This window comes from Suncus etruscus, chromosome 4 (assembly GCF_024139225.1).
Source record: "Suncus etruscus isolate mSunEtr1 chromosome 4, mSunEtr1.pri.cur, whole genome shotgun sequence".
Lineage (NCBI taxonomy): Eukaryota > Metazoa > Chordata > Mammalia > Eulipotyphla > Soricidae > Suncus > Suncus etruscus.
In genome coordinates this window covers 31,299,183-31,371,271 of record NC_064851.1, presented here as the reverse complement: position 1 = coordinate 31,371,271, position 72,089 = coordinate 31,299,183, and the positions used below count along the sequence as shown (strand labels likewise).

The following is a 72,089-nucleotide window of genomic DNA, read 5'->3' as shown; positions in this document are numbered from 1 at the left end:
TTTTAAGAAGTCTTTTCTCCTAAAGAATTTTAAGAAGTCCTTTCTCTCTTTGACAGTATATTGACCATAATCATTAGTAAATGTTATTATACTTTTAAAAATATATTGATGAACCAATATAAAATTTATATAGAGGTCCTGGAGACATAGTATTGCAGGTAAAGGTGCTTGACTTGAGCATGGCCAAACTGGGTTCAATACGCAGAACCATGCCTGAATGTTGCCAGGACTGATCCCAGGACACACATTTAGCACAAAATAGTGATCACAACTAAGTAGGGAATCATTAATATCTAGACATAGCAATATTATCATAAAAAAGAAATTTAAAGGACTTAAGTTATCTCATTTAGAATTTACTATCACTTCTTGTAAACATTCTCATAGTGCAAAACCTATTGAATTGACAAAAAAAAAGACCAATGAAAAACACTAGAGAATAGATTTACACATACACATACACATACAAATCTTATAACAATATATAAAGTTTATTTAAAGGACTTAAGTTATCTCATTTAGAATTTACTATCACTTCTTGTAAACATTCTCATAGTGCAAAACCTATTGAATTGACAAAAAAAAAAGACAAATGAAAAACACTAGAGAATAGATCTACATATACACATACACATACAAATCTTATAACAACATATAAAGTTCAGAAAAGTGGCAATTTTTTGTCTATGTAATTGTGCAGTATATGCCAAAAAGTGAATCTGTGAGTATGTATGAGATTTGTATTCATATTTTTGGACACACTGCCTCTGCATAGAGCCTGAGCAAGATGATATTCTCAACAATAGAAAACTTTTCACCACATATCCAATTTCCAGTCTTTTTCTTTATGATTGCCACTTTCCCTGGTTGGTAACTCACTGTTGTTTTGATTTGCATTTCCCTTATCAGGTGACAATGAATATTTTATCTCACGCCATTTTTATGTTCTTAAGGAAGTGGAGATAGGTTTTATCTTTTTTTTACCATTTTATGATACAGCATTGTATTGTTGTCCTCAAGCTTTGTACTTTTTTATCAAGACATATTGTGTACAGTTTTCTATTCCATCCATCCCCACTATTCAGTTGAGTGCCTTTTTTATTCTCACCTACACACACTTTACTTACTGTGATCATGAAAGGTGGTAAACATAAGTTCTCTCAATAAGGGTGTGACCACTTCCTTCTCCTTTCATTTTAACAATATAATATCAGAGTTGCTTGAAACTAGGAAAATAGAAATTGTGAGATTTTACTAGAAAGACTATGTGCCTCATCCCTCCGAAAAAACTTCTTTTTACCTCTATGGACTAAGTGTGTGCCCCTTTAGAATTCATATGTTAATGCTATACTCTTCATGTGACATTGGGTATTTGAAAATGGTATATAGTTCGAATATAAAAACTTTGGGAGAGATTTTAGATTTAGATATAGGGCTTGAAGAGTGATAATCTTGAGTCTATGTTTGTTCTGACTATTCAGGTGCGTTTCTTGTAGGCAGCAGAAGGTTGGATTGAGTTTTTTGATCCATTTAGCCACTCTGTGTCTCTTAACTGGTGCATTTAGTCCATTGACATTGAGAGAAAGAATTGTCCTGGGAGTTAGTGCCATCTTTATATTAAAGTTTGGTGTATCTGTTGGTAAGCCTTGTCTTAAAGTATGCCATTCAGTTTTTCTTTTAAGAATGGTTTTGAGTCTGTGAAGTTTTTGAGCTGTTGTTTGTCTGTGAAACTATGTATTGTTCCTTCAAACCTGAAAGTGAGTTTTGCTGGGTGCAGTATTCTAGGCGAAGCATTTATTTCATTGAGTTTTGTCACTATGTCCCACCACTGCCTTCTGGCCTTGAGTGTTTCTGGTGACAGGTCTGCAGTAAATCTCAAGGATGTTCCCTTGAATGTAATTTCTCTTTTCGATCTTGCTGCTTTCAGAATTCTGTCTCTATCTATGGGATTCATCATAGTGACTAGGATGTGTCTTGGGGTGTTTTTTCTGGGGTCTCTTTTAGTTGGCACTCTTCGGGCATGCAGGATTTGATCACATGTATTCATTATCTCTGGTAGTTTCTCTTTAATGATGTTCTTGACTGTTGATTCTTCCTGGAGATTTTCTTCCTGAGTCTCTGGGACTCCAATGATTCTTAAGTTGTTTCTGTTGAGCTTATCATAGACTTCTATTTTCATCTGTTCCCATTCTTTGAGTAATTTTTCCATTGTTTGATCATTTGCTTTGAGGCTTTTTTCCAATTTCTTCTGCTGTATGTAATTGTTATGTATCTCATCTTCCAGTGTACTGATTCTATCCTCAGCTGCTGTTAACCTGTGGGAAATCTCAAACATGTTTTTCTTCAATTCATCTACTGAGTTTCTCAGACCTATTATTTGATCTGAAATTTCTGTTTGGAGTTTTCTCATTTCTATCTTCATATTCTCCTGATTCTTTTTAGTTTTCTCTTCTATACTTTATTTGAGTTCTTTGAACATGTTCCATATTGCAACTCTAAACTCCTTATCTGAGAGACTGACTAGGTGGTTGGTCATGTTCAAGTCATCAGAGTTGCCATCTTCATTCTCTATGTCTGGCACTGGCCCGTGTTGTTTCCCCATTGTCACACTAGTACTGCGTGTTTTTCTACGTGTTGTGATTGTATTCATTAGCTAAATGCTGTGCACCGTCGCGAAGGGGAGCGGAGCAACCGTGCTCCTCTGGTTTCTCCCTTTCTGGGCGTGTCAACTCACCTCCACGGAAGGCTCACAGGAAGGCAGGCTGGCAGATGGGCCGCACCCAGGATGAAATCAGGCCAAAAATGCAGGACAGCAGAGTAGAGAGGCAGAAGTGTGCTGGCATCTGAGATCCAGCGAAGTTCAGTGGCTCCTCCCTTTCTGGGCGTGTCGACTCACCTCCACGGAAGGCTCACGGGAAGGCAGACTCCCTGGAAAGTTCACAGGAAGGCAGGCTGGCTGATGAGCCGCACCAAGGGTGAAATCAGGCCGAAAATGCAGGACAGCAGAGTAGAGAGGCAGAAGGGTGCTGGCATCTGAGATCCAGCAAAGTTCAGTGGCTCCTCCCTTTCTGGGCGTGTCGACTCACCTCCACGGAAGGCTCACGGGAAGGCAGACTCCCTGGAAAGTTCACAGGAAGGCAGGCTGGCTGATGAGCCGCACCAAGGGTGAAATCAGGCCGAAAATGCAGGACAACAGAGTAGAGAGGCAGAAGGGTGCTGGCATCTGAGATCTGAATAGTCAGAACAAACATAGACTCAAAATAAAAGGCTGGAGGAAAATCATCCAAGCAAACAACACCCAAAAAAAAGCAGGAGTGGCCATATTAATATCAGATGATGCAAACTTTATACTTAGGAAAGTTGTAAGGGACAAAGATGGACATTTTGTATTAATCAAGAGATATGTACAGCAGGAAGAAATCACCCTCCTAAACATATATACACCGAATGAGGGGCCAGCAAAATATTTAATACAACTGTTGACAAATCTGAAAAATAATATTAATAACAACACAATAATTGTGGGAGACCTCAACACGGCGTTGTCAACACTAGACAGGTCAACCAGACTGAAACCCAACAAGAATATACTAGACCTGAGGAGAGAAATGGAAGAAAGAGGCCTAGTAGATATATACAGGACACTCCACCCCCAGAAGCCTGGATACACATTTTTCTCTAATGTACATGGGACATTCTCTAGGATAGACTACATGTTAGCACACAAAACATACCTCCATAATATCAAGAGGATAGAAATTTTGCAGGCTGCCTTTGCTGACCACAAAGCCCTGAAATTATATATAAACTACAAAGGGACACAGAAGAAAAATTTTAACACCTGGAAGTTAAATAGCCTCATACTGAATAATCAGTGGGTCCGAGATGAAATCAAAGAGGAAATCAAAACCTTCCTGAAAACAAATGACAATGGAGACACAAATTATCAGAACCTATGGGACACAGCAAAAGCAGTACTGAGAGGAAAATTTATAGCTTTGCAAGCACACATCAGGAAAGAAGAAGGGGCATACCTGAATAGCTTAATGACGCAGCTCATAGAATTAGAAAGTGCTCAACAAAAGGATCCAAAAATAGGGAGGCAGAAGGAAATAACAAAGCTGAGAGCAGAAATCAATGAAGTGGAAACCAGAAAAACCATCCAAAAGATCAACGAAAGCAGAAGTTGGTTCTTTGAAAAAATAAACAAGATTGATAGACCACTGGCAAAACTAACAAAGAAAGAAAGAGAGAGAAACTTGATAACTCGTATTAGGAATGAAAAAGGAGAGATCACTACTGATATGGTAGAGATTCAAAGGGTAATCAGAAACTACTTTGAGAAACTCTATGCCACTAAAAATGAAAACCTGGAAGAAATGGATAAATTTTTGGAATCTTATAATCTTCCACGATTGAATGAAGAGGATGTAGCATATCTAAACACACCCATTACTATTGAGGAAATTAAGAAAGTAATCAAATGTCTGCCCAAAAACAAAAGCCCAGGCCCAGATGGATTCACTAATGAATTCTTTCAAACCTTTCAAGAGGAACTACTACCAATCCTGGCAAGACTCTTTCATGAAATTGAAAAAACAGGAAAACTTCCAAATAGCTTTTATGAAGCCAACATTACCTTGATACCTAAACCAGACAGAGATGCTATGAAAAAAGAAAATTACAGACCAATATCGCTGATGAATGCAGATGCAAAGATCTTCAACAAAATCCTGGCAAATAGGATTCAATGCCTCATTAAGAAGATCATCCACTACGATCAAGTAGGTTTCATTCCAGGAATGCAAGGCTGGTTTAACATCCGTAAATCTATCAACATAATACACAACATCAACAGCAAGAAAAATAAAAATCACATGATCATATCAATCGACGCAGAGAAAGCATTTGACAAGGTCCAACACCCATTCTTTTTTTTTTTTTTTTTGTGGTGTTTGGGTCACACCCGGCAGTGCTCAGGGGCCACTCCTGGCTCCATGCTCAGAAATTGCTCCCGGCAGGCACGGGGGACCATATGGGACGCCGGGATTCGAACCGATGACCTTCTGCATGAAAGGCAAACGCCTTACCTCCATGCTATCTCTCCGGCCCCCCAACACCCATTCTTGATCAAAACTCTCAGCAAGATGGGAATGGAAGGAACCTTTCTCAATATAGTTAAGGCCATCTACCACAAGCCAGAGGCAAATATTGTCCTCAATGGAGAAAAACTGAAAGCCTTTCCTCTAAATTCTGGCACAAGACAAGGCTGTCCTCTCTCACCACTCCTATTCAACATAGCACTGGAAGTACTCGCTATAGCGATTAGGCAAGAAAAGGATATCAAGGGAATCCAGATAGGAAAGGAAGAAGTCAAGTTCTCACTGTTTGCAGATGACATGATACTCTACTTAGAAAACCCCAAAGACTCTACCAAAAAGCTTCTAGAAACAATAGACTCATATAGCAAGGTGGCAGGCTACAAAATTAACACACAAAAATCAATGGCCTTTCTATACACCAATACTAATAAGGAAGAAATGGACATTAAGAAAACAACTCCATTCACTATAGTGTCACACAAACTCAAATATCTTGGAATCAACTTGACAAAAAATGTGAAGGACCTATACAAGGAAAACTATAAAACTCTGCTCCAAGAAATAAGAGAGGACATGCGGAAATGGAAGCACATACCCTGCTCATGGATTGGCAGGATTAACATCATTAAAATGGCAATACTCCCCAAAGCACTGTACAGATTTAATGCGATCCCTTTAAAGATACCCATGACATTCTTCAAAGAAGTGGACCAGGCACTTTTGAAATTTATTTGGAACAATAAACACCCTCGAATAGCTAAAGCAATCATTGGGAAAAAGAATATGGGAGGAATTACTTTCCCCAACTTTAAACTTTACTACAAAGCAATAGTTATCAAAACAGCATGGTATTGGAATAAGGACAGGCCCTCAGATCAGTGGAATAAGCTTGAATACTCAGAGAATGTTCCCAGACATACAATCACCTAATTTTTGATAAAGGAGCAAAAAATCCTAAATGAAACAAAGAAAGCCTCTTCAACAAGTGGTGTTGGCACAACTGGGTAGCCACTTGCAAAAAATTGAACTTAGACCCCCAGCTAACATCATGTTCGAAGGTAAAATCCAAATGGATTAAAGACCTCGATATCAGCCCCAAAACCATAAGATATATAGAACAATACGTAGGTAAAACACTCCAGGACATTGAGGCTAAAGGCATCTTCAAGGAAGAAACTGCACTCTCCAAGCAAGTGAAAGCAGAAATTAACAGATGGGAATATATTAAGCTGAGAAGCTTCTGCACCTCAAAGGAAATAGTGCCCAAGATACAAGAGCCACCCACTGAGTGGGAGAAACTATTCACCCAATACCCATCAGATAAGGGGCTCATCTCCAAAATATACAAGGCACTGACAGAACTTTACAAGAAAAAAACATCTAATCCCATCAAAAAATGGAGAGAAGAAATGAACAGACACTTTGACAAAGAAGAAATACAGATGGCCAAAAGACACATGAAAAAGTGCTCCACATCACTAATCATCAGGGAGATGCAAATCAAAACAACGATGAGATACCACCTCACACCACAGAGAATGGCACACATCACAAAGAATGAGAATAAACAGTGTTGGCGGGGATGTGGGGAGAAAGGAACTCTTATCCACTGCTGGTGGGAATGCCGTCTAGTTCAACCTTTATGGAAAGCGATATGGAGATTCCTCCAAAAACTGGAAATCGAGCTCCCATACGATCCAGCTATACCACTCCTAGGAATATACCCTAGGAACACAAAAATACAATACAAAAACCCCTTCCTTACACCTATATTCATTGCAGCATTATTTACCATAGCAAGACTCTGGAAACAACCAAGATGCCCTTCAACAGACGAATGGCTAAAGAAACTGTGGTATATATACACAATGGAATATTATGCAGCTGTCAGGAGAGATGAAGTCATGAAATTTTCCTATACATGGATGTACACGGAATCTATTATGCTGAGTGAAGTAAGTCAGAGAGAGAGAGAAAAACGCAGAATGGTCTCACACATTTATGGGTTTTAAGAAAAATGAAAGACATTCTTGCAATAATAACTTTCAGACACAAAAGAGAAAAGAGCTGGAAGTTCCAGCTCACCTCAGGAAGCTCATCACAAAGAGTGATGAGTTTAGTTGGATAAATAACTACATTTTGAACTGTCCTAATAATGAGAATGTATGAGGGAAATTGAGAACCTGTTTAGAGTACAGGCGGGGGTCGGGTGGGGAGGAGGGAGACTTGGGACATTGGTGATGGGAATGTTGCACTGGTGATGGGTGGTGTTAAGAAAAAAAAATATTGTTATTCAATAATGGAATACAATGTAAAAAAAAAAAAAGAAGAGTAATAATCAATGGCATTGTAAGAAAAAAAAGAAATACCCAAGCTCTCTTGCAGTCTTTCTGCTTTGTGAAGCTGTCAGAAAAGTAAAAGGAATCTTACCAAGAGTTTAATCTTCAGATAATTTGAAGGTCCTATCCTTTAGAATTGTATGCATGTATGTATTTATGTATGTATTATGTATCCCATCCTTTAGAACTATGAGAAATATGTTTTTTTCTTAAAGCTACAGTCTAAGGATGTTTTGTTATAGCAACTGTCTACAACAGTATTAAGAATCTGCTCTGGAAATTTGTTTCCTTTGAAGCTAGGAGATATAATGGAATGACTTTGTTGAAAATTCAAGACAAAAGGCTGGCTGACTACAAATTGGTAAATAAATCAAAGTTAAAATGTGGCTCATTGACACTAGGTGGGAGGACTGAGGGGCAAAGTTTGTCTAAGTACTTATTAAAACCAGATGGGGACCACACAAGAGAGAATCCATTTTGAAACTGTTTTTGTAGTCTATCCAGTGGATTAATTGGAAAGAGAGAAATCCTTAGACAAGATATCTTGCCCAATTTAAATGACAACAAATTGTTTTCATTAACACTTATTCCATGTAGAAATTTTTAATAAAAAGATGCATGAGATTTACTAACTCTATTCTGCTTTATTAGTGAAAGAACCTGAGATAAGCATAATTAGATTGACTCAATGTCACACTCAGTTCACAAAATACTTATAAATATTGCTAGACACTCTCCCACATCTTGGATCACCTTTATCTGTTCTTGTTTACCTTTCTTTCTACACTCCTGCAACACTCAGAGTAATGCATCTTCATTCCATTAAAATTTTTTACGAAATGTAGTTATCAATAATTTTGAACTGGTTCAACCCATTTTTCTACAGGTATCAAACTCACATCTTATCTAATCAGTTCATTTGTAATTATTAAGCTTTTAAAGACACAGAAAATATTATCAACCTTTACAGGTACATGAAAGAATTATCTTGTAATGTACTAGTATTAGAATTTGAGTCTCTAAGATGTATAATGACTCAGTGTCACATTTCTCAAATATATATATATATATATATATATATATATATATATAAAACTTGATCATTCATTTGTGATGCGTGAGATTTAATTTCTCTCAGCACTACAGGGCCAAAGAGTCTACTTTAGGCCTTCAACCCAGCTGGCTAAGAATTACAAGAGTTACTTGTAAGAGAATTACAAGAGGCCCTTGGGAGGCCCTTTTCCCTCACAAATAAGCAAATGAAAAGAAAAACAAAAGACCTGGCAAAGGGTGTAACTTAGTGTCTGATTTGTAAATAAAATGAATATTTAAAGTAAAATTTTCACTTATTACTTGTTATTGCCTTCATCTTCTACTTTTAAAGATTCCCACTTTAATTTCTTAAAATCTTGATCTATTAATCTTCACTTTGTGAACTCTATAATGCACTTTGGTGATTAATTAATATTGAAAAGGTATAGATGAGCAAGATTTTATTAATAATTAATATACATCATTACCCTACATTTGGTGGCCTTCTAAGATCCTGATAAACTTCATAAACCTAGTGAATATTAAAACATATATACCATTCTGATTCATGGAACATGTAACTATAGCATTTAAGCTCACCACAAAGAGTGATGAGGTTAGTTAGAGAAATAACTACATTTTGAACTGTCCTAATAATGAGAATGTATGAGGGAAATGGAGAGCCTGTTTAGAGTACAGGCGGGGGTCGGGTGGAGAGGAGGGAGACTTGGGACATTGGTGATGGGAATGTTGCACTGGTGATGGGTGGTGTTCTTTACATGAGTGAAACCCAAACACAATCATGTATGTAATCAAGATGTTTAAATAAAATAAAATAAAATAAAAAATATTTGTGGTGACTGATTAAATATGTATCACAAGATCTTCTAAGAAGGACTTTATTTAGCTAATCCTAGAATATAAGGAGCAAATTTTCTATTTACCAAGAACATTTAATAAAGTGTTTTGTTTTACAAATACCAAAACCTATAAGAACTTCCTTGAAAAATCTAATTTTATTATTTAAAAAAAAAAAGAGAAAGTACCCCTGTTTATCAACACTTTGGCATTGACTTAAATATTTGTAAATGTCTTTGCATAGATCCTAGTGCAAAAATATTCTGATAGTTTGCAGACATCGTAGACACAGCAAGATGCCTAATCACATTTCTAGAAAGATCCTAGGTTTAACTCAGAATTTTTCCCTTTATGACAGACTGTCTTGTTTCTGAAAAAGCACAATTTCTCTTTCAGATTTTCCCTGAAATTATAAAAGCAGTAGCACCAGTGCAAAATTATTTGTAGTCTCATTGCATTCTACAAACCAGAAATATTTTGTTAAATATGTATTAAGTTTATATTTTAATTTTTTCAGTAGTATGAACTTCTTGTCCCTCAGACCTGCTCTTTGACTTCTGGTGTGCAATAGTATGTGTGCCAAGTTAAGTTGTTGGCAGATGGATCACAGATAAATAAGTCTTTGTTGTTAAGTCACAAAGAAACATTCTATAGAAATTTTCAATAGAGAAAAATGTTTTTGTCTTCAAAATTCACAGGAAAAGTGAGTTAATATGTGGCTTCATCCACCAATGTGATGATATGGTGTTATGCCTTCCTTCTTTCTCTTTATGCCCAGTCTCATGGATAGAAAGTCAGTAGAAGTCAAAAGAAATAACAGCCATTTCTGAAAAAGTTCTAAACTTTGTTCTTTTGAAAACCTCTAGTTGTGTAATAGGCTGAAATCATCTAGTATACTTTTCCAACTAGCCATATTAATGACAAGACTCTATGGTGAAAAACTAAATCAGTCAGCCAGTCTCCTTTTCCAAGTAACTGACAACAATAATAAAACAAAATAGCAATGATTTCATAACCAAGATGGATTTTTCTTTGGCTAGGTGGTGTTGTCAGGTCTATATTATTTTGTATATTATTTTTGTATAATTTTTGTATGCCATCTATAAATTTTAATTTATGTATTTCCAGGGATTGTTGTTCTAAAATAAATCAAGTAAATAAAAAAAGAAATCATTTAGCTAACCTGAAGAAAACATACTACACCCAAATGATTTTCTTTATTTTCATTTCTTAAATTTTCTATTTTATTGCTTAAATAAAACAGTTAATGCATTTAGTGGTCCTTAAACGACTGCCCATGGGCCATATATTATATTTGGTCCCTTTTTGTTTTTTTCACTTGAAGATTGCTTTAGTCTCAATGTCATGGAGTGTTATACCTACGTGTTGTTCAATATACCTTATGGTTTCAAGTCTGATATCCAGGTCTTTAATTCATTTGGATTTGACCTGTAGTTTTGTTTTCAATGTTTAAGTTTACTCAACTTGCTACAAAGAAATTATAGAAAGGGGGTGATTGAAAAAATGGTACAAATTTATAATTAGGTAAGTCTCTATATCACAAAATATTTTAGATATATATAAAGTACTGATAAATTTTTATTTTTAGAAATTTTTATTTATCTTTAGTTAATAGCTATCTCAGAAATCTGAGAAGAGATGGTTTTTGAAACTTGGAAACATGGGCCAAAGGTACTACTTAAGTAAGCTACTAACTCATGGACAACTAAAAACAGCCAAATGTAGGCACCCTGGTAGAAATTTGGATTTCAAAAGATACAGTAAGTTTGAGACAAAAATCTCTCAACAGTGGTCTGACAGGGAGGAGGATAAATATTTAGGAACTGTGCACTGCCACTCAGGCCTGAACAAAGTTAGTTCTGGGTTGTATAGAAGCTTTACAATGCACTAAATGGCCAGAGAGAGCAGTATGTAAGAGTGCTTGCTTTGCACATGACTGATCTTGATTGGATTCCCAGCATCCCTTATGGTCCCCTAAGCACCACCAAAATAAGTCAGGACTAATCTCTGAGCATCTGGCCCCAAACCAAAAAACAAATACCCTACACTCATAAAAAAAAAAAAAAAAAAAAAAAAAAAACACCACAACCTGCCTCACACCTTACACAAAAAACAATTCAAAATGTATTTGAGACATAGATTTCAGTCCTGATACCATAAAATACATTGAGAAAAATAAAAGCAGATAATTTTTAAATTACTTAGTGCCATTGGCCAAACAGAATTAAAAACAAAAGAATTGGGTTGCATTAAATTACTTGCTTCTGTGGTGCAAAAGAAATAACTAGAATTAAAAAAAAATCTACAAACTAAATGTTTGCTCACCACTCATCTGACAAAGAGTTAACATTCCAAGTCTTATAAAGCACTTAAAAAACTAACAACAACAAAATGACCCAAACAAAAAGTGGTGAATAAAATTAAAATACTTTCTCAATGAAGATATATAGGGCCAAAGAAATAGTACTGTGGTATGACCTTAATTAAGGATGACCCAGGTTCAATTCCCAGCACCTTATATGTTTTCTCCCAACTTTAGTAGGAGTGACCCCTGAGCACAGAACTGAAGTAATCTCTGAGCACCACAGTGTGACCTTAAACATGTCAGAAAATATATAGATGTCCAGTAGGTAGATGAAAAGTGCTCCTCATCATAACCAGGGTATAAATATAAATCAAAAACAGTAAGATTCACCTCACTCCATTGAGATTGAAACACATCGGAGAGAATAGAAATAAGCAGTGCTGACATGGATGTAGGAGAAAAGGAACTCTCATTCATTGCTGGTGTCAATGTTAATTAGTGGATATTGACTTGACTCAAAGCATCACAAAAGAGGTATTTTAATATCTGCCTAACCACAATTTGGAAAGCCAATGATTGTCACACTTCCTATGTCTGTTTTTTTTTTTTAAAACATTTTCAGGATATGTTTTGACTATCTGTTTCATATTTTCATTGGAGTATTTCTCAAAGGAAAGCAATTATCTTATAAAACCAAAGTTATAAACTAATTATAAATGTCACAATCTTCAGGAAACAGTATCTGTTGTTTCTATCTATTCTAATAGTTCTCGTTTGAAAAGTTAGGGTGTTTTTTACTGAGATTTTTGAATGATATATTTAAATAAATGACTATAGAAAAAATGTTTATTTGTTATGTGTGATACCCTCTTAAAATTTCCAGAAATTGGGGCCTGGAGAGATAGCACAGTGGCGTTTGCCTTGCAAGCAGACGATCCAGGACCAAAGGTGGTTGGTTCGAATCCCGGTGTCCCATATGGTCCCCCGTGCCTGCCAGGAGCTATTTCTGAGTAGACAGCCAGGAGTAACCCCTGAGCAATGCCGGGTGTGGCCCAAAAACCAAAAAAAAAAAAAAAAAATTCCAGAAATTAATAACATAACCTTTTGGGAAAAATCAGACACAACCAGCCAGACTTACTCTTTGGTCTATGCTCAGTGATATCTTCTTGTAAGTTCAGAGAACTATACTGGAGTACTGGAAATCGAACTCACATTGATCTTATGCAAGAAATAATGCCCTACTCACTATATTCTTTCCAACCCCTACAATATTTCCTTTGCGTTCATATATTTTATTTAAATTTAATTCATTTATCCTTTTTTATCATTTTGTTGATTTGAATAAAATTCACTACAGTAACTTACTCGTCAAAAATATTAATGCTATAATTCAGTTAAAATCTGAAATTGAAACTATTTTGGTAGCCTCTAAAAAGTCATAAAGTAACAGTGATAGTATGAGGGTTAATACAGAAGTCCTTCATTGGATCTAATCAGTAATGAATATGACCAAAATAAATACATAATAAATAAATAAATAAATAAATAAATGAGTCAATGTCAATTCATCTTAAAGAGAACTACTGAATTAATAATAGGAGTGGGGTCCAAATATTTAAGTAAACAAATCTTCCATGTAAAGACATGTGCTGATATTTGAAAACCAATAGATAGCAAAATAAGGTAATGTGCGCAATCTCTTTGTGGGTTGGTTACTATAATATTTTCTCTATAGCACAGACTAAGGGATTTTTTTCTTTTGCTGAAAAATGAATAGTATTCCCCAAAGTCTGTGGGTTAAGTCCTTAACTTTCAGTTTCTCAGGATGTGACTAAATTTAGATAGCTATTTAATTTAAGTGGTTCCCCTTTTTTCATGTTTCATGAAATAGCAATATATGCCTCCCAAAATAGATGGAAAATGCATGTTTGTTTTATGGATTGTCTCTTCTTATCCCTTGAATCCATAAATTGCTACTAGTGGAAAGAAAAATGTTCAAGAAGAAGGCAATTTAGGCAGTTAATAACCTGAAAGTAATCCAATAAAATGGATATCCTTTCTTTGGGGGAGGGGTCACACTTGTGCTCAGATCTGACTCCTGGCTCTGCACTCAGGAATTACTCTGTATGGTCAGGAAGCCTAGGTATATATGGGGTCTGAGGACTAATGCTTTTGGGCCACAATCAAGGAAAGCGTCCTACCCACTGTACTATCATTCAAATTTCTCATAACCTCATGAGATAATAATGAAAGCCCAAGTTAAGTCAAGGGACATATATAGCTAAAAAAGAAAATTGTGTGATAAGGGTGTCTCTGAAAAAATAAACCCTACTCTCATATATCTATCTTGAAAATTGTAAAGAAACAAACTTCCATTGTTTAAGCAACACAGTATTCTGTCTTTTGTTATGATAACCCTAAAAATACCTGTACAGCTTAAAAAAATAAAACCCTGTACAGCTTCAATTAATATGCTTACAATCTAGAAACTATTAAGCCATTGTTAACCAAAGAAGATATCAGACATGTGACACCCTTCTTTGTGCTTTCTCTCTCCCTACCTTCTCTCTATACATATTTATCTCTTTCTTTCTTCTCTCCCATAGCTAGGAAGAAAGTCCTCAAGAAGTATCTAATTGGGGTCCAGAGTAAAGGCACAGTGAGTAGGGCATTTGCCTTGCATGCAGCTGATCTAGGACTGACTCTGATTTGATCCCTGGCATCCCACATGGTCCCCCAAGTCTGCCAGGAATGATTTCTGAACAAAGCCATGAATAACTCCTGAAAGCCACCGGGTGTGGCCCAAACTCTTCCTGCAAGGGTATAAGAAAAAACAACATTAAATAATTAAAGATCAGGAATGGAAAATTCACATATGTGGAAACCATTCTGTCTTTTTAAAAAAAATTATCAAATATTTAGAATAATGAGTCATAAATATTCCCACCCATGATTGGTTTTTGTTACTTCAGAATTTGTTTTTTGTAACTTCAGAATTGTTTGTTACCTTGTTTTCCACAGACATTCTAAATTTTTTTAAAAAATAGTATGGTACATGTTTTAATTTTTAATTATATTAAAAGACAAGAGACTTAATACTGTCCACCAATTATCTTATTTTCTTCCCGGATATTTGATAGTACCTCAACTGTCTCCCTTTAAACTAGGAGAGCCATAGTACTTGCTTTGGCCATAGATGTATGATCAAACGCAGAGTGTACTACCTCTAGGTAGAAGTTGGAAAAGCAGTTGCATGATTTATCATGATATATATTCTCCTACAATGTGGCAAATGACAACATATAAGAAGATGGCTATGCCATGGCCCCTGGGTAATTGCAATGAGAAAAGCACTTTTTCTAAATAAGAACCATTGGTGAGATGCAAACCATTGTGTGTTTCTGGCATTGAAATGTGGTAACTATGAAGCAGATGCATGTCTCTAGTATGCTGGCCTCCACACATAAACAACTGTGTTTATTAAAAAATAAAAGTGACCATAATCCTATCAGAATTATAGCCTGACTAAGTATGCTTCATCAGGCATAAGAGAAATAGTAAGTGAATGTCACAGAAGTATGAGCAGGAAAAGGACAGAAAAATTTAATTATGAAAAACAAGCTTCGCATTTAGTAACACTTGATGGAAACTTAGGACTAAGAGTTCCGATATTTTAAAAACTTTCCTTCAAAAAGCACTCTGAATAAACACAACACAATTTATTACGAAATCATTCCTTTGAAGTTTTCAACTGGTCAAAGCCCTAAAATTTCATGAATTGCACATTTATGCAAGCAACAAAATATACATATTACTAATACAATCCAACAAGAAAGGTACAAAGTATATTTACTCACAGGACAGAAAACATTTATCTATTTTTGGAATGTATCAGTAGCAAGTTGAAATCTAACATTATCAGCTGGTAAAAATATTCTAAAACCATATAAAAATGAAAATGCGTATATTTATCCTTTATATTCTTATACATTTTATTCATTTGGAACAACCATGGTTACTGATATATGTGAAGCAAGGTATGAAGCAAGGGATTCACATCTGTATTTAACATGTGCTCTAACAGGTTCTATATTCAGGTTAGCACAATAAAACCATATTTTTCCTTTGAAGCCTAAAGAGAAACAAGATTATTTATCATTTATTATCATTATTGTGCTAATTTCTAAGCAACTTTGTACCTTTTGAAAAAAGAATTTAAGAATACATTTCTAACAGAATTAAATCCATATTTGGGTATACAATTATAGATAATTATGAGTCAATATACTGTCATTGTTTTCATAATTTTAAAAATATTTGTGTTTTTGCTTTTTTCCTAATTTACTAATATCAGAAAAAAACTCTGGCATTTTCAAATTATTTGCCTAAAATAATGTAACATATACCCAACTATTGTGATCACATAATATGTAAAGACACTTAATACTACTTTACATAAAAAGAAGGGAACTTCTTTTGACAATTATACTTTGCAAAATAGAGCTTAAAACTTCAAAACTGGTAAACTCATTGAAGATTATTTGTATTATTTTACTATTTTATGTCTAGTAATCTGAACAATTACATATCCACTTTGAATGTACATATGAATATTATTCGTGGATTCTTTACCCTGTTATTAATTACATAATATGCATCAAAGCTACAGTAATACACAATAAAACAGAAATTAAATTCTGAATTTAGGTATGTACATAGTTGTGTTCACTTTGCTTCATTCATTTTTTATTAAAAAGTGTAAAACATGTAAGTTCATCTATTTACTAATTATTTTCGGGCTTTGATGGTGTCTACCACTTTGATTTAGCATTATCAAAAGATCCACTTAGCCTAAATCTACTCTCAGATGAATAATGCAGATGACTTTTTAGAATATAAAGAATGACTACTGCATTGTTCATATATTCCCACACATGGTCATGCTGCATGTCTGAGCAATGTCACATTAATTCCTCAGTGAAGAAACAGGGCCAGTTGCAATGCAGTAGAGTAACAATTCAGCCATATAGTTAGGTCTTCTTGAGAAGGTATTTGTAGTTCTGAATGAGAATTTTTACCTCCAACCACTACCTGTCCACATATATTTTTTACTCCAGTATCTTATACAATATGAAAAGGAAGGTTGCAACTTTTGTGCCTCAGCCCACAGAACACCAGAAAATTACTCATGTAAATAAGTATATCCTCTAAGTTCTTCTGAAATAGAACTTAGAAAGACATTTATATAAGTTCTTCTGAGGTTTAAGTGCTCTTTGAAATATATGAGAACATTTATATAACAGCAAACAAGGTAGTGTTTTTTAAAAACATATAACATAGAGATGTATTTTAACATATAATTCTTAGTTTAAATTAAAAATACAACAAAACTTTTCAACTCCATGCTAATTCTGAATTAACGAAATCATGTCTGTAACTTAGTTTGTCAAGTGTTTAATCAAGTATCTATGATATTTATGTACCTATGATATACTCTTAATATCTGAAAAAAATAAAATTATGTGAATAACATTCTTTGGTCTTAAATTATGGATATAATGTGCCAGTATGCTTCCCTTCTTTAAAAGGACTGGTGGAAATGTTTGTCTTTAAATATTTACTGAAATTATTTAAGCTACTGTAATTTATTCTTAATACTTTTCTAAAAACATGAACAATAACAACTACTTCCAATGTAAATTACTTGTCAAAATCACACCTTTGTGAATAAAATAACAAATTTATTTGAGTTAGGAAATCAGTAGGTTAGGCAAGATTAATTTGAAAATGGATTCTAGTTGATAAAAGAAAGAACTCTGTTGCAGAAATAAATTTTCCTGTTATATGAAAAAAATTTCCCTGATACTGATAAACCCAAGACATTTCGAAGATTATTAAAATGCTTTAAATTTGGACTCTTCAAGTTCATGTTCTCCTTCATACATCTATCTTACTTGCTTTTCTCCATGTCTTTGCTTGCCTAATTCCACTCAGGAGACGTCTGTTCTCTCTCAAACATACACTTCCCTCATATTCTTTTCTCACATCTTTCTAATTCAGTTTCAATAAAACTATCTTGCTTCACCAAAAGTTTGAATATCTAAACATGCAGAAAAAATGTCTAAAGCATTACTGTGAATTTTGGGAAGATCATTTATTAATCCTTTGATTAACCATTATAAAGATCCTCAAATTCCTTGGCTAATTGTAGAATATGTCATTTTACAGATCAATGAACTTACAATGCATAGAAATTCCTGGGTTGTGTGTGTGTGTGTGTGTGTGTGTGTGTGTGTATTGGAAAACACAAATATACTAGATTCAGTTTTTGAATATTTAATCTATATGTAAATACAGCTGCATATGTACATATACATAGATATAGTTTCTTCTGTTCTTGATGTAGAGATGCTCAAGGTAAAGCACAGTTGTTCGTTTTCTTTGCACTTATCTCTGTGGAAGTGCCTTATACTGCAACTTGCCTATGTAAGTGATAACGTAGATTCTGTTTCTCTGAAAAATTTATTTATTGTGACTAGATGTACTAGAATTTTCAGAGCAAAGGGTGTTGTTGAAACTGTAAATTTGTGACTCCTCTTCCCCCCAAATCTCCTTCAAATAAAAATTGACCTTCATAATAATAAATGAAAAACAATCATATTTGTCAAATGTGACAAGGATGGGCTCATCTTTCTCTGGTTTATCAGAGAAAACACCTGACAATCAAACCTAGTGTATGTGAAAGTCGTCATAATCAGCCACAGTGACTCTTTTGCAATATGTCCATGCATGCATCGAATAAGACAAGGTAATACAGAACAAAATAGGTCAAATCATAACATGAGGACGTTCTTCCCTGTTAATCTAGACTTTAAGGAACAAGTAAATAACAGTGAACTTAAAATAGCTATTTCACTGTGCAGGTAGGTAGTTTTTAGGTGTTCTTTGGCAAATATGTCATATAATTATTTCAGGCTTCAACAGAGGCACTCTAAAAGCATGAATAACAGACAAGGCAAAAATTGTTTCAGTTTGATTTCCCTGGCATCATTTCATTGTATCTCCAGTTGACAAAAACAATTAAACAAGGGCAATTAGATAGCTAACTGAAGGAATTTTAAAAGTTGAATTTGACCAAAAACAGCACCTCCAAACTACTTGCTGATGTCTGAATTTTTCAGTTAGGCTTTATATTTATCCAGTTAACTAAAATCTTGACAAAATTTTTTAGGTTTTGACCTATAGTATGCTAATTTACTGTCCCATTAGACTAGGTACTTGCTGAGTTACTTTCTCATCAACCGATGACTCTGAAATAGCAGCAACTTTTAAGGATTTTTTAATGGAGCTAAGTTCCCAAGCATGTAAGCTGATGACATGTACTCCACAGCAGCGTCTGGCAAGCTTGTAGAGATTCTTAAGGACAGCCTTCCGTAGAAGAATATACACCCAGGGATCTAAGATTTGATTCCATGTGGCCATTCGAAGAGCAAAAAGTATTGTTTCACAAGTTTCTAGAGAATGATTTCCATTTATTCCAATGTTGGCCATTGTCACCTGCAAAACAAACAAAAAATGTCAGTTACTACAGGCATTTTATTATTTGGTTTTGCTCTTTGGTCTTTTATTATTTTGTGGTGATGCTCAGGAATGATTCTTGGATCTGCACTCAGGAATTACTCATTGGTAGTGCTCTAGTATGCCAAAAATAGAAACCAGGTTGATTGCTTACAAGGAAATGACCTACCCATTCTGGCACCCCTATAGTATTTTTAATTTATTTTCAATCACCGTGATATACAGTTACAGAGTTATTCATGATAGAGTTTCATTTATACAATGTCCAACACCCATCCCTTCACCGGTGCACATTTCCAGTCACCAATGTCCCCAGTTTCCTTCCTGCTCTCCCTACCCCTTGCCTCCAACATCTGCTTCTTTGGCAGACATTTTCTTTTCTCTCTCTTTTTCTTTTCCCTTTTTAACACTGGTTTGCAATATGGTAATGAAAGAGTACCATTTATATCACTTTATCACCTTTCAATACTCAGTTCTTGTCCGCAGTGATAATCTCAATTACTATTTTCACAGTAGATCCATCTCTACCCTAACAGCACTTCCCTAACTTTGTGGCAAGCTTCGTACCATAGACTGGTCCTTCTGTCTATCATCTCTATTGCCTTTGGGTAGTATTGCCAAACTGCTTTTTATATCCCACAATGAGTGCAATCATTCTGTTATCCCAATCTCTCTGACTCATTTCACTCTCCATATCTACCTATATATAGGTATATATATAAGTAAATATATTTATATATAAGTAAATATATATTTTATTTTTTTATTTTATTTTATATATACTTATATATAAGTAAATTTTATAACTTCATTTTCCTTAACACCACATAGTAATCTATTATGTAGCTATACTTGTCCCTTTATCTACTCATCTGTTCTTATGCAGTTGGGTTGTTTTCAGATTCTGGCTATTGTGAATTGTTCTGCAATGAATATAGGGGTGCTGATGCTTTTCTGCTTTGTGTTTTAGGACCCCTGGGTATATTTCAAGGAGTAATGTTGCTGTGTCATATGGAAGCTCAATTTCTATATTTTTTTTAAAATGCCCATATTGTTTTTCCAAAATGGCTGGGCCAGTCTACATTCCCACCAGCAGTGAATGAGAGTTCTTTTCTCCTCACTTCCATGCCATCACTGCTTTCTTTTATTCATGATATGTGCCAATCTCTGTGATCTGAGGTGATTTTGCTTTGTAGCTTTAATTGGCATCTCCCTAATGATTAATAATGTGAAGCATTTTTTTCATATGCATTTTGACCATTTATATTACTTCTTTGAGAAAATGTCTGTTCATCTTTTCTCCCCATTTTTTGATGGGGCTATATACTTTTTCTTATTAAGCTCTACTTGCTCATTATATATCTTAATATTAATCCTTTACCAGGTGAGTATTGACTGAATAGTTTCTCCCAGTTTTTTAAGGCTCTCTGTATTCTGGTGCTCATTTCCTTTGAGGTGTAGAAGCAACTTAATTTAATGTAGTCCTATTTGTTTTTCTTTGCTTCCACTTGTTTGGTAAATGGTGTTGTATCCATGAAGATGCCTATAGTTTCAATGTCACAACAAGTCCTGTCTATATTTTTCTATATATACTTAAGATTTCAGTGTGATATCAAGATATTTAATCTATTTTGGTTTGGGGGGTGGTTTTTTGAACCATATCCAGTGGTTCTCAGGGGTTACTCCTGGCTATGTGTTAAAAAATCACTCCTGGCTTGGGAGACCAGATGGGACTTCAGGAATCAAACCCAGGTCCATCCTGGGTCAACTGCATACAAGACAAATGCCCTACTGCTGAGCTATCGCTCCTGCATCTATTTAATCTATTTTGTTTGGATCTTTGTGCATGATGTCAGAAAGAGTCTGAGTTTAGTTTCTTGCGTGAAGCAGATCAGGTCTCCCAAAACCACTTGAAGAGGATTTCTGTGTACAACTTCATATTTTTTGCTCCTTTTCAAAAATTAACTTATCATATACCTGGAGATCTATTGCAAGATATTCAGGTCTATTCACTGCTTCATTTTGAAGTTGGGGAAAGTGATTTCTCCCATCTTCTTTTTCCCAAAGATTGCTTTAGTTATTCATGAGGGTTTATTGTTCCATATAAATTTCAAAATTATTTGATCTATTTTTTAAAATATCATGGATATACTTATAGGAAATGCTTTAAATCAGTACTATGATTTGGGAAGTATTGTTATTTTAATTATATCAATCTTTATGATCAATGAATAGAGGATTTGTTTCAATTTCCTCATGTCCTCTCTTATTTCTTAATGTGGTGTTTTGCAATTTTTTGTAAAGGTCTTTCAACATTAGTTAATTACAGGGCACTTGATTTTTCCAAGGCAAAATTGTGAGTGGGCTTTTTTTACATGTTTGTTCTCTTTCATTATTGAATATAGTAAATCCATGGACTTTTGCATATTAATATTGTAACCTGTCACTTTACTGTAAAGATCTATTGTTTCTAGAAGCTTTTTTTGTGGAGTCCTTAGGGTTTTCTAAGTATAGTATCATATCACGCTCAAATAGTGAAGGCTTTATTTCTTTTCTTTCTATCTGGATGTCCTTGATAACTTTTTCTTGATTAATTTCTATAGCAAGTACCTCCAGTACTATATTAAATAGAAGTGGCAAGATAAGGGCAACTTGTCTTGTGCCATATCTTAAAGAATTTTAGCTTTTCATCATTGAATATAATGCTTTCTAGGAGTTTTTATTAATGTCTTTGACTATATGAGGAAAGTTTCTTTAATCCCTATCTTTTGAGAGTTTTTTAACATGAATGGGTGCTGAATGTTGTCAAATGGTTTCTCTGCGTTTGTTGATATGATCATATAATTTTTATTTTTTCTTTTATTGCTATGGTGCATAATGTTGATTGACTTTCATGTGTTAAATCATGGTGATGTTAGCTTCATAGAAACTATTTGGCAGTGTTTTTGTCTCTTTACCTTCCTGGATGAGCTTAAAAAGAATTGGCAATAAGTCTTCTTTCAAGGTCTGAAAGAATTCACTAGTGAATCTATTTGGGCCTGGGATTTTGTCTTTGGGAAGCCTTTTGATTGCCATTTTAATTTCCAAAATCGTAATATATAGGTCTATTCAGGTATTACAGATTATCTTGGTTCAAACTTGGGAATTTATAGTAGTCCAATAATTTATCCATTTCTTCTAGGTCACTCATTTGTGGCATAAAGTTTTTCAACGTAATCTTTGATTATCCTTTGAATTTCTGTGGCATATTTTGTGATATTTTTTCATTCATTTCTGGTTCAGTTTACTAGGGTATCTTTGTGAGTTTTGTTAATGGTTTATCAATCTTGTTTAATTTTTCAAAGAATAACGTCTTGCTTTCATTGAACTTTTAGAATGTTTTGGGGTTTCCAGTTCATTAGATTCTGCTCTAAATTTTATTCTTTCTTTCCTCCTGCCAGATTTTGGCTCATTTTCTTGGCAATTTTCCAATGTTTTAAGCTGTGCAGTCAAGTTATTTATATAGAGCCCTTTTTCCTACCTGATGAATGCTTGTGAAGCTATTAATTTTCTTATAAATGGCTTTCGCTGGTCCAATAAATTCTGATAGTTTATGTCCTCATTTGCATTTGTTTCTAGGAATCATTCAATTTCCTCTCTAACCCACTGATTTTTCAGTATTGAGCTGTTTGATATGCAGGTTTTAAAGTTATTTCGCTGTTTCTGTTTGTAATTCGCTTTTATTTTCAGTGCATCATGATCAGAGAAGATAGTAAATACAATTTCTATCCTCTTTATTTTATGGAGGTATCTTTTGTAGGCCAGCATGTGGTCTGTCTTAGAGAATGTTACATATGCTTGGAGATGAATGTGTACTCATCTTTTGGGGGTGAAAAGATCTAAATATATCTACTAATCATATATCTTCCATTTCTTCTTTTAAAACTAGTATATTCTTATTACATTTTAGTTGGATGATATATCAAGAAGTGACTGAGCAATGTTGAAATCTCTCACCAATATTGTGTTATTGTTGTTTTCTTTAATCCTATTAGCAGTTGTTTTAAATATTTTTCTGGTCCATCATTGGATGTTTGCATGTTTAGGAGTGTGATTTCTTTCTTATGTATATATCACTTGATTATTAAGAAGTGGCCCTCTCTGTTTCTTATAACATTTTTGAGCCTGAAGTTTGTGTCATCTCATATTAGTATAACCATCCCAGCCTTTTAAAGGGAATTATTTGCTTGAAGGATTGTCTTCCAACCTTTGACTTTGAATCTGTATTTGCTCTGAATAATTATGTTTCCTGCAGACTGTATAATGTTGGGTTCAATTTTCCATTTTCCCATCTCTGCCTCTTAATCAGTGTGTTTAGTCCATTGACATTAAGAAAGATTATTCTGATGGAATTTTGTGCCATCTGTTTATAGAGGTTTGGCGTGTTTGTGAGGTTTGTCTTGCTTTAAAGTTTTCCCTTTAGTTTTTTAAGGTGTTTTTGAATCTGTAAAGCTCCTAACCTGTTGATTACCCATGCAACTGTGTTCCTTCCTTCAAATCTGAATGAGAGTCTAGCAGTGCAAATCATTCTTAGTGATGCATTAATTTTGTTGAATTTTTTTCACTGTATCTCAACACTGCCTTTGGGCCTAGAGGATGCATGTGATAATTCTGCATGTGATATCTGCATGTGATAAACCTTAAGGATTTTCCTTTGTATGTTTCTATCTATCGTTTCCATTATTGTGACTAGCATATGCCATACTGTATTTTTTTATTGGATTTCTTTCATCTGGTACTCTTCAGGTGCCCAGGATGTGGGTGCATGCACCCATTAGCTGTGGGAACTTTTTAGCAGTGATATTTTAACTGTTGCTTCTTCATAGCAATTTTATCTCTGGCTTGCTAGGACCTAAATTATTCTTATGTTGGTTCTATTGAATTCATCCCAAATTTATATTGTTCATTTATTTTGAGGCTTTATTTCATCTTCTATTGTTTGGAGGTTTTCTTCACTTCATCTTTGAAATGATTTGGTCCTCAGCAGCTGTTACTCTGTTGATAATGTCTTTCAATGAATCTTTCAGTTTGATTATCAAGTTTTTACAGTTCTGATATTTTTGTTTGTATTTTTCTCATTTCTGCTTTCCCATTCTCTTATGTTTTATTGACAGTTTATTTCATTGCTTCTTTGAGCAATTTCCTAAGCATTTCCACTCTGAAATCCATTTCAAAGAGGTTATACAGGTTAGTAATACTGATTTGGTTTGCAAATTGCAGTCTTCACTCAAAAGACATATTGGGGTTTTTCACTGCTTTACCTGATTCTTTGTGGCCTCAAGATATTTCTTTTCTTTGTCACTCTCACTCTCAGTCTACCCCAGTGCCACAAAGGTCTAAGGGGAGTTTTTATGGCTTTGTATGCCTCTACTTGCTTGGCCTCTGACCTATGTGGATGGATGTCAACAATTTTCTTTGTTGTTGGAGCTGCTTTCACCAGTCCACTATATCACCCGCACTCACCATGAGTTTGAATTTAACATAAGACCTTTGATTGTTGTCAGGGCTACTATGATCAATCCACTGTGCGCCCACAGTCACTAGGGATCTGAGCCTATTATAAGCCCTTTGTTGCCTACAAAATGACATTATATTGGGAAAAATGACAAAAATAAATAAATAAATAACAACACGAGAGTTAGTGTATAGTCTAAATCCATTGAATTCAAATTTGGAACAAAATCAGTAACATTACCTTCCAGGGGAGCACAAGGGCTGATGAGCATAAGTGTAATTTTTACTTCCTGGAGTGGTAAGTACAAAGCATTTATGCATTTTTATTTCAAAGAAAAAATAATTTATTTATGAAGTAAGATTTAGATAAGCCATAGTATGGATAAACTGAATGACTTTGAATAGTCTTATCAGTATATGACAACTCTAGCCATAAGAGTGATTGAGGCACATTGAGAAAAAATAAAAAATAATGGAAATTCAGCACCACAATAAAAATAAAGGAACAGAAAAAAGGAAAAGAAACGTCTTATATTTATATTTTTGCTCACTACATCTTCACAAAGCTTCCAGGGTAAATTGCTTAACTAAATGCTTAATTAAAAATTAATTTACATTAATTTCAGGGTGAATTGAATACCATTGATGAGAAAACTAAATCAGAGGCTTATTTAAAATGTGTTAAGTATTCTTAATAACTGATCTATCAAATAAGGAGAAAAAATTGTTGGGGATTGATGTTCCTACTTGATAATCACAATTTTGGAAACAAAAGACAACTTTGGTTGCTGGCAACACATTAAAATAACTAAAACAGACTATAGCAGTAAGATGTTTTAGCAAAGCATCCTTCCTTCCTAAAACACACTGTTTGTCAAAAAGAAACTTCTAACTGTATAAATTGCTTTATTTTTCAAAAATTCGCAAGCATTTTCTGAAGAATTTTTCAAACTCTAACAAAGTAATTTATTATTTAATGGAAGTTTATAAGGAGATACTGTCCCTTTTATAATTTAATTTTTTGTTTTGTTTTGTTTGGGGGTGGTTAAAACTAAGTGATGCCCAAGGTTTATTCCTGGCTCTGAATTCAAGGATCAGTCCTATGGTGCTCAGGGCATTATACGCTGTAATCTGGCTTAATGTCTGTATTAGCTCTCCAACACACAAATGTCTTCTGAAAATAAAATATGTCTATAATTTTAAATGGAAAGCTAGCCAATAATAAAACAAAAAAATAAGTCTATAAGCTAAAAGCACTTGTCAACTTAATAGTACTTTATCCTTTTTACAAATGAAAAATTAAGACATATTGTTAAAAGAATATTGTCAAAATTAAATAAATTTCTATCTAACCCAAAGTAAGAAATATGTAAACAACATTTACCTGTGGTCAGAAAAATAAAACAAAAATTTCAAATTTTCCCAATAACAACTAAACTTTAATAAGTTGCTTTTTGACCATAAAATTAGAAAACTTATTTTATCATTGAGATATTTTCAAATTCTTGGCATATTTCTCTGAAGTTATGTAGCTAAACTTAAATGTTTTCTTCAGGCTATCTCACTAATAAAGACTAAAATTCATTTTTCTTAACATGAATCAATGTATACTTTAACATTTTTAGATGATAGCGCTGATATAAATAGCTATTCAAATTCATCCTCTCCCATGCAATTCTCAACACTCTGAATACTTGTCTTGTGTTTTAAAAACATTAGTTAAAAAGCTGTTCCAATTGTATTTTTCTATTGTATATTTCTCTTTACACTATGTATTGTTTTATAGCAATATACTAACTATCCCATGGTTATACTAAAACTCAACTTTATCAAAACAACAAAGGACTATCATAGATTGCTTTAGCCCCAATATTGATATATAATAGGGACTTAAATATAAAATTACAGGATAAGAATGATAACTGTCATAGGCCACATCTGATAATTCTTTATGTTGTATCGAGTGAATTAATTTATTGGTACAGTTTTGTAGGGAAGGAATCTCCAACAGTGCTCAGAAATTACTTTCAGCTCTGAGCTAGGGGACAGCTCCTTGTTGTGCTCAAGGGACCACGTGATGCTGGGGGTTAAATTCTGTTCTCCATATGCAAAGGATGTACCCAGAACTCTCCCAATTTGCTTCATTGTAGAATCATTATCATACATAAATAGCCATCATTGATCAAATACATAGTGTTGTTATATAGATTACATTAGTTTTGGTACTTGGCAGGGAGGAGAAAACTATTTCAATTTTTAAAAAAATATTCCTTTAAATTTTACTTTTCTTTTGGTTAAAAAAAAGACTAATTTATTTCATAGCAAATTTTAACCTTGGAAACTGAGCATAATACCATTGATATATCACTTTGGTGTGATTTAGGGGCTATAATTACAATGCCTGCTTACATTCCATTAATCATTACCTCCCTAAAAACTCAAAGGGTTGTCATTTTCTGCTTATACTAATTAGCATAAGCCTATACTGCTTATTATATACTGCTCATACTGCTTATTAGCATAATAAAGTTGTGAAAATTTATTTTATTAGCATAAGATAGTTGAAACTAAGAGGTTATTAATCATTGTCTACAAATAAGACACCATTTCTACAATATGTAATGTTATAAATTTTAAGCCATTTAAACTTTTAAATGAGGATACAAATAGTTTTTTAATCACACAACAAAAACTATTAGGAGGCCACAGCTATAAATAATATAGGAATTTGCATGTCTTGCTTGAAATCAGTACTTCTATGCCTGGTGCCTCCTGGTCCCAGAACATGAGTGGGAGAAGGCCTGGAGACCTCTGGACACCATCACTGTATAATTCCTAGAAATAAAATTAATCCAAGCAAAACAGCATTCTTTGACCCTTACATTAACTGCTGCATATTTGTCTAAGAATTCTCAGATAGAATCCCAAGGCCTCTTGATTATCATTTAATTAAATAATTTTAATGATTTTAAGATAATAATTTAAAATTTATTTTAAATTCAACTATTAAAAATTTTAAATATATTTTTTGAAAAAGTTTTAATAACGAGATTTCTATCTTTCTTGGAGTACCTTATATTATCCTAAATTCATAGGTGTCTTAATCCATAGGTATTATAATATCTTAAATTTCAAAATGAATTACATTTGCAATATTGGTAACTAAAATCTATGGCCCATGGTAAGGTATAGGAAGAAATCTCTGATAATTTATCAAAGTAATCAACTAGAAAAGAAACTTGAGTCATGCTATTACAATCATCCTTAATGAGGGGTAAATAGCTAACAAAATCTGCCTTCTGTGAAGCAGATTGAATCTATCACCCATTTTATGAAGGAGTTACGATTATTTCTACAATGAGTATGTGTATTCTGTCCCTTTTAATGAAGGATATAAATGATTGCTTTTACTTCTGATCTTGAATCACTATGGGCATTAAATTTTTATTTTTATCACAGTCACCTCATTCCTATTACTCTCAGATTACATTATCTGTCGTAAATATTTTCTTACAATAAAATGAGATATTGCCTAGTGCTTCACTTGCATCTTGTTAAACAAAAACAAGAGTTTTATTGTAGAAAATAAAATAAAAACATTGTCTAAAATAAAAATATTGCTTTCATTTGTCCAAGCTTGAGGACACAGAAATAGATAAATAAAGACCACAGAAGTATGCTGGCAGCCAGCTTAATTTTGGTGAAAAGTTAGGGATCTGTGCCTGTCCCTCAGTGTTCAAGAATAACTAACCATAGATAAAAATCGCTGCCCTAAATATCTGTAGCAAACTAATTATTAAGGTTGTAAAGATTATCTCTAGTCTGTCAACTCACCCCACGAACTTCCACTATTCCCTGCTAACAAACTAGGTAAAGATACAGAAACATGTCTAAAGAGAGTCAATCTTATTTAAGATTTTCCTCAAATACCTTGTTACTATCAAGGGGTTCTGGACCACAGTACCCTCCTTAGATGTCAGTATGGCTATATATACACCTCAGTCCTCAGGTTTATGCTATATATATATATATATATATACACACACACTAGTCCTCAGGTTTATGCTATAGGATTGATTCATCAGCCTCTCATAAAAAAATGTTTGTATTTAATCTTCTGTCACTAAATAGATCAACACTTTGAAATAATGATCTAACAAAATAATTGCTGGGAGCTATTATGCCCAATTGACTCTCAGTATAAACAGTGCATTCACAGTATTAAGCTATGGGATACAATGACATCTAGTCCAAAGAGTTTGAACTGGATAATTCCTTTTCCGAAATCTGCTATTTGATATTTCTGTATTGAAAAATATTTTTAAAGCAAGGTAGGAAGTTTCAAATAATTAAAACATAGTGAATAGGATCTTGCTTAAATAAAACTTCTGGCTTGCTTCTTAAACAATGAAATAAAAGATAATTTTTCAGTTAAAAACTAAAATTCGGGGGACGAAGAGATAGGTTGGAGGTAAGGCATTTGCCTTGCATGCAGAAGGATGGTGTTTCGAACCCCAGCATTCCATATGGTCCCCCGAGCCTGCCAGGAGAAATTTCTAAGTGTAGAGCCAGGAGTAACCCCTGATCGCTGCTGGGTGTGACCCAAAAACCAAAAAAAAAAAAAAAACCAAGTGAAATTAGGGGACTGAGAGATAGCATAGAAATAAGGTGTTTGCCTTTCATGCAGAAAGTCTTTGGTTTGAATCCCGGCATCCCATATGGTCCCCTGAGCCTGCTAGGAATGATTTCTGAGCATAGAGCCAGAAGTAACCCCTGAGCGCTGCCAGGTGTGACCCGCCCCCCCCAAAAAAAAGCTTCTGAAATTCCGTTTATATACAGGTTACCATTTAAAATACAGATTATATTTCACCATAATAACAAAAATTACTTGTATAGCAAAATATGTTGCAATATTACTATCCTTACATGCAAAAATGAGAATTATTTCTTAAATTGAACTTTATATCATTTCTTAGGTAATGCACATTTTAGAACCATCTAGATTCATTATTTTCTGTTAATTCACTTTTTAAGTTATTTAAAGAAAATGCATCACATAGTTGATATAACTGATCATAATACATATGTTTTAGGAAGACCAAAAGCAACATGATTTTAAAAAATAGAAAATTGAAAGAAAAATTTAAGAGATGGAAGAGAAAGGAAAGAAGAAAAAGCTCAGTATCAAGTATATTTTTGAAAATTATTGAATAACCAATGAACTCATTAAAGCACTAGTAGAAAATTTAATAAGTTCTTTGCTTTGTTTTTTTTTTAAGGATGAGTTTAAAAAAATTTCAGTGGCAATTGTTATTTGCATATGCCCAGCAAAATATGGGGGAAATGGAAAGGAAAAGCTTTCGCCTAAATACAAGGAGACCTTACCCCTGAAGTTTTCTGGCATAAGACCGTCTTTGGGCTATTAAAAAATATTTACACTATGATTTTTTTAACATTTGCATTTACTCTACAACTTATTTTGAAATTCCCCTTTTATTTATGATCTCTTTATCATAAGCTTGAATTAACTATTCTTTCACTGCTCTAAGATATTGACCGCCTGTCATTTGTTCTATCAAGAGACTATAACTTTCAAAGCATTTTTAAAAGTAAGTGGGACTTTAGGGAGAAAGTGGAGGTAAATATGCAAATTAGTTCAATCTTTCTATGAAAATAATATAGAATATTTTATCAAAATGTTATATTATTCCATTAGAAAGCTTATTTTAAAATGATAAATTCTATGTCTATGAATTTATTCTAACAAAGTAAATAGAAGTGTGAAGAAATTCAAAGTATTTTTTCAGTGCTGTTTTATTTTTGTTTTTGTTTTTGTGTGTGTGCTTTTTGTGTGTGTGTGTGTGTGTGTTTTTTTTTTTTTGCCAGGAAAGTCTGACTATTTATTTCTTAACTACTGTGAAGGACGAGGAGGGGAAATGGTCCCCTGACATGGGAAGGTCAGAGACAGTAGGGGTCATCAAAAAATATGGAATGCTTCACAAATTTGCGTGTCATCCTTGCGCAGGGGCCATACTAATCTTCTCTGTATAGTTCCAATTTTAGTATGTGTGCTGCCAAAGTGAGCACTCAGTGCAGTTTTTAAAATGAAAATATTGACACAATCAAATAGATTATAGTATAATTATACAAGAGAAAAAATTATTCATTAAGACAATGTTGTCTAATAATTCTTAGAGATATGTAACTTGTAGTTAGGAAAATAAGACCTACAAAATAATAGAGTTTAAGTTTAATGTTAATATGTATACTGTATAATTTCTATATAACTATGCAATTACTATTACAATGTACCTTCTAAAATTGTTTCTACTAATATTCCCATTTTAATGATAAGGATACCTGAGCACTTCTATTTGTGACCCTAAAGACCTTCTAGTGCTGTCTCAGTAGTCCCCAGAACCATAAGCCTAAACACCACAGTATGTGACCTATGCATTGAAATACAGTTCAACTAGCCAAGAATTCCCAGGAGATAACCCCGGACCTCCTGAGTAACAACTCTTGGGAGCCCCATACCCAATCCTTCTTTTGAGTTTGACTTTCAGATCCTGAATGTAATTAAAAGACAATAATTAAATCGCATAAACATACTCACAAAGCACTGACACATCATCTGCTCAGAGTAGCATAAAAAACAGTTTAAAAGGTCAAATTATTTTATTTTAAACATACTTTCAAAGTAAACATTAAAAATACCTTCTGCATAATTTCTTCATCATCAATTCTCAAATGATATGAATTTTCACTGATAATTCACTCATTTTTAATTAAAGATTTAAACATTTCTATAAAATGTCAGAAGATGGTCATTAAAGGTATCAAACCACTTTATTTTCCTTAGTTTATTGTCAACAAAAGCTCAGGGAATTGTTTCATTTTATAATTGTAAAACTGTAAAATTGACTTTAATTCCAGCATCTTTTCTAGTAAATAAATTGTTATTTTTCCCATCAAGCTACTATGTTTTATGGTATTATTTGCAATATCAAAAACCTAAGCCCTTTTTTTGTGGCTATAGAAGACATTATATTCTTAAGATGTTTTGCAAATAATACCATGAAATTGCCTCACTTCTTCATCCGCAATTCAGAGGACCAGAGCGTCAGTAATCATTGGGCTAGAGAACTAAACAATCTGGAACACAACATTGGATTGAGCATAGCTGAAAGTGGTCCTGAATTCCACTGGCAATGGCCCTATTAAAGAATAGTGCCTTGTTGGCATGATAGAGGAGAATTAAAGCACATTTAAGATGTGCTTCATAAAAGAAAGGAGGTGGTACAAAGGCAAATTGGCATTTACTTCAAATTTATGGGGAAAAAATCAGTGTGAGGATAAAATGAGATAATTTGTCCCAGGGAAGAAAATAAAAGTTTATGAATCAAAAAACATGAATTGCATTTTTTTTGTGGCAAGCTTCCAACCATGAACTGGTCATCTCTATTGTTGGAAGCCTGCCACAGAGCAGAGTTCAGTTAGAGTAGAATAAAGTCTACTATGAAAGTGATAGTTGGAACTAATCACTTTGGACAAAAAGTGGATGCTGAAAGGGAATAAAGTAATATGCATAGCACCATTTCATTAACAGTAGTATAAACCACAATGTCAAAAAAAGAGAGGGGGGGAAAGAGAGTGAAGTAAAATGCTTGCCCCAGAGGCAGGCTGGGATGAGGTGGGTAGGAGGGAAAAAGGTATCAGTGGAAGGTGAGAGGAAAACTGGAGACTTTGGTGGCAGGAAATGTGCACTGGTGAAAGTTGTATATTGTATGGCTGTAATTTAATCATGAAAAACTTTATCTGTGGGAAAAACTGTATTATGAACAATATTCTAAGCACAGTGTTTAAATAAATATATTTTTAAATACATTAAAGTGATGTTTTAGTGCAAAAAAAATAAGTGCTTTTTTATGAGACTCAGTCTCATGGTAGATAACTTAACTAAACCCAAGACAACTAAAGACCACAGAAAACTGAACTCAACAGGTACTTCGGAACTCTCTATCCTTTGTTACTTGATATAAACTAAACAAAGATGAGTTTCTCAGCAAAGTTATTCTTTGGAAAACTCAAAGGGTTCTTATGTAATTGGATTGTTTCTATTTTTATGTAATTAGTTTGGTTCTGAATGAGCATTTATAAACAGATTATATTTACAATGTATTGAAAATAGTGAATTCTCACTATAGTCCTGTCTTTGTTTTTCTTTATTTTCTCCCCAAATAAACTAAATTCCTCTGAAGTTACTGTCCAATTTTCATCATATTTATATGCCATGTCATACATGTTCCAATATCAGTGGTAGGTATAGAATTCATGTTTTTCAGATTCCCATTGAAATGTACTATTACATCCAAAGAAATAATGATCATTTTAGTAACTGCAATCATTTAACCAGATGTATTTCAGATAAAAGGTGAAAATACACATTATATGATGCATCATATGCATATATAGTCAGTGCTATTATTCATGTTTCATATAAAGATGATAAATTATTTCCAAAAGACATAGGGCTAATACATTCAAAATTAAGGAGGAAGAAATTTCTTTGTAATTCAATGGAATATAAAAATTTACCTAATAGATATTCAACTTTGAGCTAAGAAAATTTAGTATCATATTTTATGGAGTCAATGCTTATTAAATTGCTTATTATTATAGGTCAAGTAAATAAAGTTAGATTTTCATGTGACAGATGTCTACTAAATATTTGGTAAGTAGTGCAAAACTATACTAAAATATTTCAACTACTTTTCAAATTTAGGCAATTCAATCAAGGTGTAACGTGTGCTTTTAAATCTGGAACGGTTCACTGGTTATTCTATTAACATTAACATTAGAGAAAAGCTATACACTTTTCTATTTTTCAAGTTCCATTGTGCTCTCTAGACAATATTCTGAGACTTCTTTATGATAGGGCCATCTCTCTTTCCTTACTCAGAAATAAATCACTCAAATTAAAGTAACTCAAAGTAAAAATTATATATATTTTTAGACTGTTAAAAGTTCTGAAAAATGTTACTTGCTTTATTTTACACTATTAATTTATTATTAATTATAAGTATAATCATAAAAATATTAATGTTATACTATAATACTACTATTCATAATGTTTAAGTATTAATTTAAAGTAATTATAGATAATTAGTAAAACTATTATATTTATAGTTTAAATAGAATTAAAATAATTAGATATGTTATGTTACAATTATATAATTATAATCCTTAATTATTACTAATAAGTTGTAGTATTAAAAGAAACATCTTCAAAAATTACATTATGCCACAGTTCTAAACAAGTCCCAAGAGATCTGTAAACTCATAGGGTATGGTACATCTAAAATGCTCACTATAGATGTATGTATGTTCATGTATATCTTGCACTTTAATCACAAATGTCATGTTGGCTGAACATTTCTCCACTGTAGTAAAACAATCATGACAATATTTCAAAACCATTTTCTTGGGAGTCAGTAAACCAAATTATATGAAGTAAAACGAAGGCCAAGTTTGTATATCAGGCTATGCAAACCAAAATGATAATAAGGAGCAATAATAGAGACAAATAACTTAATGTCAAATATACATTACACAAATAGCAATGATTTATTCTCATCCAAATCAATGCCCATCAAACTTCTCCTTGACAAACTAGCAGGGAAGATATGAAATTCCTTAAAAAGTAGCATAGACAACATGTAAACAAACATGCATTAGTTTTTTTAAAGGTCATATCACAATATATAATTATATTTAAGCACTAAAAAGATATTTGAAAAAAAATCTTGTACAACAAACTAATATGAGGGCCTGAATGATATAGCACAGCGGCAGGGCGTTTGCCTTGCATGCAGACAACCTGGGACGGACTGGGTTTCAATCTCCCACATCCCATATGGTTCCCCCGAGCGTGCCAGGAGCCATTTCTGAGCGCGGAGCCAGAGTACACCCTGAGCACCGCTGGGTGTGGCCCCCCAAAAAGTTAAAAAGAACAAGGTAATATGTATTTGGTAGTGACTTATTATTTATCTTTTCTCCCAGTACAAGTTCTAGAATAAATATTACGCTATTGTTCTCTTCTGCCAGAGATTTTGCAAAAACTTTTGGCATAAAAGGCTTTTTAGTAAAAGATAAATACAATTTCAAGATAAAAAGTTTCCTTATGTGACCAAAATCTTAAAATGTCTCCTCATGGTATCTTCTGTTTTAATTAAAAACAGCGGTTCCCATGGGGCCGGGCGGTGGCGCTAAAGGTAAGGTGCCTGCCTTGCCTGCGCTAGCCGTGGACGGACCGTGGTTCGATCCCCCGGTGTCCCATATGGTCCCCCAAGCCAGGAGCAACTTCTGAGCACATAGCCAGGAGTAACCCCTGAGCGTTACCGGGTGTGGCCCAAAAACCAAAAAAAAAAAAAAAAAAAAAAAAACAGCGGTTCCTTAAAACATTCAGCAATGATTTCTTGCCATTGAATAGTGTTTAAAATTTTAAGGTCAGAAGAAAAGAAAAAAATCTTCTCAAAGGATAAAATTATTTTGCACAAAATATAGATATGTTTTGGTACTCAATAGTAAGCAACTAATAGGGCTACCATTTTTATATTTGATATTTTAATTTTATCAGATAAATTGAATTGTTTATTTAACCATTTTGGTTCTAAACAGGTAGGGCAGAACACTAAAAGTTTTATTAGTATTCTGAAAGGGAGAAGCAAAAACAAGTATTTTTTAAATTGAAGACAGCCTTTTTAGAGGATTCATTTAAAAAGTTACTTTCCGGTCTATAGTAGTTCAACAACCTAGTGCAAAAGTAATCTTCCTTTTAATCATATTTATCTCCTCTAACACAACTCAATACCTTTGGGCTGTCTTCAGAGCACTTCCTTATGAATCCTGACTTGAGCTGAAAGACATTTTAACGAAAATTTCCATTTTAACACATGGCTAATGGTGCTGTGCAAATTGTTCATTATGCAAAGTGCAAAAGATGTCAACTCTGAGGTGATGGAGTCTGTAGATTAACCTTCTGAACATATGGACTCATGAATATTGCCATACAACTGAAAATATAATAAACAGATAATCGAGTTCTGAAAAGTCTTGAAAGTATTTTCCAGTCTAAAGTTGGAATTGTATATGACATTAATTGTACTGTCAAAATATATTTCTAATAACCTTAATGACATTTAAAATTTAGTTTTTAGAGTTTCATTTCAATTTGGAGGGCCTCTATGGCAATGCTGGGGGAGACCAGAATGATATATATCCAGTGGCGTTCAGGAGACTATGTAGTGCGTGAGATGGAAACTGCACGTCAGACCATGTGTTCCAGTTTTTAGGCTGTATCCCAGCTCCTGGAGTTATATTTCAAATGCCTCACCCCTTTTCAAAACATTGCACTTCAGAAATGAAATTCTTATGTGTCGTTCATATGCATTTAATAATAATAGCTATTAGAATGCTGTTACATTTACTAATCTCATTTGCGATTAAAGAGTTCTAATTGATGATGTGCATTTTCCTTTCCAAGTACTGGAATACTTTCCAAGTATTGTACCAGTCACTGCAGAAACAGAGTAAAAACATATGACACTGACTCTCACTAAGAACTTCCCTTTCTATTTGAAAGATTATACAATCACAAGACAAAAAAACAACCTTTAGAGTTCAATGCTACGATTTATTCCTAGGAAAGAACATGAATGTAGGGTAGAATGACTAGACTTTTTCTAGGAGAAAATTTTACAAATGTAAATAGATGACAATGGATTTTAGAGAATAGTATGATTTGCTTTACATATGTAAATTTTAACAAGAATTGTAAAATAAAAAGGAAATTAGATTCAAATCAGTAATTCTAAAGATTAATCTGATCATTCTTTCTCTCTATATATAGATTTATATATATACATATATAGATTTCTCTCCATATATTTAGAGAGATAAATCTCTCTTCTCTCTATACATATAAATATAAACTCATATTTGACTATATTTTATGCTGCTCCATGCAATTTTAGCAGTTTGTGAGACTGCCAAAAAGCATTCTTTCCTAGACCACATTTGGAAGGAAAAGTAACTACTTGCCCAACATTCATATATCATAATTTTACTTCTAAAAACCATTATTTTTTATTAAACTGTACTCACTTGTTTGCAAAGTAACACATTTATCCCTCACCATTTTCAGGTGGGCAGAGTTAGGAACTTTGTAGGAAAAGTTTCTATTTCCCATATAGTAGAGAAGGTTTCTATTTCCCATATAGTATAGTACATAGAATAGAAAAAAATAAAATTAAAAGTAAAGAATAGATTAAAGATGAAAGTGAAACTGGAAGAGAACCATGGCTACTTTTGAGGTGAAAGGGCACATCAAAACTATAAACATTAGCAATATTGCAAAATAAACTCTAAATTTTAAGTATAAATATATTAATGCTATAATAAGGTTTTAATGCCCTATGCTTAAAATATATTTAAATTATTTATGTATACCAAAATACAAAAAAAGCTTGTATAAAAAATTAATGATGAATTCCACATCATCTCCGCCCCAGTAAACTTTTTTCTTTTTTCTTTTTCCTTTTTTTTTGAAACCCAGGCCCTGTTTTTAGTAAACTGTTTTCTAATGTGAAGAAAAAGTAACTACAAAATTATTCATTCACCACTCATCAATTGACATATTAAATCAAAGGGTTACCAATAAAACTGCAAAAGTAAATATTTTCATAACAACTGATTTCATATTTATTTTCATATATTAACATTATTATGCTTTTTGTTATCCAAAGAAAGTTGAAAGGAGTTAAGGCTTTATAAATCAAAGAAAATCAGCTAAAAAAAGGTGAAAGCTAGAGTGATAGAACAGTGGTAGAGCTTTTACCTTGCACTCAACTGATCTGGGACAGACCCGGGTTTATCCCCGGCATTCCATATGGTCCCCTGAACCTGCCAGGAGCAATTTCTGGGAGCAGAGCAAGGAGTAACCCCTGAGTACCACTGGTGTGGCTCAAAACCAAGAAAAAAATAAAAGTCAACTAATATCTCTCCATAAGAGATTGATAAAGTAGTCAAGTTATTATCTCTGGATAATGAGATTTTAAAGATTTTTAAGTTGTAATTTATTCTATTTTTTACAAAAAAATGTAGTTCAAGGAATATTTACATTTTTAAGATGGCTGATGAATTATAAAACTCAAAATTAAAGATAGTTCAAGAAGATGCCCTTCTAGTGAAAATACAGAGAACTCCTACTTTTCCTACAAAGTTCTTAACTTTGAGTCAAAGTGATTCTCCATCCTTACACCTTCAATGACAGCTTTTTGCTATTTTCATTGTGTTACACTTCCCATCTTCCTTCTCCCCCCTGCATTCTATCTATGTGGATTCTATCTATGTAAATTTTATTTTACTTGTTTTCTGATCTTCTGTTATAAACATAAATACAAGATGAAAAACAAGAATGCAACATCATAAAGATAACAATAACAGCTATTGTTGCTGCCACTATGGTAATGTTAGTATTTTATAGTCATTAATATGTTTTTGGCACCAGAAGTTCTACTACTGCTAAAGCAATTAACTCTTTGCCATGTTTCCAGGCCTGATTATAAAAATAAAAATAGTTGTATATATTCCATACTAAATGTGAAAAGAAAAGATAAAGAAGACACACATGAGAGAAAAGAACATTTTTTCAAAGTTCATGGATAAAATAAAGGAGCTATGAACTAGGATATGCCTCAAAAATATTTTATCAGGTCTGTCTCTGTCTGTGCTTTTAACCCACTGGAAAGAGACTTGACCTTCCCACTCAGCAAAAATCAGCTCCAAGAGCAGAGCATGAAACTCACTAACAAATAAGTTGAGTCAGAAATTATTCTTTCTTAATTTATACTAGAAAAATTAGCAACAATTTTTTTTAATTTTTAGTTCCTTCTAACACTTTTCTAATGTAAATTCTTGAAGAGTTAGTGATATTTGTACTGCTTCATTTCACCAATGTTTGTTTTCTATTTCTATTCATTTTCTATCCTGAATTATCTTCTTATCAAAAGAACATATAAAATACTAATTTAACTAAATTTTATTTCATAATAATCATTATATATTTATTTTAATATTAATTTACTATAGCTTAGATATTATAATATTTTTCAGTATGTTCCAAATGTTAGTTTCTTACACATTTTTATATCTCTAGGAATGACACATTATTATCATTTTTCTCCTTAATTTATACATTTTACCTAATTTGATTCTAGATTAAATTTATTCCCAGTAATTTTTCTTCTCGATAGAATATTGAAGATGTTTTTCTGTTACTGAAAACAATCTCCCATACACATATATTCATAACATACTTTATTTCTATATATTGCTTTTATATTTTATGTAAAATATAATTGAATATATTCATATTAACTCTCTACATATATCCTCTTTATTATAATCAAATATTTCACACAGATTATTATTCTACATATAGAAAACTGTCTGATAGATGTTTAATCAATACTGATAAAGAAATAAGTCAGTGTAATTCACAAAATCAGAAGCTTTAACAATTAATTTAAAAGTTCTTTTTATCATATCAGATTAAGAAAAAACTTTAATATTAATATTTAATAGTAACAATACCAATGATTACAAAAGCACAAAACAAATGTGTACTCATTATGTGAGGTACTACTTTAAATTAATGCTTACAATAACTCAATGCTTACAATATAATACTTACAATCACTCAATGAAGCAGATACTATTACTATATCTATTTTATATATTAGAAAGCTAAGGGATGGTTTTTAAGATGGCAAAACCAATGAAGTGAAAATAAAATTGTAACCCAGATTAACTTTACAATATATTGCTCTTTTTAGATAATGTATGTATTTTGCTCCAAATTATAAGAGTTTTAAAGACGGTTCTTAAATTTAGCTTTCTGGAATCACTTATAAACCTGAATATTTTCTTATACATAAATGTCAATAATTATTGCTAATATAACTTAATGCTGATGAATTATAAATTATTAATTACTACAATTAAGTTAGTATGAATTACTATATGATTGCAGCTTATTAATTATTATAATTGTAAATATAAATGATCAAAACTACAGTAGAGGAAATCATTTGTTGTGATAATAAAATAAGTAACAATAATCTAAAACTTTCGATGGAAAAGTCCAAGATGTTTTCTGAAACTGAGCTCTCCTCTACTGCAACCAATTATAGTGGCAAAAAATTAAAAACATCTGAAATAAACAATGATTATTATTTTAATTAAGATGGTGGATGGCGGGGCCTGCGAGGTGGCGCTAGAGGTAAGGTGTCTGCCTTGCAAGCGCTAGCCAAGGAAAGATCACGACCATGGTTAGATCCCCCGGCGTCCCATATGATCCCCCAAGCCAGGGGCAATTTCTGAGCGCTTAGCCAGGAGTAACCCTGAGCATCAAACGGGTGTGGCCTGAACAACCAAAAAAAAAAAAAAAAAGATGGTGGGTAGCAAAAATAGAGATAGATTTTTGGAGAACTTTTGGACTGTGCAGGGCATTTATGATATGTCAAATCATTGTGTTATAAGTTTTTATAGAGGTCAAAACAGTTTTTAGGGGCCGGAGTGGTGGCACAGGCGGTAAGGATATCTGCGTTGAGTGCACTAGCCTAAAACAGACTACAGTTCAATCCCCTGGTGTCCTATATGGTCCCACAAAGCCAGGAGCAATTTCTGAGAGCATAGCTAGGAGTGACCCCTGAGCAGGTGTGGCCGAAAACTCAAAAAACAAGCAAACAAATAAATAAAAAACATTTTTTAAATTGTACCTCCAAGCAAATCCATTTATTGTCATCAGTTCACCAAGATACAAAACTGGCTTAGAAGGAGGCCAGGTCACAGCTAAGAGGTAGAAGGGTGAGGTCAAAATCCGTGCCATGCTTATATTATGATAAATACATTAATCTGCACAAAAAGTTTGATTTAGAAATATGAAAAAAAATATTAAAAAGAAAAAAATATTTAGAAAGGCTCTTCATTACTTATTTTATTCATTTATTTATTGGTTTTTGAGCTACACCCTGTGGTAGTCAGTGCTTACTTCTGGCTCTGTGCTCAGGGATCACTCCTGTTGGGCTGCGGGAGGATCTTATGTGGTGCCAGAGATCAAACCCGGATCAACCACGTGCAAGGTAAACACCCACCCACAGTAATCTCTCTCTGGCCCCTAAAAGCGTTTTATAAAAGTTGTGTAATCCCGTTTTCTTTGTCTCCTTCATTATTGCATGTTGGTATTTTACATTGTGAAATTGTTTGGAGATCCAAAAGCTTAGTCAGGAAACCAACTTGTTGCCTATATAATGCTATAATTGTGGCCACTCCTTCTGCCATTACCACCTTATATCCAGAGGAAAGTACATACAAGCTGAAAGAATAACAATTCAAGCTCTGCCAGATTATACTAGTGAATAATCAAGAGAAAAAATTCTCCTATTCGATGAATTTCTTTTTATATACAGTTAAATGGCATCAATACACCATGGAAAAATTTGGTATGTTATTAATACATTCCAAAGCAAATATAAATCGAGTATATTTTATGTTTATATAATTCCATGAGAATAAGTCTAAGCCAATGAATTTAAAACTGTTAACCTAAAGAGGTTTTGGACATACCAACATCTTGAATTGCTCTCCAGATGTTTGGGGGTTTAATAAAAAAACCCAAAAAACACATTTAGCCAGACAATTTTTATATGCATGAGGGTATAAATTTATTCCACATGTTTCTGATTCGTTTACACTTGAATCATTCAAGTAATGTTTTGTAAGCGCCGTCTCAAAGTCTGTGATAGCTTTGGACATTTTTTATAAGCCTTTCTCCTTTAAAAACAGGAAGTCATGTTTGGCCAAAAGTAAATGAATAAAATACCAAAATATTATAGACCACTATGCATGTCTTATACAATAAATCTTTTTTACTTCTATCTTTAATGATTTGGGGCCATGCTCAGTGGTTCTCAGCGCTTATTCATGGCTCTGTACTCAAGAATACTTTTGTTGGTGATCAGGGGACAATATACAAAATCAGTTTCAGTTGCAAAAAAGCCAAGCAAGCACCTTAATCCTTTAATTATCTTTCCAGCTTCACAATAAATTCTTATATAAATTCCCAATATGAATTGTCTTCTTAAAAATATATTACATTTAAGAGGTAAATTTTATGTCATACTTTTAAGTGATTGTAAAGTATATATTTTACCGAGATCTGAGACAAAGGCCTAAAAATAGACCAATATATTTATCAAGCCACACTGTAAACATATGCATAATATATTTCCTATTTAGATCATATATAAGCAAATGTAATTCTGTAAGATTATCCTGTGAAAGTACTCATGGAGGGGGAAATCTTCCTGCAGGAATGTCAGCAAAGTGGGAGATTGAATTGGGAAGTACAATGAGGCAGAGAATAACAAAGCCATTAAAATGTCTTTCATTGAGCAATGAGGCAAGTGCATGAGATCTTTACCTCTACCTGCACATAAAATGATCCACAAACAGTGTCCTACTTAAGAAGCTAAGTAGTTCTTTTAACTGAGGCAAGGTTCACCTCCAAGAAGAAACCTAGGTGAGATACCACAGTGTCCACTAAAAATGTCTGTTGAAGTTTTCTGAAAACAAATTCTCTGTGACTATGTAATCTATCCAAAATTTTGGTCTCACTAGCAGTACAAATGAGTTGTATATAGTTACTCAATCAGCTGCAAAAGTGTTGAGACAATAAAGCCTATTTTGGTCGATATTTTATGATAATGAACAATTGTATGTAGAAGTCTTTCAACCAAGAAATTTTCCCTTCTATTTTCTGCCATGAGTTCCTCAAAGTTTAAATACCAATGAAAAATAAGTACACAGAATGGAATGGGGGAGAAATGTGTGCACAGAGAGAGCAAGTTCTAAGGTTACTGAGGAGGAAATCATGTGATAGTTTTCCTTTGCCTTTAGCTTTTGATTTATTTATTCAACACATTGGTTTGTGGTCCACTGTAGATACTAAAATATGAGCCAGTACAATAAAGCATAGCACTAAGGATTGCCAAGACTAACAGGGATTTAGTATGTAAACAAACAAACATCATAATAAAATGATATTAATCCTAATGTGTATCCATGAAATTCAGGATGCTGGCAAAATTACTAAATTCTAACACAAGATTCAGCTGGTAGACAATTCAGGAATCTTTGGGATTTCCAACCAATTCTGGGGAACCACTGGACACACCATCATCCTTTGAGTCCAAATCACAATTCAAAGTATTATAAGTACTTTGATTCTTTATTTCACAGGCAGTGTAGAAACAAACAACATCCCTGAGTATTAGTTTATGTGATGATCATTTGTCAAAAGCTTAATGACTCCCAACATTAGTTAAACATTGGTTTAGGAATGGAACTATTAGTAAACAAGTTTCTTTCCTTCAAGGAACTTACATGGTAGAAGTCCCAAAATTAAAATTATCTTAGTAAATAACTGTTTTTTTATTTTCCCCTCTACTAATTGTTTGCAGTAAAAAAAATAAATAAATAAGGTAAGACAAAAAATTTCTTGACTCTTCCAGTAGAAATTTTAGGTGCTAATTCCTTTTTTAATTCCCTGGCATAGTTCACATTATCTGTTAAATATGTTAATATTATCTATGTTATCAGTTCTGCTAAATACTATCAGAGAAATAAAAGAGAAAGAGTACTATTTAAGATAGCTTACATAAAGGAGGATACATTTTGGAGATATTTCAGAGAAGAGAATAAAAAAAACCACTTACATGTCAGGAAGAAACTATTTTAGTCAAAAAAAAAAAAACACCAAGAAATATTAAGAGTAGAAATATGCTCCCAATTCTAGAATCACTCCTCTGTCAAATAAACCTCACTAACCTCACACCACTTTTCCAAATATAAAGAGACCCTGTATTTCAAAAAGTAAAATATATCTGTTATATAAAAGCAAATTGTTATCTCTGAATCAGGTCTCTTCTACTCAATATAAATTTTTTAGTTTTATAGAACTGAATTATTTAAAGATTTTATAGAAAAATGAATACAGAAATCATCAGTCTCTTAGTAAGACATTACTGTTGCTTTCATGCTCCAAAGGAGGAAACATATTCAGTTTATCAAGGAAATCAGCTTAAAAATGAATGCTAATATCACTACTAACATAAGCAGCAATACAAAAATAAATCAAATGTTTCTACTTTCCAACCTTTGACATGGAAGTATAAAGGAGTCATTTTGTTTTCAAGTTTTAGAATAAAACTAGAATAAAATTTAATATATTTTTATCTGGCACAACTAAATTGATGGTGAACTAGTTAATTTTTATATTGAAAAATTTACCTGTATACATGCATACACTTATATCTAACATATTTACATATTATTACATTTATCTATCTTTTTTGCAATCATAGCTTATAAATGTATACCCATTCACTATTTTTGGTACAGAGGTAAGGTCATAAGTTACATATATAACTTCCATTACAGTTTTGAAATATGCTAATAAACATTAACCTTTCAAAGAAAATAATATCCACTAGTAGTCAAAATGTTTTATAATGTTATTTCACTCCTTCATTGTTCATAGTCTTCTAAGACCAGGTTATCATGATGCCAGTCCCTCTAGTAAATTTGGTGAAAGTTCAATTAGCCATTCAGTTCTTTGATTTTATCTGAAACAATTTAGCGACCTACCGTTTAACTACTTTGACTTAAAAAAAAATGTCAGAGAAAGTCGTAAGAAAATTAGCAAAATTGAGTTTGAATACTACATATGCAAGAAAATATATCTTAAATAAACTCATCTACATAAAAAAACATTTATTCTCCTTTTCCCAAATCAAAATGATTTTTATCCTTGAAGAGAAGTTAAATAAATATATGATCTTCCAATTAAAGGTTGCTGAAGTTGAACAGTATCTAAGACTACAGTTGCTGGCTTAGAGAACAGATTAAAAATTACCATGTGTTTTCAGTATTGGTTTAATTAACTCTTACCTACAAGACTCTAAATCCACATTCTGGTCAATCATTTGCAATCTCCTGACATTCAAGCCACTTAAGTTACAGTCAACCAGTCAACAAGTATTTATTGCTCTGCCAAACTAATAAAATAAGTACAGCAATAATAATAAATTCCTTTTAGGGTTACATATGCTAGAAATGGAACATTAAAAAGAAATGGTTTACAGAAGGACAAGAACATCCATCATATTAGAACACATTGCTGAGAAATGTCTTCAAGATTTACTTAAGAAAATTACTAAGTTAAGACACAATATAAATTCCATTTTAGTCACAACATTTTGTATTTGCTTGTTGCTAATTGGAATTTTGCAAGCTAAAAAGTGCCTGCTGTCATTTCCTGACAGTTGTGTTTTAATTAAATTAATGAGTTACCCATATTTGAAATTGTAAAGTCCAGTCATTTTTCAATTGAAAAAAATCGTTAAATTATAAATAAGTATATATATATATATATTTGTTTTGTTTTGGTGCCACACTTGGCAGTGTCACTCTTGGCTCTGTGCTCAGGAATTACTCCTGACAGTGCTCAAGGTACCAAATGGGATGTCAGATTAAACCCAGGGCAGCTGCATGCAAGGCAAATGCCTTATCCACTGTACTACCACATAAAGCTCAACAAATTACATTTTAAACTTACACTTGTACTACAACTCTAAATACATACATATTACCCTTTGGTACTACAAATCACCTTAAATTGAATGGGAAAGGAAGGGATTTCAAGGTGGTGAAACCATTCTGCATGGTACTAGAAAGGGCAATTTGTCAACATTTGTCAAAGTCCAGCACATAGAGCCTTAATGTAAACAAAGGCCTTTAGTTACTAATATACCAGTATTGGTCCATAAACAGTAATAAATGTACCACATCAACATACAATGTTTACAAGAATAAATGATGGACAGAGTTAGTATTAAGTATATATAAGAATATACTTTTTTTTATTTGGAGGGCACACCTAGTGATGCTCAGGACTTATTTCTGGCTCTCCTCTCTGGGATTACTCCTGGAAAGCTCAAATAACTATATGGGTGACTGAGATTCTACCTCGGTTGGCCCTGTACCCAGCAATTGCCTTACCCACTGGAGGGCTCTGGTTACTGACAAAATTTATTTGAACTCTTTTGTCTATTTTTCTGTAAACCTAAAACTACTTAAGAAATATAAAGTCTGTTCAAATGAGAGAACTCAAACAGACATTATAGTTATCCATCTTTGTATTGGTTAAATTTTAATCATTAAAACTAATAATGTATCACCTTTGTCTTCAACTACAAATTTAAGTAATTTTAAAAATTAATCTTATTAAGTTTTTATTCATTTTATTTAAGATATTTTCAGATATAATAACTATCATCTGCATTTTTCACTTCTTCTTTCCTTCTATTTACACTATCTGTACCTTTTCTTTTTTTAGATTTGGGTGTGAACATGATAAACACAGTTATAGGCATATATAGAGATATCCATTCAATTTACAAATCCAGCCATTCAACCCAAGCCAATAACTGAGAAAAGGTATATGGTTCAAAAAAATTCACTGACCTGGAAGTTGTCAATATTAAAGCACATCTTTGGAGAGCTAGAAACTTGGTTTCAGATACATTTAAAGATAAGAAACTTTTAAAATATAGGGAAAATGATAGCTTAGTGATTAGCATTGATGCAATTCTTTCCAGATATTTAATGGGATATTGGAAGTATTTTCACTACAGTGTATTTTTGGCATTCTCATCTGATTTTTTTTACAGAAATTCTATTTATCATTAGTCTAAGTGTCCAAGTTACTTGTATCAAGATGACTTATGGTAGATGTATTTCAGCCAGGATTAGTCAACAGTGCATCACAAAAATAATGCAAATAATGCTTGAAATAACTAAAAAATATCAATATATCTATCTAGGTGTACCTCCAGTATACTGCACATTAAAGACAACATTTTTACGCTGAAAAAAACATTTTATTACCAATGGCTCATAGCTAAATAAAAGTAAACCTCAGAAACTCATTCATGAAAATGTGCTTTGACTATTTTATATCTTATCTATACTTATAAAAATAATTATTTTATATTTAAAATATAAATTTATGGACCAAACAACAATTAAAATATAAAGCAAGGAACCAAAAATTTAGGGCTAACTAAAACTAAAGTAATAATAAATATACCTAAGTTTTCTGAATTATCTACTTTTTGTTGTTTTAAGATTTTCTATAAAATTAAGACCTTAACTTAACCTTTATATTTAAACCATTTCAACCACCCCTTTTATTATATTTTACATATTCTCTTTTTAATAACTGAATACATTTAATTCTATTTATACTCTTGATTTTCAAAAGCAACTCTTTCAAAGTTGAAGAAAATATGAAAATTCTCTTTGATACTCTTTTGTATAAATTAAACTTTTCATGAATGAGTTCTGAAAAGTTTCCCAGTATTTGTATCACTGATCTTTGCTGTCTAAAATGTTATCTCTAGTAAACACAGATTAGATCACTTTTGTTGTTCACTGGAGATTTCCTACCTGTTCCTTGTTATTCACAGATCCAGACTAGCATACCCTTTATTAGGTTCCTATGACCAATTCATAAACATGGTCAAAAATGCTAAAATAATTTAACTATCAGTATTAAATCAAAATAATAAATTAATGTTATCAAAGACTATGAATAGAAATCAGGAATATTTAAAGTTGGAGATCATTTTGTGAAATAGAATCCACCATTTTTGAAGTTATCTACAGCAGCTATTCTCATGTAATTTTCTTTGTATCGGTATTATTTACCATGGAGCTGTTGGATGCTTAGAAAAAAAACTGTATTAATAAACACCTTCATTCTAGCATACAAGTAAGAGCAGAGTCTTTCTGTTCTGTATACCTTTGCCTACTTCCTTAGCCTCACTTCTACTTATATAGCAACTATATGGGTATTATCCACTTCCCCACTGGAATAAGAAGAATAAAAATCATCTTTGCTGCATGCAGTAGCTGTGTACAATGGATGTTTAATCTCTCATAATTGTACTCCCTCCATCACAGAGCAAAATTCCCAAAGAGAATTAATACTATCAATCATAAGAATATTTTATCTCCTACCTTGAATCTTTATGAAAGATTTATACTTGCTATAATGATATTTGTTTGTTGTTAACTTCTTAACTTTCATTTCTCAAAAAACTTTAAAACAGGCTGTCCAAATATTGTAGATGGGTTGATTTGTATTGTAAAGAAATCAATTATAAGGGAAGACTCCTGACTATCTTCCACCAATCAGACCCTTCTCTTCATATTGTCATTTTCTTTATTTTAATTGCTGCTTTCCTTCACCAGCTCTATTCACAGAGGTAAACTAAATAACCTCAAGTATCTCAACTTATCTTTTCTTTACAAGCTAAAATGTTTTACTTATTTGTACTTAGAAGAACCAGTAATTAAATATTTCCTGTATGTAACTTAAGTCAGTGTGACTTTTCTGAAGACATATTGGAGTTTATTTCATTGAACTATCAAATTTGGTCTATAATAATCTATAAAATTTTCACATTTTAAAAACTACAGTCAATATATTTAAACTTGTTATTTCCATTAAACTTTCTTTGTACACCATTTAAGCAGCAAGTAGTAACTACAATATTAGAAGTGTTTACAAAGTCTTTTGCTTTTAAACTCAGGGTTTCTCAGGCAATAAAGACATAAATAGCTGAATTCTGAACAAGAACTAAGTGCTGAATAGTTTTAAGTGGGAGATTACTCCAGCATTTAAATGCTTGAATTGTGTTTTCCCATCAACTAACAACTGAAAAAAGGACAACCAACCAACCTTACCTTAATGCTGAAAAGAAAAAGTTATCAGGAAATTGTCCAACCAATTAGGTCCTTACCCAGAAACGGACTCCAACAAATGCAGGAAACACACATGATAGCAGGAGCTGGATGACCATTTCCAAATGATGAGACCTGCCTTGTCTGTGTTGACTTTTAAAGTTTAACTCTTAAAAGTGTAATTCCATAGAACAGCATTTGCACAAAAATGAGACAGCAAGGGGCTAAGAGCCCCAGAGAAAAGAAAAAAGTAGGAGAAAAAATCTGTCTTCCCAGTCTTTGATGTGTTTCTGTTTCGTGAAGAAACACCAGGTCCTCGATGCTTGGCTTTTTATAGTCTCGATGCCCAAGGATGGGCAACAGAGCTATGAAAAATAGCAAATAAGAGCACATGCCACTCAAAAACCAATTTTACATGTTTGGATGTGATTTTTGGTAGAATGAAAGATTGGTTTGGTGACCTCCAATACATCGTTCAAATGGCCATCACACTGCCCAGTAAAAGATGGGCACAGACCAGAGAATACCATGCAATACCAAAAATACTGCAAAGAATGTTTGATTGGTCAAAACGGATCCATTCTCTATCAGAAGCATAGACATACACTGCTATAGTTCCATTGACTAGGTGACCAAAGAAATCAGTGATTACCAGGCCACTAGCCAAAAGCAAAAACGATGCCTTGGATTTCTGTCTAAACCTCTGATATGCCTTCATGAGAATAGCAATGGCAAGGGGCTGTTTGATATGATTCCCACTGTCATATAGATATTTGAGAAACATACTGAAAGCCGCTTTTCTGTCTGGCAAGTTGTATTCGAAAGGAGCCCAGCTGCAGGAGACACTGGCTGTTTTGAACTGTTCATGGACATTGTTGTAGAGGTAAAAGTCACTCAAGTCATCTCCTTCTCAAAACATTGCAGGCTTGCAGTCCCGACATCTGCGGCATAAAGACAGAGGAGTTATGAGCATGTGAACAGATCAGCTGATATTTAATACTGAAGCACACTGCATCATGCCTTGAGTCTCAAAATCAGCTGGCCTCATAAACAACGTGGTGTCGCACCAAGATAACACACATCTTCCTGCAGTTCCCTTCCTGCAGTTCCACAGTTCACTATTCAGGTAAAGAAGCTGCCAAGATTGGGATCTCTTGGCGAACCTCTACAAATGGCTCCTTTACAAATGAGCACCTCCAAATTGCCTTACATTTCAGTGGCACCTTGAAAACAAATCACTCGCAACTATATGACTTAAACCCAATAAAGTTTTCTGAAGCATAGTGTTTACTTAAATAATGAGATAGCTTTATAAAGCGTCTTTTTTCTGGGAAGAGGGAGAGTTGAACACACCAAACACACACACACACACACACACACAGAGAAAGAGAGAGAGACAGAGACAGAGACAGAGAGACAGAGAGACAGAGACAGAGAGAGAGACAGAGAGAGAGACAGAGACAGAGACAGAGACAGAGAGACAGAGAGACAGAGACAGAGAGAGAGACAGAGAGAGAGACAGAGAGAGAGACAGAGAGAGAGAGAGACAGAGAGAGACAGAGAGAGAGACAGAGAGAGACAGAGAGAGAGACAGAGACAGAGAGACAGAGAGACAGAGAGACAAAGAGAGACAGAGAGACAGAGAGAAAGATTTTTTTCTTGACATAAACAACCTGCTAAACAGATAAGACAACTGTCTCCAAACTTTGGAGAGTTGGGAAAGGGTAGAGTGAACCGGCAAGTTGCCTACCGCTATATGGAGCTCCCCTTTAATAATTGATCTTGGGTAAATAACAGCAAGCGTACACCCAGCGGTGCCCTGTGAAAGACTGAGATGATGGGTCTCTAAGAAAGTTGCAGGTTACAGTATCACGGTGCCAGGATATCTGGCTTGCTATGGCTTTCAGGAATCTTGGGAGGCGGGAGGCGGTGAGCTGCGATCCCCCATCCCTGGGAGCCCATCTCATGCTACGGATGCTACGGATTTTGACACCTCCCGGGTGTCAAGCAACAAAAGCGAAGTACTTATTTATCTCTTATCCCTAAGGGGTTAACCCCTGAGTCACAGACACTTGATCCCCACGACCACAGACACCCACCCCCCGGCTAATTCTCTTGGCATTACCGGAGCAGTTTTCCGGAAAGCTGGAAATTCCGGAGACTGCTTTTTCCTGGGTCCGGTCCGAGTGGGGAACGCCAGGCTCTGGGGTGCCGCCTTCCCCCCTAGTCTTACTCACTCTGCAAAACTGATTTAGACTAAATGCCGCTTTCCACTCCAACACCCAGTGCCTGTTTGCAACATCCTCTCCAACCTCCTAAATTGGTGAAACTTTCTGCAATTGCTCAAACGCCCCCAGCTAGTTTCCCTTGCACCTTGGGGACCGCCAAAGATCTGGCTGGCTAAGCTGGGATCTGCAGGGAAACCACCCAGCAAGAAAGGAAGAAGTTCTCTTTTTGTGGGTGTGCCTTTTAGCCACTGTCCCCCATCCAGCCCTTGAGCCCAGGTGCGGGGCTAGCCAAGTCCTCTTCTATGCTGGTCTTCCCAGTTGGAGGCATTTGTCTAAACTTGCCAAGCGCAGTTGGAGGGGTAGTTACCTTGGCATCCCCGGCAGCTGACTCCAGGGTGCTCCTCGGAGCAATAGGGAGCTCCCAGCTCGGTGCCACATTGTGCGCCCCAGCTCAGCTTAGCCACGGCCGCGGGTTCCAGCTGCGTTGGTTGGGCTCAAACTCCGCCAATCTGAGCGCGCAGCCCGTCGTGCGCACTCGGAGCGCTCGCTGGACCTGCAGAGTGCGCTCCCACTCTCCAAGCTCCTCTGCAACCCGCTGCTCCAGCGGACTGGGCGGGATGGAGGCTGCGGATGACTTCCCCACCCCCTGCCTACTCCTTTCTCCTCTCCGCCCCCTTTTCTGTGAACCCGGAGTTGGACCAGCGCAAGAGCACCAAAGCTCTCCGACAGTGTTTACCCCCACCTCCATCAGATCCGTCCCTCTTGCAACCTGTCCACTTAGGAGAAAGTTGTTCAAGGCATTTTCAAGTGAAAGCGCTGAGGCTGCAACCGTCTCCTCTGCTGGAAAAAGCCTACAGACTATTGCAGCTAACGCGTGGAGAAAAATCTAGTTTGTAGGTTGAATTCATTTCAAATCCAACTCACTATGAATATTGAAATCACATAGAAAGAAAAGGTATAGTTAAAGAAAGACGTCATCGCCTATATCTGGGGAAAATATTCCAGCCAGTTGTAAACAGTGATTGTTTTAGGGTTCCCTTATCACTTGGAGGACTAGGCAGACTCCTTCTTAACTTTCAACAAGGAAACAAATAAAAGTTTTCTTGAATAACACCTAAAGATAAAAATCAGTTTTTATTTATTTATTTATTTATTTATTTATTTGGTGGGGTGTGGGGAGTTGGTCACACCTGGCATGCCTACTTTTGACTCTGAGCTCAGAGATCACTCCTGCAGGTCTGAGACCATAAGATTCCATATGAGGTCCTAGGGATCCAGCCTGGGTTATTGGGTTCTAGGATCCAACCTGGTTTGGCTACATACAAGATAAACGCAATACCCGCTATACTATCGCTTCAGCTCGGGATCAGTTTTGACATAATCAGATTTAAAAGCCTGTCACCAATTATTATTGTCATAATGGCCCCTACTTCTACCCTTCACTCGCTGCTATCTGTGGTGGGAAATGTGTCTGGGTAAATTGAAACTCAATCATGAACAACTTTAAAATTGTAAGAAAAAAATATTATGAAGAACCTTGTACCCACAGTGTTTAAATAAAGAAATTAATTAAAAATGAATTTAAAAGTCCAAGGTGAGGCAATTTCTAGGAATATGTTTACCCAAACAAATGAACATCAGAGAAATTTTTTGTGGTTGTTGTTGTATGAACAAGTAACTATCCATAAAACAATTCATTTGTTAACAGTATTTGCATCCATTTTCTGCTGTAACTACTTTCTGCTGATATACTTTTGATCCATAACTATCAATCTGAGTCCTTTTTTTTTTAGCTAGACTTAAGGAAATCTGTTACTAATTTTTCCCTTTTTTTTTAAAGTAAAAAAATTTTTTATCAACAATGTGGAAAAAATAGCACCATATGGAAATAAAATACTTTTTTCCATTCTAAAATCAGGAGTCTCTGTTCCTGGAAATAAAAAAGGATCATAAAATGCAAAAGCAAAACAAAATATATTAGTCATTAACTATAGAAAGTGATTGTATATTCCCTCTGTGATAGAACTGAACATTTTATTCATGTATTTTAATAGTATGATCTAACATAAACAGGACTGTCAAGGAATTAAACATGTTGGTTTATCAGATATTCTGATTTGAAGAAAATCACCCTGGCTATGGGAATGACATAAAGCGCCATTCTTTTCTCTAACGATTATAGCATTTTATTTCATTACCTTGCAATTATCAATTTACTTCCATCTTTCCAAGATAACTGAATTCTTACAGAGATCTTGTTTGTCTCTTCATTCTCACCTATACCTACTCTCCATCTCTCACTGACGTACTTGACTAAGATCAATTGTTCTATTCAGTGAATAAAAAGAAACATGAAAAAAAAATCTCATTAATGCAATGTCAAATAATAACACTCATCATGTACTATATCAAAACAATATTAGCTTGTTTTTCATTGCAAGACGAATACTATCTTACCTATTTTGCATATATATTACAGTTTCATTTTCAGAATCTATTCTTCAGTGAAGACTGATTTCACCTGATATTAAGGAAAAATACTAAAGCAACTCTATTTTGTCTTTTCAAAATGAAAATAAATATTGTTAATGGAACAAATGAATAATTTTCTTCAAATAAGAAAGTATTCTTTTTTATAAAGACATAACTGACATATTAGCTTCAAGCTATCAGTCATATTTGTTTCTATCGCAAAATGTTCATCACAATAAACTAATTACCATCAATTATCAGACAATGCTTTTCTTCTGATAAAACTCTAAAGTTCTTGGGAACTTTCAAATATGCAGTATAGTAGTATTAGTTATGGTTGCTATGTTATATATTATATTTATATGACATATATTTTATAACTGGAACTTATAACTTCAGACCTTTATCTATATTTCCCAATCCCTGGCAATTATGAGTGTTCTATTTCTGTGAAGTTAGATATTGGGTTTAATTCATTCTTTTCAGATTCCACATAGAAATGAGATTATATAGTATTTACCTTTCTCTATCTTATTTCTCTTATTGTAATGTCCTCAAGATCAATATAATTCAAAATTTATGGCCATATATAAAATACTTGGCCACAATAATATTCATTATTATATTTTAATGTTTATTTATTCACTGGTAGACAATGTCATTTTCATATTATGATTCTGTAAGTATGGTACATGAATATAAAGATGTATATATGTACATATATGTATATTTGTAATGAACTTTTCATAGAGTTCTTTAAGTAAATAACCAGAAGGGTAATTGCCAATATTTACAGAGGTATGTTCAGTACACTAGTTAGTAATTTAATTTTTCATTCAATATTTCTTTTGTAGTTGCACCCAATACAGTTTTATTCTCCCCCAACAGTATGCAAGGACATTTTTTTCCACATCCTTGCCAACATGTCTTATTTCCTTTTATTTGGAGAATAGGGACTGAACCACATAGGTAATCCTCAGGCATTACTTCCAGCTCTGCACTAAGGAATTACTTCTGGCTGTCTTAGGGAACCATATGGGATTCTACCATTAAAACCAGGTAGACACATAAAAAGCAAGTATACTTTCTCTTCATCACCAGACTTGTTATTTCTTGATTTTATATAGGTGTCATTTGAACAGGTGTGAGGTAATATCTTGCAGTTTTAATTTATATTTTTTATATTTTATATATGTTTATTTTATTTATCATTATATAATAAGAAAGAAGAAAGAAAGAAAGAAAGAAAGAAAGAAAGAAAGAAAGAAAGAAAGAAAGAAAGAGAAAGAAAAGAAAGAAAGAAATAAAGAGAAAACAAAGGAAAAAAGTAAGAGAAAAAAGAAAAAGAAAAGAAAGAAAGAAAGAAAGAAAGAAGAAAGAAAGAAAGAAAGAAAGAAAGAAAGAAAAGAAAGAAAGAAAGAGAAAGAAAGAAGAAAGAAAGAAAGAAAGAAAAAGAAAGAAAGAAAGAAAGAAAGAAAGAAGAAAGAAAAAGAAAGAAAGAAAGAAAGAAAGAAAGAAGAAAGAAAGAAAGAAAGAGAAAGAAAGAAAGAAAGAAAGAAAGAAAGAAAGAAAGAAAGAAAGAAAGAAAGAAAGAAAGAAAGAAAGAAAAAAGAAAGAAAGAAAGAAAGAAAGAAAAGATTAGAAGCATAACACTTTACTTAAATTAAGTGCACATTATATTTAAAGTCAAAAAAACAGAAACTTGGGGACACTGAAATTAAGCCTTAAAACTTCACCTAAAGAAAGGAAGTTGGATCAGAAATATAGAAAAGTAGTTAAGGCATTCCTTTTGCACATGGCTGACCCAGACTCAATCTCCAGTACTGCATATTGTGCCTCAAGCAGAACCAGGAGTGGTTCCTCAGCATGGAACTAACATAAACTCTGAGCACTTCTGGGTGTGGCCAAAAAACAAATGAAAAATAATAAGAATTGTATGAAAGTTTATTTTCATAGTTTTAATGAAAGTGCCTAGAGCAAACTGTTCTAAAACAAAGAAAAGTGCCTAGAACAAACAAACAAATTTGCCTGCAAAATGAATCTTGGAAAGATGCCCCAGATCAGTAGTAATGAAAAAGAATGCTTTTATTTTACTTTTATGCTTTACCATACAACTATTTAATAGATACTAAGTACTACATGTGAGACATTTTTTATTTGCTTTTTAAGAAATTGAAGTAAATGCAACCTACTTTCTAATTTAAAAAATATATCATATTCCTAATGGTGCTATAAAAATACCACAAATAACATAAACAGGGAGAATTTATCAGCTGAGATTTTATTATTTTACAATCTGAAAATCAGAATTCCAAAACCAAAGTATTGATAAGCTTAGTTCCTTCTGAACAATGTGTGAGAGAGAAGCTGTTCCATGATGATAGCATTGTCTAGTTTCTGATGACTTGCAATCATTAGCCTCCCACGACATTTTTGCATTGCCACTACAGTTTCTACATAGCTTCATTACCACATGCTATTCTCCAATTATTTATATATGCATTGGTGATTTTTAAAAGGTTTAAAGTCATATGGGATTAGTGTCCACATCAGTATGACCTGATCTTATGAACATTAGCATCAACCTTACTTCTTTTCTTTTCTTTTTTTTGTTTTTGTTTTTGTTTTTGTTTTGTTTTGGGGCCACACTGTGATGCTCAGGGGTTACAACTGGCTATGAGCTCAAAATCGTTCCTGGCTTGGGGGACCATATGGGACACCAGGAAATTGAACCACAGTTTATCCTAGACTAGCGTGGGCAAGGCAGATGCCTTACCACTGTGCCACCACTCCGGCCACAATCCTATTTCTAAATAAAATCACAGTCTTTGAGTCTGAGAACATGGCCATACTTATTTTGTTTGGAAAATTTTTATTCATAACAAGTAACATGCTTGAATGTTACTTGAATGTAGCATCTATAAGTTTCTATCACAATTCCATCCCTATACTCTTTCCCAATAAATAACAGATAATAACTATCCTGAGTTATAATTGTATTGAGGGAGGACTTTGTTGCTATTGTTTGTTTTTGATTTTTATTAAATAAATTTATTTGTTAAAATAATTTAACTCCAAATACAACTGTTGAATTTGCATTGAGTTACAACTACAATTCATGTTTTAATTGAAATGTCAAGGTTGAAGAACTGACATTGTTTTAAAACAATAAACTTTTGTTCAGTTTTTAAATGGTCAAATGTATTATAGTTATTTCCTGCAAAAAAGCAAACCGCAGGGGCTGGAGCTGTGGCACAGCGGTAGGGCATTTGACTTGCACTCAGCTGACCTAGGACAGACAGTGGTTCGATCCCTCGGCATCCCATAGGGTTCCCCAAGCCAGGAGCGATTTCTGAGTGCAGAGCCAGTGCAGAGGGATGGAATTGTCACCGGGTGTGGCCCAAGAAACAAAATAAAACAAAAAGTGAATCTCAAATCTCTATTTAATGCCTTGTACAAAGATCAAACCAAAGGTGATTAAGAATAATAAACATCATGAAGATTTATTGTTAGTTCTGAATTTCAGGAGTGTTTGATCCACTTCTTTGAAAAATGTCATGGGTATTCTTATAGGTATTGCACTAAATTTGTCTTGTTTTGTATGGACACTCTTGTAATTCTATATACATCATCTATGTTTTAATATAAAATAAAACATTTTTTGGTGAGAAGCTGTGAAAAACTACTGTATTTACAAATAGTGTAGTACAAAAGTTAATTCAACAGTAAATGAACACATACACTTTTGTACATCTTCAACTGAAAAGGTTTCTTAGAAATAGTAAAGCAAGTAGGGTGCTTGCCTTACAAACAGCCAACCTGGGTTTGATCCCCAGCACCACATTTGATACTTTTTTGAGTTCCAACAAGAATGATGCTTGGAGGAGCTAAAATGGAGCAGAAATCCAGGAATATACCTTGAAAAGCACTGGGTGGGACCCAAATATTAAAAACAAAGAAACAAAAGAATTTTATTCTTTTTTTGGGGGGGGTCTCACCTGGCAGTGCTCAGGGGTTACTCCTGGCTCCACGCTCAGAAGTCGCTCCTGGCAAGCACGGGGGACCATATGGGATGCCGGGATTCGAACCGATGACCTTCTGCATGAGAGACAAACGCCTTACCTCCATGCTATCTCTCCGGCCCCAAGAATTTTATTCTTTTTTTTTTTTTTTTTTTTTTTTTGGTTTTTGGGCCACACCCCTTTGACGCTCAGGGGTTACTCCTGGCTATGTGCTCAGAAATCGCCCCTGGCTTGGGGGGACCATATGGGACACCGGGGGATCGAACCGCGGTCCGTTCCTTGGTAGCGCTTACAAGGCAGACACCTTATCTCCAGCGCCACCTTCCCGGCCCAGAATTTTATTCTTATGGCATCAAAGAATGCAACCCTGTTTAACACCAATTAAATACTGAATTTACTTAAGTGACAGCAGAGTGCATAAAGCAAGTGCTCAAGTAAAATTCTATTCATATTCAGGCATACAGATCTGAAGGTTTTATAGCCCAACTATTTAGATTTGAAATAAATATGTGACTTTTCTTCTAACTTGTAGTCTTCAATTTTTTTTCTCTTCTCTTCTGTTCTTTTTTTTTTTTTTTTTTGGTTTGTGGGTCACACCCGGCAGCGCTCAGGGGTTCCTCCTGGCTCTACCTCAGAAATAGCCTCTGGCAGGCATAGGGGACCATATGGGATGCCGGGATTCGAACCACCATCCTTCTGAATGTAAGGCAAATGCTTTACCTCCATGCTATCTCTCCGGCCCCTTCTCTTCTGTTCTTTAACAAAAATCTAAAAGGAAGTTACAGAAGAAATCACAACCATACCTGTCAAAATCAAATAAAAGTATTATATAAAGTTATTAAGATAAAGGAGAAAGTCAAAACATTAAAACTGTAAAACTTGCTGGTTATTTGTAGTAACTAGTCCTATACTAGGTATTAGTTAATATATACAATATTTTCAAGTAGTGACTTCATTGGAGGAGGAAGTGGGGGTGGGTGGATGGACAATATTCAGAACTTGGCCCCAGTTTACTCTCTTTCCCAGCATAGGGTTAGCAGAGGAAGCAGCAGCTTGTGTTCCTGAGGCATTTTCTGAGGAAATTTTCTGAGGCAAATTCTGTGGAAGAGCAGAAGGAAATGGGAGATAAAAGTGACTAGGCCTGAGAAAGCTAAAGAAGTAAAATATTTTTTTTATTTTTATTTTTTTATTTTATTTTCATAAAGAAGCAAGGTATTTCTAGGAAACACAAAGTTGGAGGTTCAGATTTCTCAAGGAAAAAATACAAAAAGGCAAAAATGTTTTGAACTTTGGGATTATAGAAGGGTTAAGGCAACAATGAAGAACAAGCACCTTCCTGCTGCAGCCTAGGTTAAGACAGAGGACACTAGTGACCACATTCTCACTCCACAAGATCTTAGATGAAAACCATCTCGTATTGTTAGCAAGCAGGCTGACTGACTAACAAAAACGAACTACATAAACTTCATTCCTATTGTGTCTTTTATGATATATCTTTTTATCCTTTTATTCACTAAGTCATTTGAGGGGTAATAATAGTATGTGTACTGCTACTATCAGGGATCAGGGAATATATGCATGTCAAATTTGGCTAGTCTAACAGTGCATATCCAGAAAAGGGTATGCAAGCAGTATGAAGTGATCTGTTTTTTAAACAGGGTTAGTATTTTGTTGTTGTTTCTGAACCTTACAAGTGTTTTATAGCTGGGTTATTTGCTCACCTTTGTCAAATGAGTGAATGGTGAGCAAATATTTTCTCTTGCTCTGTAGATTGTCTTTCCATTTTAGTCATTGTTTCTTTTGAAGTGCAGACGCTTCTTAATTTCGTGTAATCCCATGTGTTAACTTTGCTTCTGTTTGCTTCACCAATGGCATTAAACATTCTTCGCTTATGTTCGTTTTGGGGGGCAGAGCAGGGGGTAATTTAGGGTTACTCTTGGGTCTGCTCTCAGAAATCACTATTGGCAGGCTCAGGGGACCATATGGGATGCCCGGGATCGAACTGAGTCGGCCATGTGTAAGGCAAATGTCCTACTTCTGTGCTAACACTCTGTCTCCCTCAATTTTAAGAAAAATATATACAAGCAATGAAATATCATTTAGCTATAATTTTTTAAAAGATGGAATTCTGAGACATCTTTAAATTTGTTATGTCAGCTCATTGGCTAGTTCCATAGATTCCTTTTATTCTCAAAAGAAATGCATGTCCAGCAGTGAAAATTTATGGGTACACTATTTTCACAGCTGAAAACTCTGGGGCACTGAGTGGGGAGGGAGCTGTGCCAAGTTTCAACCCTGCTGAAGCATCAGCAGTTGCAGCCACACTTCTGAATCACCACCATGCCAATGACCCAACTTCACATCTTTTCCAATCTCTACAGACACCTAACTGACAAAACTTCGAGGTATGCCAATTTGGGTGCTGAGAACTCTGGGTCTTTTCAGGGTGAGAGCTAGCAGCCTTTCTTTGCCCTACCATAGTTCTGGAAGCCCTCACAGTCGCAGACACATCACATAGCTGAGACCATGTAAGCTCATAAGCCTAGCTCCACAAATCTTGGAATTCCTGGAGTGCAAAGTCACATATGCAACCACACAAAACATCCACATTTTTCAATACTGACACATGGTAGGTGCTCTAGATTAGATGTTAAAGTAGAGTAGCATAGAGGCCACCTAAATACAATAAATAAGACCGTTAGTATTGAATGCCCAAAACAGTTTAGTAAATCTTCCAACAATGATTTAAAGACCCTATTGTGAGGTATAACAATATTCACAAATTTTATTCTATTAAAGTTTTTCCCAGGGGCCGGAGAGATAGCATGGAGATAGTGATACACATACCTTGCATGCAGAAGGACGGTGGTTCAAATCCCGGCATCCCATATGGTCCTCCGTGCCTGCCAGGGGCGATTTCTGAGCATAGAGCCAGGATTACCCCATGAGTGCTGCCGGGTGTGACCCAAAGGCCAAAGAAAAAAAAAAGTTTTGCCCATAATTCCATTACCATTTAAATGTAACAAGCAATACAAAGTAAATTATTTTATACCTGCCAAGGGAACAATTTTTGGGTGGTAGGAAATGAGAGAAAATGATAGGGAGTGTTACATTAGTGGTGGAATTGGTGTGGGAACATGGAATGCCAAAAATAATATGATCAACTTTGTAAACCATGGTGTTTCAATAAAGTAAAAAATTTGAATAAATAAACAAATAAATACAAGATGAAGTACTATCAGTACCATTGTCAATAACAAGGATATGCCTAGAGGATATAATACTAAGTGAGTGGGGGCCCGAGAGGTAGTGTGGTGGTAGGGGGCTTGCCTTGCATGCAGCTCACCCAGAACAGACATCGGTACTAACCACGGCGTCCCATACCCCCAAGCCAGGAGCGATTTTTGAGCTCAGAGCCAGGAATAAACCCTGAGCATCACCGGGTGTAGCCCACAAAAAATATACTAAGTGAATAAAATCAGATTAAAGTTAAACTTCATAATATATATGATTATATATACTACATGACTGTATATACACTATATATGACTTCATTAATAGGGGGTGCATGAAGTAACAAAACAGCTAGCTAAATTAAACAAAAAATAATACTTTAGACTATAAAAAGAAAGTAATTTGATTTTTGCCCCATTTTATTTTTTATTTTCTTTCCTTCAAACAGAACCACATACTTTGATTCATCTTGTTCCGCCTCACAAACTGAGGGGGGAAATAATGGAGGGTACCAAGACTGGATAGTCATGTGAACATTAAGTAGAAATTTAAAAAAATGATCAGACTTAAATACCAAATTCAAAGCCAACTACAACAGAATCGACACCCTATCTACAACATGCCAGACACAGAGGGGACCACTTATATTAGCAAACCGGGCATAAAGGAGGGGGATATGGGATGCATGCTGGGAACAGGGGTGGAGGGAGGACAACATTGGTGGTGGGAATGCCCCTGATTTAATGTCACTATGTACCTAAAAAGTTACTGTGAAAAATTTGTAATTCACTGTGGTCAAAATAAAAATTAAAAAAAATAAAGTAGTTATTTATAGAGATAAAAAGAAAAGTGGGTGTATGAATGGAATAAATGAAATCAATGGTATGATGAACAAAAGGTATTTAACTTTTGGGTGAAAATAATTTAGTATATGCAGATGCTGACTTAAAATGATGTGCAACTGAAAGCTATATAGGCAGTGTTACTTCAATTTTTAACCATAAAATATATTTTACATCAATAACTACTGTGGCTATTGTCAATGCTTTTTCTTTAGAAAATAATCTACAGTGAATGTTCTTATTCTTTTTTTTTTTTTTTTTTTTTTTTGGTTTTTGGGCCACACCCGGCGTTGCTCAGGGGTTACTCCTGGCTGTCTGCTCAGAAATAGCTCCTGGCAGGCACGGGGGACCATATGGGACACCGGGATTTGAACCAACCACCTTTGGTCCTGGATCGGCTGCTTGCAAGGCAAACGCCGCTGTGCTATATCTCCGGGCCTGAATGCTCTTATTCTTAATTATCTTCCACTTATAATTTCTCTAAGCTATATACCTAGAAATTACCAATGCAGAGCTAGATGTTTAGTATAGGAGCTAAGGCACTAGCTTTGTATAGCACTAAACCTGTTTGATACACAGCACTACATGTTGTCTCCTGAGCACTCCCAGGAGTGATCCCTGAGCGCAAAGTCTGGAATAAGCTCTGAACACTGTCAAGTATAGATTCCAAACCCACCAACCATCCCCCCCCCCAAAATGTAAAATATTTACCTAATTATTTTATGCTTAACTTCTTCATTTTTAGTTTCTTCATTTTTACAGTAGTGATAATAACAATATTTTTGAAGAGTGTTTAGTATTCCATACATACCAGATATTACTATATTTTTAACAATAACGTTGTTGATTATTGGCTCTAATTGCAACCATGAAAGAGCTCCAATTTTTTATAATTCACCATAAGTAGTTTATTAGGATCTCAGTTGAAAAAGGTTCATTTTTAAGATATTGGTTATATTTAGAAAGGCTGTTAAACTAATGTTAAACAGAATTTATATTAAAGAACATTACCTTATTAATGTGCATTATAAAATTTCTGGACAGTGGAGAATGCTGAGTGGATTCCTCTGAATTTGATACCACTCGGAAGATCTTTTTGAAAGTGAAATTATCACCTTCAGGATTCTACTTCTTGGCATCTACCCCATAGTTCTAAGAGCCTACATATCTTTCTATTAAGAAACTGATAACTCGGCAAAAGCTGGCTCCCTGTGTGTGACACCAGGCGGGGAAAATCCGCGAAAGTACACCGGCCCAGTGGGGCTCAGCTGTGAAAGACTGTGAGTGTGACCTGTCTATGTCTGTCTACTGTCCTCTTGCGTGAAACTCTTGTGAGTGGGGCAAAAAGAGGCTCAGAGGAGCACGGCCGCTCCACTTCGCTACGAGGCCGTACACTCTTTCTAAGGAAAGAACTCCATTGCAACAAGAAGGAAAAATCACACTAAGAACGGCGCTATATCACAGAAGCAAACATTTCTCTCTGGACTGTCTTCTCTGTTGCATGCTCGGGCCTAAGATTTGACCCAGTGTGAGGCTTCATCCACGGAGGACTCCCCTCCCTTAGAGGCAAGTCAGCCCATCCAGAAAGGGAGGAGCCAGAGGAGTGTGCTGCCTACATCATATAGACAATGAATACCACCACAACACGTAGAAAAACCCACAATACAAGTGTGACAATGGGGAAACAACGCAGGCCAGCATCAGACATAGAGAATGAAGATGACAATTCTGAGGAGCAGATAATGACTGAACAACTAATCAACCTCTCAGATAAGGACTTTAGACTAGCAATATGGAAGGTGCTCAACAGACTCCAAGAAACCATGGATCGAGTTGAACAGAACACTAATAAGAACCAAGAAAATATGAAGGCAGAAATGACAAAACTCCAAACTGAAATAACATGTCAACTAACAGGACTGAAAAAGTCAGTAAACGAAGTGAATGACAAAATGGATAAGCTCTGGGACAGGGTATCAGAAGCTGAGAATAGACTTGGTGCTGTGGAAGATGAGATACATAACAATTCCATACAGCAGGAGAGATTGGACAAAAAACTTAAAGCAAATGAGCAGACAATGGAAAAATTAGTCAAAGAATGGGAACAGATGAAAATAGAAGTCTATGATAAGATCAACAGAAACAACTTAAGAATCATTGGAGTCCCAGAGACCCAGGAAGAAAATTTCCAGGAAGAATCAATGGTCAAGAACATCATTAAAGAGAAACTTCCAGAGCTAAAGAATATATGTGATCAAATCCTGCATGCCCGAAGAGTACCAACCAAAAGAGACCCCAGAAAAACCACCCCAAGACACATCCTAGTCACAATGACAAATCCCACAGATAGAGACAGAATTCTGAAAACAGCAAGATCAAAAGGGGAAATAATGTTCAAGCAAGCTTCCCTGAGATTTACAGCAGACCTGTCACCAGAAACGCTCAATGCCAGAAAGCAGTGGTGGGATATTGTGACAAGACTGAATGAAATGAATGCTTCACCCAGAATACTATACCCAGCAAAACTCACTTTCCGGTTTGATGGAAGAATACATGGTTTCACAGACAAAAAACAGCTCAGAAACTTCACAGACACAAAACCAGTCTTAAGAGAAAAACTGAAAGACCTAATCTAAGACAAGACTACCCAAAAGACACACCAAATTTTGAAATAAAGATGGCGTTAAATCCCAGGACAATTCTTTCTCTCAACGTCAATGGACTAAATGCACCAGTTAAGAGACACAGAGTGGCTAAATGGATCAAAAAACTCAATCCAACCTTCTGCTGCCTACAAGAAACGCACCTGAATAGTCAGAACAAACATAGACTCAAAATAAAAGGCTGGAGAAAAGTTATCCAAGCAAACAACACCCATAAAAAAGCTGGAGTGGCCATACTAATATCAGATAATGCAAACTTTATACTCAGGAAGGTTGTAAGGGACAAAGACGGACATTTTATATTAATCAAGGGGTACGTAGAGCAGGAAGAATTCACTCTCCTAAACATATATGCACCGAATGAGGGGCCAGCAAAATATTTAATACAACTGTTGACAAATCTGAAAAATAATATCAACAACAACACAATAATTGTGGGGGACCTTAACACGGCTTTGTCAACACTGGACAGGTCAACCAGACTGAAACCCAACAAGAATATACTAGACCTGAGGAGAGAAATGGAAGAAAGAGGCCTAGTGGATATATATAGGACACTCCATCCCCAGAAACCTGGATACACATTCTTCTCCAATGTACATGGGACATTCTCCAGGATAGACTACATGCTGGCACATAAAACATACCTCCATAAGATCAAGAGGATAGAAATTTTGCAGACTACCTTCGCTGACCACAAGGCTCTGAAATTATTTGTGAACTCCAAAGGGACTCAGAAGAAACACTTTAACACCTGGAAGTTAAACAGCCTCATGCTCAATAACCAGTGGGTCCGAGATGAAATCAAGGAGGAAATAAAAAGGTTCCTGGAAACAAATGACAATAAAGACACAAACTCTCAGAACTTATGGGACACAGCAAAAGCAGTACTGAGAGGAAAATTTATAGCTTTGCAAGCACACATCAGGAAGGAAGAAGGAGCTTACCTGAGTAGCTTAATGACACAGCTAATAGAACTAGAAAAAGCTCAACAAAAGGACCCAAGAATAGGAAGACAGAAGGAAATAACAAAGCTGAGAGCAGAAATCAACGAAGTGGAAACTCAAAAAACAATTCGAAAGATCAACGAAAGCAGAAGTTGGTTCTTTGAAAAAATAAACAAGATTGATAGACCACTGGCAAACCTAACAAAGAAAGAGAGAGAGAGAAACTTGATAACTCGTATCAGGAATGAAAAAGGAGAGATCACTACTGATATGACAGAGATTCAAAGGGTAATCAGAAACTACTTTGAAAAACTCTACGCCACTAAAAATGAGAACCTGGAAGAAATGGATAAATTCTTGGACTCTTATAATCTTCCACGGTTGAAGGAAGAGGATGTAGCATATCTAAACACCCCCATCACCATTGATGAAATTAAAACAGTAATCAAATGTCTGCCGAAAAACAAAAGCCCAGGTCCAGATGGATTCACTAATGAATTCTATCAAACTTTCCAAGAGGAACTACTGCCAATCTTGGCAAGACTTTCATGAAATTGAACAAACAGAAACACTTCCAAATAGCTTTTATGAAGCCAACATTTCCTTGATACCTAAACCAGACAGAGACGCTACCAAAAAAGAAAATTACAGACCAATATCACTGATGAATGCAGATGCAAAGATCCTCAACAAAATCCTGGCAAATAGGATTCAATGCCTCGTTAAGAAGATCATCCACTACGATCAAGTAGGTTTCATCCCAGGAATGCAAGGCTGGTTTAACATCCGTAAATCTATCAACATAATACACAACATCAATAACAAGAAAAATAAAAACCACATGATCATATCAATAGATGCAGAGAAAGCATTTGATAAGGTCCAACACCCATTCTTGATCAAAACTCTCAGCAAGATGGGAATGGAGGGAACCTTTCTCAATATAGTGAAGGCCATCTACCACAAGCCAGTGGCAAATATTATCCTCAATGGAGAAAAACTGAAAGCCTTCCCTCTAAATTCTGGCACAAGACAAGGCTGTCCTCTCTCACCACTCCTATTCAACATAGCACTGGAAGTACTTGCTATAGCGATTAGGCAAGAAAAGGATATCAAGGGAATCCAGATAGGAAAGGAAGAAGTCAAGCTCTCACTGTTTGCAGATGACATGATACTCTACTTAGAAAACCCTAAAGACTCTATCAAAAAGCTTCTAGAAACAATAGACTCATATAGCAAGGTGGCAGGCTACAAAATTAACACACAAAAATCAATGGCCTTTCTATATACCAATAGTAATAAGGATGAAATGGACATTAAGAAAACAACCCCATTCACAATAGTACCACACAAACTCAAATATCTTGGAATCAACTTGACTAAATATGTGAAGGACCTATACAAAGAAAACTATAAAACTCTGCTCCAAGAAATAAGAGAGGACACACGGAAATGGAAACACATACCCTGCTCATGGATTGGCAGGATTAACATCATCAAAATGGCAATACTCCCCAAGGCATTATACAGATTTAATGCCATCCCTCTAAAGATACCCATGACATTCTTCAAAGAAGTGGATCAGACACTTTTGAAATTCATTTGGAACAATAAACACCCTCGAATAGCTAAAGCAATCATTGGGAAAAAGAATATGGGAGGAATTACTTTTCCCAACTTTAAACTGTACTACAAAGCAACAGTTATCAAAACAGCATGGTATTGGAATAAGGATAGGTCCTCAGATCAGTGGAATAGGCTTGAATACTCAGAAAATGTTCCCCAGAGATACAACCATCTAATTTTTGATAAAGGAGCAGGAAATCCTAAATGGAGCAGGGAAAGCCTCTTCAACAAGTGGTGTTGGCACAATTGGATAGCCACTTGCAAAAAATTAAACTTAGACCCCCAGCTAACATCATGTACAAAGGTAAAATCCAAATGGATTAAAGACCTCGATATCAGCCCCAAAACCATAAGATATATAGAACAGCACATAGGCAAAACACTACAGGACATTACAGGCATTTTCAAGGAGGAAACTGCACTCTCCAAGCAAGTGAAAGCAGAGATTAACAGATGGGAATATATTAAGCTGAGAAGCTTCTGCACCTCAAAGGAAATAGTGCCCAGGATACAAGAGCCACCCACTGAGTGGGAGAAACTATTCACCCAATACCCATCAGATAAGGGGCTAATCTCCAAAATATACAAGGCACTGACAGAACTTTACAAGAAAAAAACATCTAACCCCATCAAAAAATGGGGAGAAGAAATGAACAGACACTTTGACAAAGAAGAAATACGCATGGCCAAAAGACACATGAAAAAATGTTCCACATCACTAAATCATCAGGGAGATGCAAATCAAAACAACGATGAGATACCACCTCACACCCCAGAGAATAGGCACACATCACAAAGAATGAGAATAAACAGTGTTGGCGGGGATTGTGGAGAGAAAGGAACTCTTATCCACTGCTGGTGGGAATGCTGGTCTAGTTCAACCTTTATGGAAAGCGATATGGAGATTCCTCCAAAAACTGGAAATCGAGCTCCCATACGATCCAGCTATACCACTCCTAGGAATATACCCTAGGAACACAAAAATACAATACAAAAACCCCTTCCTTCCACCTATATTCATTGCAGCTCTATTTACCATAGCAAGACTCTGGAAACAACCAAGATGCCCTTCAACAGACGAACGGCTAAAGAAACTGTGGTACATATACACAATGGAATATTATGCAGCTGTCAGGAGAGATGAAGTCATGAAATTTTCCTATACATGGATGTACATGGAATCTATTATGCTGAGTGAAATAAGTCAGAGAGAGAGAGAAAAAACGCAGAATGGTCTCACTCATCTATGGGTTTTAAGAAAAATGAAAGACACCCTTGTAATAATAATTTTCAGACACAAAAGAGAAAAGAGCTGGAAGTTCCAGCTCACCTCAGGAAGCTCACCACAAAGAGTGATGAGTTTAGTTAGAGAAATAACTACATTTTGAACTGTCCTAATATTGAGAATGTATGAGGGAAATGTAGAGCCTGTTTAGGGTACAGGCGGGGGGTTGGGTGGGGAGGAGGGAGATTTGGGACTTGGGTGATGGGAATGTTGCACTGGTGATGGGTGGTGTTCCTTTTATGACTGAAACCCAAACACAATCATGTATGTAATCAAGGTGTTTAAATAAAAAAAAATTATGCATTAAAAAAAAAAAAAGAAACTGATAACTCTAGTTTCTTTAAATTTGATTGAATTAATGTCACAATCTTATAACTATAAAAAAGTGAATTAGAAAACATTTCACACAGCTTTTCCTTTAAAGATGGGTAAAAAAAGAGCGAGAAAGTTTGGAGACTTGCCCAAAGTCCTGAGGTAATTAAAGTTAAACTAACATAGTAAATTCTATCCTTTGGGGAAAGAGTTGGGAGGGATAAGTAGCTGTAGCTGATAGATGCATTCCAATTCATTATGAGAAGAGCTCCAGTACAACTCTGCTGGAGCATATGCTTGACATTCAAAACAACTCAGGGAAACACATTCATTAAAATTAATGTTTGACTAAATTTGATGATTCTGTTATAGTGTCTCATTTGATCACCTCATTAGGCAGAGACATTGTTTTATTCTCCATGTGAACTCAGTAATGAAGTACAGACTGAATCATCAGGAGCACCTGATGTCAGGCTTCTGTTCTGCCACTTTGTCTTCATCTCCTACTTGAAATTAACATGATTAAAACCAATTAAATGAGTACAGTTTCTATTTCTCCGAATCATTCGCCCAATTATTATAATAGGATACTATGTACTTTGGAATTTTTGACATTTCCTAGTATCATATGTAAACAAGTTTGGGTCATTAACATATTTAGAGCTTTAGAAGTTCTTTGGGGACAGGAGTGATAGTACAATGAGTAAGGCATTTGACTTGCACATGGCCAACCTGGTAAATCACTAGTACTCCAAAAGGTCCCCATGTCTACTAGGAGTGATCCATAAGCAAAAAACTAGTTATGCAACCCCCAAAAATATTAGAAGTCAGATATTATTAACACTTTCTATGGGCCCAAGAACAGTTATATACTTTAAAGTATTTACTCACTACCTCATTTTTGTCTCAGGAGAGTACATTGAGGCAAGTACTATTATTATCTTAATTTTTCAGATAAGAAAAGTGAGGTACAAAGAGAAACTATAACATGTTTAAAATCCTCCTATTAAGTGTTGAGCTGAACATAAAACAGGCAATTATGATTCAGAGTCCACTATCTAAATTAAATTTTACTAACTTACCACAGATCAATGACATCAACATAACATGGAGTATATTATTACTGTACTTTGGGGAGTTGGTTGATTTTGAAGGGCTACACTTAATGATGATTAGGGTTTAGTCCTGGCTCTACAGTCAGCAATAACTCCTGAAGAATTTCAGGAGCTATATGCTGAAGATTAAATTGAAGTCAGTTGGAGAGAAGGCTAAAGCCTTCACTTTGGCTGCCCATAATAAATATATTTTTATTCACAATACCAAACAAAGACAAAAATATGTCTATCCACGAAGTCACTCACTACTCTTTATCAATACTTCTCTTGACTAATTTCTGGAGCTGGCCACTTGAGCCACTTATGTTCTTTCTTTATAAGCTTTATTATTTTTTCCACATAGGTTTTATCTGAACTATAATTTACAATGCTATATTTTAACTATAATTTATAATAACTAAGTACAATTATGCTTCCAGTGATGCTATACCATGCCCAACACTAGTGTCAAGATCCTTCCACTATTACTCCAAGCTTTTTTAGCCTCTTCAGTTCACAATTCTACTGATCATATCTTAGAATTTATTTCCATTGGTGTCAATCTAATCCATTCTTTGGGTTTGTTTATTTTTATTCAAGTCAGTGATATAATTTGTATTTTGTCTTTATTCTTCTGAATCACTTCACTTAGCATGACAACACCTAAATCCATAACAAGCTGAAGAAAACTGCAAGATTTCATCTTATTCATAGAACACATTTATATGCTACACATTCTCCATCCATTCATTTGCAGCTGGCCAATTTTTTCCCAGTCTTCAGATTCAAGAATGATTTCTTGAAACCACTTTTTACCTTAATTATTAAGAACTCCAGATCCTCTTCTCTCCCTCTCTATCCACACACTTCACCACACCCAACTATGCTGAACAATTTCCAGGTCTTGTCCTTAATAAACTGTTAATTTTAAGTTTCTTCATGGTTGTTTCTGAAGGACATCTCACAATCACAGTCAACTACAAGGACAAGTCCAACCACATGGGTTATTAATTGGCTAAAACAAGCACACAACAGAAGGCCACAAAGATGTTGAACATAATAGAAATAAAGAAAACAACATAAAGACAAATGAAGGTCACTAGTGGCATAGCAAGGCAAATTTAATAGGGTAATAACCATAAGAGCTAGATTGAACCTAGTTTAAGAGTAAACGTACAGAAAAGTAAACTGTGGTAAAACATCTTCAGACACTACCATTTTACATTTGACTTATTTTATTATCTCACCTCAACCTTAGGAAATAGATTCTCTTTTTTCATAGGTTCTCTTTATATATGTTAGAAAATGGGTTATAAAAAATGATTATAAAAAAATCTGTCTTAAAAAAAACTCAGTCTTATAAAGAATAAGTAATTTTTTCTAAGATGAAACTATTAAATTTCCAAGATTAAACTTGGCCCCAAAACAAACCTTAAGAATCTGAAGTTCATGCTGCTATACCATTCACTATGAAAAATTACATTAGTATAATATACAGTACAGATTTGGAGATTCATTGAATTGTTTGTTTAATGTTTAAGATTTAAATCAATGCACAGGCTGTATAAGGGGTTGAGTTCAATAATACATGTTCAGAAATTTTTATTTAAATAGAGGCAATTTTAAATGACTATTCAAAATTAAACACTTTAAATTGAGGACTGAAATATTAATTCACCACTTTACTATACTTAACTTAATGACAAGGTATCTCCAAATATAATATTTATCTCTATTTTCAACCAGCTGAAAGTCCAATTGGCCACTACACTGATAAAGTGATTGATCAAAGAATAGATGTTTATTTTTAATCCAGATAAAAGCTGCTGACATTTCTATGTGAAATCATAGAAGGAGATATTTGCAAAAATGTTATAAACTCATATTGAGGTATTCAAGTCTAGTTTCTTTGTCAGGAAAGAATTAACTAATATTATAGCTATCTTCGTCTAGGTTTTTTCTTTTTTTCTCTTTTATAACCATATTGCTTCATAAAAATCACATATTTTGCTATATATACATACCTTAAAATGGACATAAATACAAAATACTATGTATAACTACACATACAGTCCATAGTATGTACATAGTATTTCATAAAATGTCTTAAAATTTCAATTTGTATATCAAAGGTTATATACTTGAGTTTTTTTCATTCTTGTATTTTTTAAAAGATTTTCTGTCAAGATTAAATTGTATGAAAGACCAATGTGTGTCTTTGTGTTACATTAGTCAAAACATATGTCTTTATTAAATACATTTGCAAATATTCATATTTTCCTGCATTATTCTAATATTTTCCATACCTTTAAATTTTATCACAGGATTTTTTCCACAGGTTCACTTTAGCCCGATTTTTTTAACTGCATTACTGCCCAAATTCTCCACATGTAATATTACTTGTGGACTAACAAACAAGAAAATCCTATATGAGTTTATGTGTATATGCAAATGTCTTAAACAATATATCTGTGAATATTGGACTTCATTACTAATTAGTATGAAACATATAGATATGTAACTATATTTATGAGCAATGTAATCACTTACAATATATTTTGTAACATTATTATTATAATTTATATAGAATAAATATATATTATATTGCATATATAAATATGTATCCTCATTTTAGGAAAAGTCATTTTTGAATGCTTTTGAACAAAACATAGGAGAGAGGAAATGTGCAAGCCTACAAAACCTTT

At 34.3% G+C, this 72,089-nt stretch overlaps 1 protein-coding gene and 1 non-coding gene across 2 annotated transcripts; both read right to left on the bottom strand.

The window, feature by feature from the left end:
• Positions 1–18,911: 18,911 nt before the first annotated feature.
• PTGFR (prostaglandin F receptor) lies at positions 18,912–49,550 on the bottom strand. The gene is given in 9 exon segments (XM_049771479.1): positions 18,912–19,214; positions 41,708–41,714; positions 48,727–48,763; positions 48,766–48,991; positions 48,993–49,061; positions 49,063–49,092; positions 49,094–49,194; positions 49,197–49,395; positions 49,398–49,550. Coding segments are annotated over 9 exon segments (1,107 nt in total). The 5' UTR covers positions 49,533–49,550.
• Positions 30,709–30,815, bottom strand: LOC126008329 (U6 spliceosomal RNA). Its single transcript, XR_007495665.1, has one exon. It is a non-coding gene; the product is annotated as a U6 spliceosomal RNA (small nuclear RNA).
• Positions 49,551–72,089: the final 22,539 nt, after the last annotated feature.